Below are 60,948 nucleotides of genomic sequence, written 5' to 3'. Positions count from 1 at the left end.
TCCTCCAACATGCCAGGCTGAGGAATGTAGACTGATAGCTCGGACCAATCAAGTGAACTGGACACAGCAATATAAATACAGGCGGCTCAGCTCCGCTGCCTGCTCAGCGCACACACAGCTCCAGCAGCCTCAGCGCTCTGCACGACCAGCCAGCTACACCTCACCTTGAAAAGTTCTTACCCTTTATTTCTTTCGCCGGAAAATCAGTACACAAAGCCAGTGAGAGCAAGGTGACAGCAGACGAGGCGAGCATGCAGCTGGGAAGAGTTTGTCTGCTCCTCACCCTCCTTATCTATGAACAGCAGCCTGTTTCAGCTGAAGGTAAGAAACTTTAAAATACAACTTATGAACTGATTAAGTTTCTCGGAGTGGTGTTCCTCTGCACTGATTGGCCCTTTAAGGAGATCCGAGATATCGTGGACCGATTGCAAGTAACACTTGGGGAAAAACATTTGGTCATTGCCATTTCATCCTTACATCCGAGATCTGATGTTGCAGTTTTATGAATAATGTTTTCAATGTTTATCAATGCTGCTTTCTCAATCCCTGTCATTCCTTCGGCAAGTTCCCTGTCCTGATGGGATCATATCATTTTCCCTTCGAATCCCGACCGTCAAAACTGATTCAGAAATTCCAGTATTTTCTCTCCTTGGTGGATGTTTGGAATGGCTTTGATCTGGTTGTTGAGGAGGTCATTCTCTTGGGAAGAGGTAGACACAAACACTAGGAGGTTTTCCTAGTGGTTTCCCATTCTGGGTTATCTTTGTTAAGGGTGCTACTGGACTCAGTGACCTTGGGCTAGGTGCGGGGGGGCGGGGGCGGGGGGGGGGGGGGGGGCGCGGTGTCGGTGCCCAAAATGCCTGCATGTTGAGTGAGGACAGGGTTTGACTTTTCTGCATGCTTCTTCCAGAATCAAATAGCCGGGCAGTGCCTGGGACATAAGGGCACACCAGTAACCAGCACTTGGGTGTGGTGGCAGCTTCCGCCAGTGGAATCTGCACTGAGCAGGACTTGGGTCTAAACTAACACATGCTGTGTGCACCTTGTGCTACTCTATCCAGGGCTAGGCTGTCCAGGGGCTGAATGAGAGAAAACAAACAGAACTGGACTGACACCAGACAGTGGCAACACCAAAAAATGGACTTGATTGACTGAGCTATAGCAGCGATGATGTGGAGATGCCGGCGTTGGACTGGGGTGGGCACAATAAGAAATCTCACAACACCAGGTTAATGTCCAACAGGTTTATTTGGAATCACAAGCTTTCGGAGCACTGCTCCTTCTGACTCACCTGATTTATTTGATTCTAAACAAACCTATTGGACTTTAACCTGGTGTTGTGAGACTTCTTATTGATTGAGTGAGGAAGACTAAGGGTAACCATTCGAGTTAATGGATACGCATCATGAGAAACTAAGCATGAATGGTGGAGCCCGTACAATTTGGGATTGTGCAGCTATTGAAATACTTTTTGATGTGTCGTCACTTGCAGGGAAACTGCAGGCAATCTGCGCACAGCAGCTCCCACAAACAGCGACTTCATAATGACCACAGCATCTATTTTAATGGTGTTGATTTAGGGATAAATGTGAGCCATTACAACAGGGAGATCTCCCCTGCTCTACAAATAGTGCAATGGAATCTTTCTGATCCACCTGAGAGGGCAGACAGGGCCTGCACCTCCAACAGTGCAGCACTGTAAAGTAAAGTTTATTTATTAGTCACAAGTAAGGCTTACATTAACACTGCAATGAAGTTACCGTGAAATTCCCCTAGTCGCCAAAGTCCGGCACCTGTTCAGGTCAATGCACCCTAACCAGCATGTCTTTCAGAATATGGGAAGAAACTGGAGCACCTGGAGGAAACGTGGAGAACGTGCAAACTGGGAGTGCCAGCCTGGATTGTGTGCTCAAAGCCTCTGGAGTGGGGCTTGAACCCCACAACCATTTTGATTCCAAAGCAAAAGCCTTGCCCACTGGGCCACAGCTGACATCTAAAGGGAAAGCGGGATGGAAATATTTTGAGGTTCTACTTTCCACTGTGCAGTGCCAGCCTCTGAACATTTTGATGTAGGCTAGCACGGTGGCACAGTGGTTAGCATTGCTGCCTCACAGCGCCAGGGACCCGGGTTTGATTCCCGGCTTTGGTCACTGTCTGCGCGGAGTCTGCACATTCTCCCCATGTCTGCGTGGGTTTCCTCCGGCTGCTCCGGTTTCCTCCCACAGTCTGAAAGACGTGCTGGTTAAGCGCATTAACCCGAACAGGCACCGGAGTGTGGCGACTAGAGGATTTTCACAGTAACTTCATTGCAGTGTCACACTAATAAATAAATTTTTAAACGTTAATTGGTTCAAATTTCCTGAAATAGATGCAGGAAAACAATTCTTGATTCATTAGAGTCCCTCTCCGCCCACTGTGTGTTTCCAGCTTTTCCTGATCCTATTTATTTACTTATTAGTCACAAATAGGCTTACATTAACACTGCAATGAAGTTACTGTGAAAATCCCCTAGTCGCCACATTCCGGCGTCTGTTCGGGTACACTGAGGGAGAATTTAGCATGGCCAATGCACCTAATTAGCAGGTCTTTCAGACTGTGGGAGGAAACCTGAGCATCAGGAGGAAACCCACGCAGACACAGGGAGAATGTTCAGACTTTGCACAGACAATGACCCAAGATGGAAATTGAACCTAGGTCTCTGGCGCTATGAGGCAGCAGTGCTAACCACTATGCCACCGTGCCGCCCAAGTAAAGAACGAACAGCAATTTGCAATTCCACAGCACATCCAGACCCCCTTGAAGGTTTTTTACAGCCAAAGGAAGTAATTTGCAAAGTGCAGTCACTGTTGTAAAGTAGGAAATGCAGCGGCCAACTTGTGCACAGCAAGATCCCACATGAGATAATGACCAGATCATTCAGAATGAATGCAGATTATTAACCATTCGGAGCTCTGTGTATGCTACTGATGTCAAGGATCCCTGAGCATTCAAAAGATTTATGTTCCAGGAGGGTGACTTTGCACAGTAATTCTCAACCCGTTTTGACATCATTTTGAGGTTAATCTTCTCGTGTGACAGCTACAATCTTAAATGGTTCGTGTTTAAAATGGGCAGTCAGTCATATCAATCAAAGAGTGACAACTATTGGTGTTCATTTCAAATTTCAGCTCTGTTTATTTTGACAGAAAGTGTTGTAAAGTCTTAATGTTTACTCACTAATTCACAGCCGACTTAAGTAAAACCCAAAGTAAGAATCTCCAGCATAATCGTACTGCCCGTTCACGCTCCCACTGCAGAGAAATCGGAGAATTTGGCAACTCTGTTCACTGCGGTGGGACAGGAAAATCCAGCTGGAGTGAAGGGTGGTTAGATTCCAGTCCTCCTTTAATTACAACTACTCTTCAAAATGACTTAATTGGCTGAAAAATGCTTTGCGGCATCCTGTGGTTATGATAAATGCTTTATTAATGCAAGTCTTTCTCCTTTTTACCGTGCTTGTGCGTTGAAGCCAGGTCTGTCCTGTGAGGAAAATCGGTTAGGATTATATTCACTGGAGTTTAGAAGAGCGAGAGGGGAAACTTATAAAATTCTAACAGGGTTAGACAGGGCAGATTCAGAAAGAATGCTCCCAATAGTGGGGGGAGGGGGGGGGGGGTGTCCAGAACTAGGGGTCATAGTTTGAGGATAAGGGCTAAACCATTTAGAACTGAGGTGAGGAGAAATTTCTTCACCCAGAGGGTGGTGAATGTGTGGAATTCACTCCCACAGAAAGTAGTTGAGGCCAAAACATTGTGTGATTTCAAGAAGAAATTAGATATCGCTCTTGGGGCTAAAGGGATCAAGGGATATGGGGGGAAGGGGGGATCAGGATATTGATTTTAATGATAAGCCATGATCAAAATAAATGGCAGTGCAGGCTCAAAGGGCCGAATGGCCTATCCCTGCGTCTAGTTTCTATCTGCTCTGAGCATGGTAGGCTTCTGCAGAAAATGCAGATGTATGGGATTGGGGGTGATCTAGGAAATTGGATCAGGAATTGGCTAGCGGATAGGAAACAGAGGGTGGTGGTTGATAGTAAATATTCATCATGGAGTGCGGTTACAAGTGGTGTACCTCAGGGATCTGTTTTGGGGCCACTGCTGTTTGTAATATTTATTAATGATCTGGATGAGGGTATAGTTGGGTGGATTAGCAAATTTGCTGATGACACCAAAGTCGGTGGTGTGGTAGACAGTGAGGAAGGGTGTCGTAGTTTGCAGGAAGACTTAGACAGGTTGCAAAGTTGGGCCGAGAGGTGGCGGATGGAGTTTAATGCGGAGAAGTGTGAGGTAATTCACTTTGGTAGGAATAACAGATGTGTTGAGTATAGGGCTAACGGGAGGACTTTGAATAGTGTGGAGGAGCAGAGGGATCTAGGTGTATGTGTGCATAGATCCCTGAAAGTTGGGAATCAAGTAGATAAGGTTGTTAAGAAGGCATATGGTGTCTTGGCGTTTATTGGTAGGGGGATTGAATTTAGGAGTCGTAGCGTTATGTTGCAACTGTACACAACTCTGGTGCGGCCGCACTTGGAGTACTGTGTGCAGTTCTGGTCCCCACATTACAGGAAGGATGTGGAGGCTTTGGAGAGGGTGCAGAGGAGGTTTACCAGGATGTTGCCTGGTATGGAGGGGAGATCCTATGAGGAGAGGCTGAGGGATTTGGGATTGTTTTCGCTGGAAAGGCGGCGGCTAAGAGGGGATCTTATTGAAACATATAAGATGATTAGAGGTTTAGATAGGGTGGATAGTGATAGCCTTTTTCCTCTGATGGAGAAATCCAGCACGAGGGGGCATGGCTTTAAATTGAGGGGGGGTAGTTATAGAACCGATGTCAGGGGTAGGTTCTTTACCCAGAGGGTGGTGAGGGATTGGAATGCCCTGCCAGCATCAGTAGTAAATGCGCCTAGTTTGGGGGCGTTTAAGAGATCCGTAGATAGGTTCATGGACGAAAAGAAATTGGTTTAGGTTGGAGGGTCACAGTTTTTTTTTTTAACTGGTCGGTGCAACATCGTGGGCCGAAGGGCCTGTTCTGCGCTGTAATGTTCTATGTTCTATGTTCTATGTTCTATGTTTGTACTGGGCACTGGCTGCTGTTTAAAAACAGCTACCGGTCACAGCAAAGCTGGTAGCAAGTGGGCAAAAGATCACGTACAGAGAAGGAATATTCTATAATACAGTGAAGTACGCATGGTGTGACCATGTTATCCCAGTGTATACAGGTTAATCACCCTTGCAGGAGCACAATTCACTCTTAAGTGGCAGGGGTGGGGCACTGTGAGCTTTTCTAAAAATGGTTTTTGTATTTTCATGAAGTTTCTGGGATCCTTGGGAAGTTAAGGTCATTCCTCTGAGGCAGAAGAGAAGACAGACAAGAGATGGCTCACGGCACTGATGAGGGGATGGTGGAAGTTCTGAAAATCCCAGGGTCTGGTTATCTGCTTGGACACATCTTTAGACGGTGAATTGGAATCTTTTACCTCCCCCACCCCCCCCCACTTCAATCACAGAATCATAGAATCTACACTGCAGAAGGAGGCCATTTGGCCCATCGTGTCTGCACCAAAAACAATCCCACCCAGGTCCTATCCCTGCAACCCCACGTATCTACCCTCCTAGTCCCCCTGACACTAAGGGGCAATTTAGCATGGCCAATCAACCTAGCCCGCATATCTTTGGAGTGTGGGAGGAAACCAGAGCACCCGGAGGAAACCCCACGCAGACACGGGGAGAATGTGCAGACTCCACACAGATAGTGACCCAAGCCAGGAATCAAACCCAGGTCCCTGGCACTGTGAGGCAGCAGTGCTAACCACTGTCCTTAGAGATGACAAATCTCCTTTGAAATGCAATCGGAGGAGCAGAGGAATTAAAAAGCTGGGATCAGTAAAAGTGATTGTGATTCTCATACATACTCCAACCAGTTTACCAATAGGGAAGGAAACCTACTGCCCTTATCCAGTAAGATCCTCTAAGTGGCTCCAGTCCAAGGCTCACATGGTTGACTCTTAACTAGCCTCTGGGGGAGGCCTAGCATGCCCCCAGTTTCAAAATATTGCAACAAAGACTTGTAGAGAGAGGTTTCAAGGAAGCCTAACGCCTCTTGTCGGGAAATGGCTGAAGCGTTGCTAGCCAGAGGGCAGAGGCTCAGGGTGATTGAAGAACCAGAGGCAATATGAGGAAAAACCTTGCATAACAATTGAATGACAGAATTGTTACAATGCAGAAGGAGTTCATTCAGCCCATCATTTCTGCACCAGCTCTCCAAATGTGTAATGTCTTAGTGTCGTTTTCCTGTTTTCTCACTGGAATCCTGCATATTCATCCTTTTAAAATAATAATCTAATTCCTGTTTTGAATGTTTCCATTGAACCTGCCTCCATCACGCTCTGAGTTCATTCCAGGCCCTAGCCATTCACAGTACAAAGAATTTTTCTTGCATATCCCTTTGCTTCTTCTGCCAATTACTTTAAATCTGTGCCCTCTTGTCCTTGGTCATTTCACCAGTGGGAAGAGTTTCTCCCTATCTACTCTGCTCAGATCCTTCATAATTTTGGATGCCTCGACCAAATCTCTTCTCTGCCTTCTTTTCACCAAGGAAAACAGTCCAAGCTTCTCCAATATATCTTCATAATTGAAGTTCTTCATTCCAGGAATCATTCTTGTGCATCTTTTCTGCACTCCCTCCAATGCCTTTACATCCTTCCTCAAGCGCAGTGCTCAGAGCTGTACACAAAACTCCAGCTGAGGTCAGAGCAGCCTCTTATACAATTTCAACGTGACCTCCTTGCTCTTGTTCTCCATGCCCCATTAATAAACCTTGGAGACTCTGTTTCATTAACCCTTCTCTTAACCAGTCCTGCCATTTTCAATGGCTTATGCACATATTTGCCGAGCGTCCTCTTTAGTTGTACCCTTTACTTTATATTGTCTCCCCATGTCCTTCTCTCAAATATTTCCGCTTTGAACTTCAATTGCCACCTATCTGCCTATTCCACTGTCCTTTTGAAGTTCTGCAATATCCTCCTCGCAGATCATAATACTTCCCGAGTTTCACATCATTGGAAAATTTAACATTGTGTGCAGTGCACCAAGCTCCAGGTCATTAATATATATCAGGAGGAAGGGTCCCAGCACTGACCCCCGGGAACTCCACTACAAACCAGCCTGAAAACATCCATTAACTACTGCTTTCTGTATCCTATTACTGAGTTAACTTTGTGTCCATGTTGCTACTGTCCCTTTTATTCTGTGAGCTATAACTTTGTTGATGAGTCTGTGTGTGGCATTGTATCAAATGCCTCTTGAAAGTCCATGTACACCACATCAACTGCATTGCCCTCATCAATCCTCCCCGTTACCTCGTCAAAAAGCTCCAGCAAGTTAGTTCAACCAGATTTGCCCTTAAGAAATCCATGTTGGCTTTCCTTAATTAACCCTCAATTGTACATGTGACTATTAATTTTGTCCTGAGTTATTGTTTTTAGGAGTTTTCCCACCACTGAAGTCTAACTGACCAGTCTGCAGTTGCCGGAATAAATGGGTGCTTTTCTGGTTGGCAGATGGTAACTAGTGGCGTGCCGCAGGGATCGGTACTGGGGCCTCAACTATTTACCATTTATATAGATGATCTGGAGGAGGGGACTGAGTGTAGGGTAACAAAGTTTGCGGACAACACAAAGATAAGTGGAAAAGTGAATCGTGTGGAGGGCGTAGAAGGTCTGCAGAGAGATTTGGACAGGCTGACTGAGTGGGCGAGGATCTGGCAGATGGAGTATAACGTTGACAAATGCGAGGTTATTCACTTTGGAAGAAATAATAGCAAATTGGATTATTATCTGAATGGAAAAAAATTTACAACATGCTACTGTGCAAAGGGACTTGGGGGTCCTTGTGCACGAGACGCAAAAACCCAGTCTGCAGGTGCAACAGGTGATCAAGAAGGCAAATGGGATGTTGGCCTATATCGCAAGGGGGATAGAATATAAAAGCAGAGATGTCTTGCTGCATTTGTACAGGGCATTGGTGAGGCCGCAGCTGGAATACTGTGTGCAGTATTGGTCCCCTTATTTGCGGAAGGATATATTGGCCTTGGAGGGAGTGCAGAGAAGGTTCATCAGGTTGATACCAGAGATGAGGGGTGTTGATTATGAGGAGAGACTGAGCAGATTGGGTTTGTACTCATTGGAATTTAGAAGGCTGAGGGGGGATCTTATAGAGACCTATAAGATAATGAAGGGGCTGGATAGGGTAGAGGTGGAAAGATTCTTTCCACTTAGGAAGGAAACTAGAACTAGAGGGCACAGCCTCAAAATAAAGGGGGGTCAGTTTAGAACAGAGTTGAGGAGGAACTTCTTCTCTCAGAGGGTGGTGAATCTCTGGAATTCTCTGCCCACTGAAGTGGTGGAGGCTACCTCGTTGAATATGTTTAAATCACGGATAGATGGATTCCTGATCGGTAAGGGAATTAGGGGTTATAGGGTTCAGGCGGGTAAGTGGAACTGATCCACTTCAGATCAGCCATGATCTTATTGAATGGCGGGGCAGGCTCGAGGGGCTAGATGGCCTACTCCTTCTCCTATTTATTATGTTCTTATGTTCTTATGCCGGGCTTATGGGCAGCATGGTGGCACAGTGGTTAGCACTGCTGCTTCCCAGTGACTTGGGTCACTGTCTGTGTGGAGTCTGCATGTTCTCCCTGTGTCTGGGTGGGTTTCCTCTGGGTGCTCCAGTTTCCTCCCACAGTCTGAAAGACATGCTGATTAGGTGCATTGGTCCGAACAGGCGCCGGAGTGTGGCAACTAGGGGAATTTCACAGTAACTTCATTGCAGTGTTAATGTAAGCCTTACTTGTGACTAAAAAATAAACTTTACTTTATCTTTACACCCTTTTTTGAACAAGTGGGTAATGTGTGTAATTCTCCAGTCCCGTGGCATCACTCCTGAGTCTAAGGAAAACTGCAACATTATGGTCAGTGCCTCCACAATTTTCACTCTCGTGTCCCTTTGTATCCTTGGAAATTGGTTTGGATTTGGAATACACTGGCTGATAAGATGGAGGACACAGATTCATTAATAACCTTCAATGAAGGGAATTGGATAAATATTTAAGAGAAAACCAGATTGCAAGAATATAGGGAAGTGTTACAAATGGATTTGATCTTGTTTTTAAAAGCTGGTACAGATTTGGTGGGCCAAATGGTCTCCCACTGTGCTGTACTATCCTAAGATTCTATGAACTGTGAGCCTTATCAGGGGCTCCCACATCCTGAGAGTTAATTATCAAAAAATGGCTCAATCCACAGATTAATTCTTGAGATGTTCTGGTTATTACAGTGAATTCAAGGTTATTTCTCATGGTAAAAATATCTAATCATCCAATTCAGGTTAGGTAATGCAACAAAATGTCAGCAGATCATCTGAAAAAAATACGGTGGCACAGTGGTTAGCACTGCTGCCTCACAGCGCCAGGGACCTGGGTTTGATTCCCGCCTTGGGTCACTGTCTGTGTGGAGTTTGCACGTTCTCCCCGTGTCTGCGTGGGTTTCCTCCGGGTGCTCTGGTTTCCTCCCACGTTCTGAAAGACGTGCTGTTTAGGTACATTGACCCGAACAGATGCTGGACTATGGCGACTGGGGGAATTTCACAGTAACTTCATTGCAATGTTAATGTAAGCCTTACTTGTGATACTAATAAGTAAACTTTAAATGACATTGATTTAAGAAGAGTGAACGGTGTTCCTGGCAGCCCAGGGCCACTCAACATTCAGTGGCGAGATAGGAAAAACTGGGGTTGTTCTCCTTGGGGCAGAGAAGGCTGAAGGGAGATTTAATAGGGAGTCAAAATCAGAAGGGTCTTAACCAGTGGACACGAGATTTTGAGTGATTGGTAAAAGAAGCAGAGGGAATTTGAAGAGTTTTATTTTTTTATCCAGTGAGTTGTTTTGATTTGGTATGCGCTGCCTGAAAGGGTGATCAAAGCAGATTCAATTGTAACTTTCCAAAAGGAACTGGATAAATATTTGAAGTGGAAATTGAGCAGGGAAAATGGAATTAATTGGAAGACTCTTTCAAAGAGATGACACCCAATGAAACTAAAGACCTCTTTCTGTACTATTAAGATTCCATGGGCGGGATTTTGGGGCCTCGCTCGGCCCGAAAATCCTGCTTGGTCAGTGGACCTTCCCATTGTCCGCCCCTCGCCCACTCCGATTCCCATGGCGGGCGGGCCGGAAGGACTCTGGCATATGATTCTATTCATTCCGACTTGTACCAAAATTATTACCAACTCACTGGCTTTAAATAGTTCCCGTCCCTAAATATGTCTCTTCTCAATTGTTGACTATTTTGTCTTGCAGCTGCACAGTGTCAGTGTGACAACAGGGCTATAAAATTACAGCAGGTACAGCACGGGGTTAGATACAGAGTAAAGCTCCCTCTACACTGTCCCCATCAAACACTCCCAAGACAGGTACAGCACGGGGTTAGATACAGAGTAAAGCTCCCTCTACACTGTCCCCATCAAACACTCCCAGGGCAGGTACAGCACAGGGTTAGATACAGAGTAAAGCTCCCTCTACACTGTCCCCCATCAAACACTCCCAGGACAGGTACAGCACAGGGTTAGATACAGAGTAAAGCTCTCTCTACACTGTCCCCATCAAACATTCCCAGGGCAGGTACAGCACAGGGTTAGATACAGAGTAAAGCTCCCTCTACACTGTCCCCCATCAAACACTCCCAGGGCAGGTACAGCACGGGGTTAGATACAGAGTAAAGCTCCCTCTACACTGTCCCCCATCAAACACTCCCAGGACAGGTACAGCACAGGGTTTGATACAGAGTAAAGCTCCCTCTACACTGTCCCCATCAAACACTCCCAGGGCAGGTACAGCACAGGGTTAGATACAGAGTAAAGCTCCCTCTACACTGTCCCCCATCAAACACTCCCAGGACAGGTACAGCACAGGGTTAGATACAGAGTAAAGCTCCCTCTACACTGTCCCCATCAAACACTCCCAGGGCAGGTACAGCACAGGGTTAGATACAGAGTAAAGCTCCCTCTACACTGTCCCCATCAAACACTCCCAGGGCAGGTACAGCACAGGGTTAGATACAGAGTAAAGCTCCCTCTACACTGTCCCCATCAAACACTCTCAGGACAGGTACAGCACAGGGTTAGATACAGAGTAAAGCTCCCTCTACACTGTCCCCATCAAACACTCCCAGGGCAGGTACAGCACAGGGTTAGATACAGAGTAAAGCTCCCTCTACACTGTCCCCATCAAACACTCCCAGGACAGGTACAGCACAGGGTTAGATACAGAGTAAAGCTCCCTCTACACTGTCCCCATCAAACACTCCCAGGGCAGGTACAGCATGGGGTTAGATACAGAGTAAAGCTCCCTCTACACTGTCCCCATCAAACACTCCCAGGGCAGGTACAGCATGGGGTTAGATACAGAGTAAAGCTCCCTCTACACTGTCCCCCATCAAACACTCCCAGGGCAGGTACAGCATGGGGTTAGATACAGAGTAAAGCTCCCTCTACACTGTCCCCCATCAAACACTCCCAGGACAGGTACAGCACGGGGTTAGATACAGAGTAAAGCTCCCTCTACACTGTCCCCATCAAACACTCCCAGGACAGGTACAGCACGGGGTTAGATACAGAGTAAAGCTCCCTCCACGTTGTTTCTGTGTATGTACAGCCTCGAGAATTTAAAAGATTCTCTTTCATATTTCAGTTGAGTTCAGAGAATATTTTAAGGCCACCAGCTTGGTAAATGTGCAGAGGTCACAAACACCAAACTGCTGCTGACATTACAAACATCTCTTTCGAGTTTGGAGAAGGCAGTTGATTGGAGGATCTGTTGCATCATTGATGTTGTATTTTAATCAGCTCTTTCCATCCACAGTTTCCACAGCTGCTGAAAAGAATGAGTCCGGAATCCAGAAATGGAAACCGGTCCGGAGGAATCGGAAACCAGGTTACAGTGGGACACAGCATCTGAATCCAGGTAAAGGGAACACACAATGAGGCCCCTTCTCACTTTCTCTCACTGGCATCCTGCCTGATTAGCCATGGGACTTCTCACCTGCCAAAACCAATAGGGTTAAATTCCGAGTGTTGGCAGGAGTGGAGTGGGAATTTAACCATTGGCTTCAACTTATCATAAATCGGGCGGCACGGTAGCACAGTGGTTAGCACTGCTGCTTCACAGCTCCAGGGTCCCGGGTTCAATTCCCGACCCGGGTCACTGTCTGTGTGGAGTTTGCACATTCTCCTCGTGTCTGCGTGGGTTTCCTCCGGGTGCTCCGGTTTCCTCCCACAGTCCAAAGATGTGCGGGTTAGGTTGATTGGCCAGGTTAAAAATTGCCCCTTAGAGTCCTGTGATGCGTAGGTTAGAGGGATTAGCAGGTAAAAATATGTGGGGGTAGGGCCTGGGTGGGATTGTGGTCGGTGCAGACTCGATGGGCCGAATGGTCTCCTTCTGCACTGTAGGGTTTCTATGAAATCAAAATACTGCAGGTGCAGGATATCTGAAACTGAAACAGAAACTGCTGGAAAGACTCAGCATCTGGAGAGAGTTAATCTTTCTAGTCCCAGAACTTGTCAGAACTGAGAACTGTCAGAAATGTAATGCAGCTTTTCATCAGGTGAAAGGCAAAGTGGGGAAAAGGACAAAAGAGAAGATTGGTTGGAGGTTGGAGAGATTAATCTTAATATCTTCACAATTAGGACAGGTACAGCACGGGGTTAGATACAGAGTAAAGCTCCCTCTACACTGTCCCCATCAAACACTCCCAGGACAGGTACAGCACAGGGTTAGATTTGGAGTAAAGCTCCCTCTACACTGTCCCCATCAAACACTCCCAGGACAGGTGCAGCACGGGGTTAGATACAGAGTAAAGCTCCCTCTATCTACACTGTCCCCATCAAACACTCCCAGGACAGGTGCAGCACGGGGTTAGATACAGAGTAAAGCTCCCTCTATCTACACTGTCCCCATCAAACACAGTAAGAAGTTTAACAACACCAGGTTAAAGTCCAGTGGGCGGCACGGTAGCACAGTGGTTAGCACTGCTGCTTCACAGCTCCAGGGACCTGGGTTCGATTCCCGGCTTGGGTCACTGTCTGTGTGGAGTTTGCACATTCTCCTCGTGTTTGCTTGGGTTTCCTCCGGGTGCTCCGGTTTCCTCCCACAGTCCCAAAGATGTGCGGGTTAGGTTAATTGGCCATGCTAAATTGCCCCTTAATGTCCCAGGATACGTAGGTTAGAGGGATTAGCGGGTAAATATGTGGGGATATGGGGATAGGGCCTGGGTGGGATTGCGGCCGGTGCAGACTTGATGGGCCGAATGGCCTCTTTCTGCGCTGTAGGGTTTCTATGATTCTATGTTTATTTGGTAGCTAAAGCCACACAAGCTTTCGGAGCTCCAAGCCCCTTCTTCAGAGAGTGTGTGTGTGTGTGTGAGAGAGAGAGAGAGTGTGTGTGAGAGAGAGTGTGGTTGGTGCTCCGAAAGCTTGTGTGGCTTTTGCTACCAAATAAACCTGTTGGACTTTAACCTGGTGTTGTTAAACTTCTTACTGTGTTTACCCCAGTCCAACACTGGCATCTCCACATCATCAAACACTCCCAGGACAGGTACGGCACGTTAGATACAGAGCAAAGCTCCCTCTACACTGTCCCCATCAAACACTCCCAGGACAGGTACAGCACGGGGTTAGATACAGAGTAAAGCTCCCTCTACACTGTCCCCATCAAACACTCCCAGGACAGGTACAGCACGGGGTTAGATACAGAGTAAAGCTCCCTCTACACTGTCCCCATCAAACACTCCCAGGACAGGTACAGAGCAGGTTGAATTTAGTTACATTGTCAGCAATCAGAAGGAAATTCAAAGTGATTTGATGATCTCTCCCCCACCCATTTCCTACCAGAATTGCTCATTTAGTCTTGGAATGTCAGGTGAAGATTGTCTGAGATTCCTCAGATAGTCGAATAGCTGGTCAATAAAAACTTTGTGTTTAATACAAGTCCCCAGCTGGGAGTCTGTGACTTCAGCAGAGCAAGATGTGAGGCAGAAGAAAGAACGGGACACGGAGGTCACTGAGTGAGGAGGCTGCTTGGGAGATCACTGATTCCCTTTGGTGGTTTTACCTTTAAAAGCGAGGGGCACAGAGTGAAAGCTCAATGACCTATTTCTGCTGACGGGTGGACGAACAGCTGGCATTGTGGGAGCTGTCGATCTGTCCCATCCCCCGGTTTGCAGAGCCTGCTGGATTCTGGCTCGCTCAGCGCTCACCATTCAAAGCTTTATATTCCCCGCCTGTCCCAAACCCCTGACTCCCAGCTCACACACTCCACCCAGCCACACTGCCCAATCCGCACCACCCCTGGGAGGGAACAGTTGAACACATTTTTCGAATGTAACTTAGCGAGAAGCACCAAGTGAATCACACCCACCATCACAGAACTTTCACTGGGGGTTCGCCAAGATAAAATCCCGCAGCTGGGAGCAGAGGTCGGATTTTAAATCTACCCCACACCGAGGGTTAATGACAGCAGCTCTTCATCATTCTGCCTCTCACACCTTCTCCAGACACACCTTTCACTTGTCTCATTATCACTCCCTTTTGGATTGACACCATGAACATTAGAGGGAGCTTTACTCTGTATCTAACTCCGTGCTGTATCTGTCCTGGGAGTGTTTGATGGGGACAGTGTAGAGGGAGCTTTACTCTGTATCTAACTCCGTGCTGTATCTGTCCTGGGAGTGTTTGATGGGGACAGTGTAGAGGGAGCTTTACTCTGTATCTAACGCCGTGCTGTACCTGTCCTGGGAGTGTTTGATGGGGGACAGTGTAGAGGGAGCTTTACTCTGTATCTAACCCCGTGCTGTACTTGTCCTGGGAGTGTTTGATGGGGACAGTGTCGAGGGAGCTTTACTCTGTATCTAACCCCGTGCTGTACCTGTCCTGGGAGTGTTTGAAGGGGACAGTGTAGAGGGAGCTTTACTCTGTACCTAACCCCGTGCTGTACCTGTCCTGGGAGTGTTTGATGGGGACAGTGTAGAGGGAGTTTTACTCTGTACCTAACTCTGTGCTGTACCTGTCCTGGGAGTGTTTGAAGAGGACAGTGTAGAGGGAGCTTTACTCTGTACCTAACCCCGTGCTGTACCTGTCCTGGGAGTGTTTGATGGGGACAGTGTAGAGGGAGCTTTACTCTGTATTTAACCCCGTGCTGTACCTGTCCTGGGAGTGTTTGATGGGGACAGTGTAGAGGGAGCTTTACTCTGTACCTAACCCCGTGCTGTACCTGTCCTGGGAGTGTTTGATGGGGACAGTGTAGAGGGAGTTTTACTCTGTACCTAACTCTGTGCTGTACCTGTCCTGGGAGTGTTTGAAGAGGACAGTGTAGAGGGAGCTTTACTCTGTACCTAACCCCGTGCTGTACCTGTCCTGGGAGTGTTTGATGGGGACAGTGTAGAGGGAGCTTTACTCTGTACCTAACCCCGTGCTGTACCTGTCCTGGGAGTGTTTGATGGGGACAGTGTAGAGGCAGCTTTACTCTGTTGAAAAAAAGAAGGGCGGCATAGACAAGTTGGGCCGAAGGGCCTGTTTCCATGCTGTAAACCTCTATGACTCTATGTATCTAACCTGTCCTGCGAGTGTTTTATAAGTTCCTGATTGTGAAGATATTAAGATTGTCTTCAAAAGATGTTCCTAACTTTCATGAAATTAAAATTCACAAAGTATCTTTAAAAAGATCTAAACCACTGTCTAACCTGTTTCCCTTTGAGAAATTTGCCACTAATCTCTGTGTGACTCTTTGCAGTTCCTTCACCTTTAATGCTCTGTCTCCAGCCCCAAATATTGTTGCCACTCTAGGGTCCTTAATTAATTCTCTTTCTGCTTCAAAAACCCCCTCTACACTGAGCTCTCACTCACCTTAGCTTCTTCTCTCCTTGTTCCTGTCCAATATCTGTCCCCTCTCTAGAGGATTCCTTGTGGTGTTTTTTTGTATCTTGCATTGTTTTTTGGAATATATTCACCACTCCAGGCACTGAATGATATTTAAGTTGTAGCAATGTTTTTCTGTAGGCAAATATTGCACACAGCATATCCCACATCTGTTTCTGGGGGCGTTGACTGTGCAAAGGCTTTTAGCCAGAACACTGGAGAAGTCCCGAGTTTTTCAGCCTATAGTGTAATATTCACTTAGGACACCAGAGGGAGCCTTGGTTTAATTTCTCATCCAAAAGACAGCGCCTCCGGCAGTGCAGCATTCCCTCGGTACTGCGCTTGTATTCTTGGCCTAGATTATGCGGCTCGAATCTCTGGAATGGGATGTGAATCCACCAACTTTGGACTCTGTGGCTGGAGTGATAACCACTAAGAGAATCAGATGTACATTCAACACAATTTAGTCAATTGTTTGATGTTGTGTCAGTTGGGGCTCTGTTGGTAAAAGGCACGATGGCACAGTGGTTAGCACTGCTGCCTCAGTGCCAGGGACCCGGGTTCGATTCCCGATTTGGGTCACTGTCTGTGTGGAGTTTGCACGTTCTCCCCGTGTCTGCGTGGGTTTCCTCCAGGTTCTCTGGTTTCCTCCCACAATCTGAAAGACATGTTGGTTAGGTGCATTGGCCGTGCTAAATTCTCTCTCACTGTACCTGAACAGGTGCCGGAGTGTGGCGACTGAGGGATTTTCACAGTAACTTTATTGCAGTGTTAGTATAAACCTATTTGTCACACTAATAAATAAACTTTAAATTTTCCCATCTACATCGGAAAATCTTGTGTTCAGGTCTCACTCCAGAAACACAAGGATAAAAGTCAAGGTGAACACTCCAGTGTAGATCTGAGGGGAGTGCTGCACTGCTGGAGGTGTTGTCTCTTTGATGAGAGGTTAAATTGAGGTCCTAGCTACCCTATCAGGTGGGTGTAAAAGATCCTACAGAACCATTTTGAAGAGGAACAGGGGAGTTCTCTCTGTCCTGGACAACATTTATCCCTCAACCAACATCACATAAACAGGCTGTCTGGTCATTATCACCCTGCTATCTGTGGGAGTTTGCTGTGTGCAAATTGGTTGCCATATTTCCCAGAACAGTGCATACACTACAGAGTAATCCATTGGCTGTAAAGTATTTTGAGACATCTGCTTTTAATGATTGGCATCTTTTATTTTGGCAGAGGTGACAGAATGGACCTCCTGGTTCAACATTGACCACCCTGGTGGGAACGGAGACTTTGAACGGTTGGAAGCCATCCGCTTCTACTACCGGGAGCGGGTGTGCGCACGGCCAACATCCATTGAGGCACGTACGACGGAATGGGTGAAAGCCGACCAAACCGGGGAGGTTGTCCATTACAGTCCAAACAAGGGCTTCTGGTGCATCAACAAGGAACAGCCAGAGGGCACAACTTGCTCCAATTACCACATCCGATTCCAGTGCCCAGTAGGTATGTGGGACCTCTCCTGATCTGGGTGCTCTCACCAACATCCCTTGCTCCTTTCTTTCCCTTCTCTTTATCTGCCGGGCAGCTGACTGTAAATTCCCAGCTCCTTCCTGAGGGGAAATTCTTTTTCTTTCATGATTTGCAAATGCTATGCTGGAACCAGTTGATTGAAAGAAGGATATACTTTGCATAGATGACACTTTGTGCTGGGCAGGGGTTGGGGGGGTGGAGGTGACACTTTCCCGCTATGATGGATGTTGTATTTTGATATATTGGCCTTGGAGGGAGTGCAGAGAAGGTTCACCAGGTTGATACCAGGGATGAGGGGTGTTGATTATGAGGAGAGACTGAGCAGTTTGGGTTTGCACTCGTTGGAATTTAGAAGGCTGAGGGGGGAATCTTATAGAGACCTATAAGATAATGAAGGGGCTGGATAGGGTAGAGGTGGAGAGATTCTTTCCACTTAGAAAGGAAACTAGAACTAGAGGGCACAGCCTCAAAATAAAGGGGGGTCAGTTTAGGACAGAGTTGAGGAGGAACTTCTTCTCTCAGAGGGTGGTGAATCTCTGGAATTCTCTGCCCACTGAAGTGGTGGAGGCTACCTCGTTGAATATGTTTAAATCACGGATAGATGGATTCCTGATCGGTAAGGGAATTAGGGGTTATAGGGAGCAGGCGGGTAAGTGGAACTGATCCACTTCAGATCAGCCATGATCTTATTGAACGGCGGGGCAGGCTCGAGGGGCTAGATGGCCTACTCCTGCTCCTATTTCTTATGTTCTTATGATATATCTCAAAGATGTCACTAGTTTCTATATGTGTAACAGGTTTTACTTACACTGTCCACTTCTACATTCTACCTTCTACTGTCTGTTTATTTTTGAGTCCTAGTCTTACTCAATCAAGTGCAGTGAGCATAGATGGTAAACAGACTCTCGTAATGAAACACAGACATTGAACACTGCAATGGGGATACACGGCTCTGTGTGTGAATATGTGTGCGTTTATCTCGCTATATCTTTGTGAATTCCATTCTCAGTTCAAGCCTATTGGTCAGACTGGTCAGAGTGGAGCTCGTGTTCCATGACCACTTGCGGTGGAGCGGGTATCCAAGCTCGACAACGCACCTGCACAAACAACATGCGCTTCCGCTTTAACATGGTTCCGAGATGCAAGGGGAAGGCCATCGAGCGACGTGGGTGTAGCACCCCTCCCTGCCAGGGTAAGACTCGATGGGCTGAATGGCTTCTTTCTATGCCATAATGACTTAATGGGGCCTTGACCTTTCTTTCAGTGCCTCCTTAAAAATAATCTCTTCAACTAAACATTTGGTCACCGTAGCTCAGTGTCAGATTTTGTTTGATGATTCCCCCTGTGGAATGCCTTGACATATTTTCCTGCATTGAAGATGCTATATGAATGCAAGTTGTTGTTGTTGCTGCTGCCCTATGTTCCCTGATGTCCTCTGTTGCACAGCCTGCTGTTTTAAAATAACTTACCAATTCCGTTTCCACCCCACCTCCCCAACATCTGATTTTTAAGAGGCTCATTGGACAGACTGGGGACCCTGGAGTGAGTGTTCTGTCACGTGTGGGAATGGTCACATTCTGCGTCGCCGGAACTGCATCCGGACCCCAGAAAGGCGAACCTGTGTCGGACGGCCGGTTGAAGTCCAAAAGTGTGTCAGGGCATCTTGTACAGGTAAAGAACTTTCTCAGGATGAGTTACAGAGGGTGGTCTGCCACGATCTGTTCCAGAAGCGACTTTCAATCCTTCCGGATGCCCCCAAAGCATTTTATAGCCAATCCGAAGCACTTTTTGAAGTATAGTCACAGTCATAATGCAGGAAAGACAGCAGCAAATCAGTGCACAGCAAGATCCCACAATTGGCAACGAGATGATGAGCAGATAATTCTGAACAGTGCAGATTATTAATCGCCTGACGCGATCTGTGTGTAATGAGGGATAAATAATCCTCCTGAGAGGTCTTGGAATCATTTGTCTGCACCTCAAAGTAGACAAGGCCTTGGTTTAACATCTAGGGCTCGATTTTACCATTGCATCGCGCCCGTTTTCGGGGGCGAAAACTTGGTAAAATCGGGCGTGAGGCCATTAACGCGATCCGCGCCCACGTCCGCGTAGATGCCCACTTTACCAAGGCCCGAAAATGACCGCGATCCGAATCGCACCCGAAACGGGCATGTATTTAAATTGAATTAATGGGCTGCCCACCCAACTTTACCAGCATTTCCCCCGTTACCATCGCGTTCGCGTGTCCAGATTGGGCGTGAAACAGACATCCTCGGCAAAGGTCTGTTTCGGGCGCTCCAGCTTCTGAAGAGGTAAGTTCAGAGCTTCCAGCGGCTCTCTGACTCAGGTGGTGAGGGAGGCGGGCCAGGTCATTCTCTGGTGGGGGGAATTGGGGGGGAAGGGAGGAGGGAGGCCCGATTATTCTCTGGTTGGGGGGGGGGGGGGGGAGGGAGGACCGATCGTTGTCTAGTGGAGTGGGGGGGGGGGGGGGGCGTGGAGGAAGGAGGGATCATTCTCTGGGGAGAGGCAGGGGGGACCGCTGCCACTCTGCGGGTGATCAGTGGGGGGGAAAGGGGGCAGGGGTTTGCGACCTGTCTGGGTAGCGGGGGTGATTGGGTGGATAAGGGGGGCAGTTATGTTGTGGGGGTGGGGTGATATCTGTGGGGGCCAATGCCCCCGCTTTTTGCTCCCGGGCCACTTTATCCGCTTTCTGCGGCCCGGGAATGATGTGACGGGGGAGTGTTTTTCAATTCTTTTTTCACCACGCATGTGCAGTTCGAAGCTCCGATCAGAGCAGCAGCGTTTCGGGCACGATAAGCCCCGCCCACAGCGTGATTCAGACCCCTAATTTTTTTTTTTCCAGCTGAGTGCGTATGGGGGTGCCTGAGAGCACTTTTCCAAGTCGGATCTGAATTGCGCCCAGATTCAGCACTTAGAATGAAACTGGTAAAATCGTGCCCCTAATTTGAAAGACAGAGCATTCTGACAGTGCAGCACTCCCCCTGCAGTACCCCACCGCAGTACCAGCCTATCGATTTGAACTCTAGACTGGGGGCTTTAACCCACAACACTCTGTCTCGGAGGCAAGCGGGCTACCACCCAATTTTCACTCTGTGTCCTGGAAAGATTCCACTCCTGAACTCAGCCCCTGTCCCCAGGAAACAGAGACCCCACAAAGCCGGGATGTGCCGGCCTCGCCACCACAGGAATTTGGCAACATCTGCAGGAGAAACAGCCTGTTGGTAATTGGGAGAAGCCGGAAACTTCTCGGCAATTGTGAGAATCGAAGGCCGGAGAATTAAAAATGAGTTTTGACCTGAAGATTCCCCGCTGATTTTGGTTTGTTTTGTTGAGTTCTTTGTCACCATCAGTGGTAGAAATTTCTAGAAATATATATAAATATACACCCCCCCCCCCACCCCCACCCCCACCCCCACCCCACCCCTCACCCGTACAGGTTGTTTGGAACTAAAACAAAGGGGGAGGTCGGAAGTCTGTCAGCGCTGTCAGAATTAGATGCATTTCCAACCCCATCACTGTCAGGAATGTACACCATGTTTATTGTGGGGTTGAACTACTCTGCAATTAGAGTCTGCAATCTACTCCTCCGTCTGAGGTGTAATTTAATTTTCAAACAGAAAGCTGGGCACTTTCACACTCCCTGAAGGGGACTAACACCTTCTTATTCAATTTAACAGGCAGCTGTCTCAATTAAAGTGGGAGGATTGTCACACAAATATCTTTTGGCAAACCTCTTGTGTCAGCCGTGGCTTCACTGGTAGCACGCTCTCCCGTCTCTGTGCCAGCGAGGCCGTGAGTTCAAGTCCCACTCCAGTGATTTGAGCTCTATAATCCAGGCTGACCCTCCTAATGCCATTACTGAGGTCTTTCAGATGAAAGGTTATACCCCTCTGCCTCTTGGGGGCGGCACGGTGGCACAGTGGTTAGCACTGCTGCCTTACACAGCCAGGGTCCCAGATTTGATTCCCAGCTAGGGTCACTGTGCAGAGAATGTGCAGAGTTTGCACATTCTCCCCGTGTCTGTGTGGGTTTCCTCTGGGTGCTCCAGTTTCTTCCCACAGTCCAAAGATGTGCAGGTTAGTTAGATTGGCCAGACTAAATTTTCCCCTTAGTGTCAGGGGGACTAGCCAGGATAAGTGCATGGGGCTCTTGGGGATAGAGCCTGGGTGGGATTGTTGTTGGTGCAGACTCGATGGGCCGAATGACCTCCTTCTGCACTGTAGGGTTCTATGATTATATAAAAAAAACCTGATTATTATCTCAAAGTGTGATGTGGAGATGCCGGCGTTGGACTGGGGTAAACACAGTAAGAAGTTTAACACCAGGTTAAAGTCCAACAGGTTTATTTGGTAGCAAACAGAGCATATAAAGATTAGTTGTAAGTATTCGCATTCCAACCATTATTCATGTAAATTGAGTTTGTGTCTTTATATGCTCTGTTTGTGAACAGAATTCTCACTCACCTGAAGAAGGGGCTTGCAGCTCCGAAAGCTTGTGTGGCTTTTGCTACCAAATAAACCTGTTGGACTTTAACCTGGTGTTGTTAAACTTCTTACTGTATTATCTCAAAGAGCAGGGGAGTGTCTAGTGCCCTACTCAATATTAAGCAACATCACAAAAGTACAGGGCAGCACGGTGACATTGTGGTTAGCACTGCTGCCTCACAGCAGGGATCTCAGTTCAATTCCCGGCTTGGGTCACTGTCAGTGTGGAGTTTGCACGCTCTCCCTGTGTCTGCATGGGTTTCCTCCCACAGTCCGGGTTAGGTTGATTGGCCGTGCTAAATTGCCCCTTAGTGTCCTGGGATGTGTAGATTAGAGGGATTAGTGGAACTATGGGAATAGGGCCTGGGTGGGATTGTGGTCGGTGCAGACTCGATGGGCCGAATGGCCTCCTTCTGCACTATAGGGATTCTATGAACTGTTTATCTGGACGATCTCTCATTTCTAGTCGTGGGATCTTGCTGTGCATAAATTGGCTGCCACATTTTCTACGCTTCAAAATGCATTTCCTTGGCAGTGATGCACTTTGAGTCATCCTGAGATTGTGAAAGGCGCTATATAAATGCAAGTTCTTTCTTGATCTCTTTGGTTTAGTTTGGAGAGGTATACATTTTAGGGGCGGGTTTTGTCACAAGTTGGCTGCACAGTTAGCTGCGCAGCTTGTTTACAATGAGTTGCCACCTTTAATCGGGTTGGTTTAACAAAAACATGAAACTCATCTGGCGTAATTAGATGTTATGAATGAGCAAGTATTGGAGTGGATGATAAGCTTTACCTGAGGGCAGAGTAACAATAGATGATGGGGGATGGGGGGGGGTGGTGGAAGGAGATGTGGAGGAATCAGGGCGGGGTAACAATAGATGGGGGTGGTGGGGCAAAGGAAGGAGATGTGTGAGCGCCAGAGTTTGGATGGAAAGAGAGATTGAATTGGAATCTGTGTTTATAATTGTGATGTGGAGATGCCGGCGTTGGACTGGGGTAAACACAGTAAGAAGTTTAACAACACCAGGTTAAAGTCCAACAGGTTTATTTGGTAGCAAAAGCCACACAAGCTTTCGAGGCTCTGAGCCCCTTCTTCAGGTGAGTGGGAATTCTGTTCACAAACAGAACTTATAAGACACAGACTCAATTTACATGAATAATGGTTGGAATGCGAATACTTACAACTAATCCAGTCTTTAAGAAACAAAACAATGGGAGTGGAGAGAGCATCAAGACAGGCTAAAAAGATGTGTATTGTCTCCAGACAAGACAGCCAGTGAAACTCTGCAGGTCCACGCAACTGTGGGAGTTACAAATAGTGTGACATAAATTCTGATTCTAGGATCGCATGATAAAGACTCAGGAGGAAAAAAGCAGAAATATTTATGTGAAATAGTGTGACATAAACCCAATATCCCGGTTGAGGCCGTCCTTGTGTGTGCGGAACCTGGCTATCAGTTTCTGCTCCGCGACTCTGCGCTGTCGTGTGTCGCGAAGGCCGCCTTGGAGAACGCTTACCCGAATATCAGAGGCCGAATGCCCGTGACCGCTGAAGTGCTCCCCAACAGGAAGAGAACAGTCTTGCCTGGTGATTGTCGAGCGGTGTTCATTCATCCGTTGTCGCAGCGTCTGCATAGTTTCCCCAATGTACCATGCCTCGGGACATCCTTTCTTGCAGCGTATCAGGTAGACAACGTTGGCCGAGTTGCAAGAGTATGTACCGTGTACCTGGTGGATGGTGTTCTCACGTGAGATGATGGCATCTGTGTCGATGATCCGGCACGTCTTGCAGAGGTTGCTGTGGCAGGGTTGTGTGGTGTCTTGGTCACTGTTCTCCTGAAGGCTGGGTAGTTTGCTGCGGACAATGGTCTGTTTGAGGTTGTGCGGTTGTTTGAAGGCAAGAAGTGGGGGTGTGGGGATGGCCTTGGCGAGATGTTCGTCTTCATCAATGACATGTTGAAGGCTCCGGAGGAGATGCCGTAGCTTCTCCGCTCCGGGGAAGTACTGGACAACGAAGGGTACTCTGTCCACTGTGTCCCGTGTTTGTCTTCTGAGGAGGTCGGTGCGGTTTTTCGCTGTGGCGCGTTGGAACTGTTGATCAATGAGTCTAGCGCCATATCCTGTTCTTATGAGGGCATCTTTCAGCGTCTGGAGGTGTCTGTTGCGATCCTCCTCATCCTACCCAGCCTTCAGGAGAACAGTGACCAAGACACCACACAACCCTGCCACAGCAACCTCTGCAAGACGTGCCGGATCATCGACACAGATGCCATCATCTCACGTGAGAACACCATCCACCAGGTACACGGTACATACTCTTGCAACTCGGCCAACGTTGTCTACCTGATACGCTGCAAGAAAGGATGTCCCGAGGCATGGTACATTGGGGAAACTATGCAGACGCTGCGACAACGGATGAATGAACACCGCTCGACAATCACCAGGCAAGACTGTTCTCTTCCTGTTGGGGAGCACTTCAGCGGTCACGGGCATTCGGCCTCTGATATTCGGGTAAGCGTTCTCCAAGGCGGCCTTCGCGACACACGACAGCGCAGAGTCGCGGAGCAGAAACTGATAGCCAGGTTCCGCACACACAAGGACGGCCTCAACCGGGATATTGGGTTTATGTCACACTATTTCACATAAATATTTCTGCTTTTTTCCTCCTGAGTCTTTATCATGCGATCCTAGAATCAGAATTTATGTCACACTATTTGTAACTCCCACAGTTGCGTGGACCTGCAGAGTTTCACTGGCTGTCTTGTCTGGAGACAATACACATCTTTTTAGCCTGTCTTGATGCTCTCTCCACTCCCATTGTTTTGTTTCTTAAAGACTGGATTAGTTGTAAGTATTCGCATTCCAACCATTATTCATGTAAATTGAGTCTGTGTCTTATAAGTTCTGTTTGTGAACAGAATTCCCACTCACCTGAAGAAGGGGCTCAGAGCCTCGAAAGCTTGTGTGGCTTTTGCTACCAAATAAACCTGTTGGACTTTAACCTGGTGTTGTTAAACTTCTTACTGTTTATAAGTGTGTGCATCAGGTGGTCCCCTCCTGTTTACTCTATTTGGCACAAGTAAAGTGAGACCTTACTGTCAAAGCGTTTTACAGCATGAAAAGAGGCCCTTCGGCCCATCGTGTCTGGGTCAGCCATCAAGCATTTATCTATTCTAATCCTATTTTCCAGCTCTTGGTCTGTAGCTTGGTGTGTGTGTTTGTATGCGTGCGAATTAGCATGCCCTTACACTCACCAACACAGCACTCTGATGTAAAACCTAGGAAAGACTTGCATTTATTTAAAGCCTCTCAGGTCCACAGGGTATCTCAGAAATTTCCAACCAGTGAAGTACTTTTTGAAGTGTGGTCACTGTTGGGATGAACACTTTTTTTCTGTGTGGATCTGTAGAATCTTAGAAACCCTACAGTACAGAAAGAGGCCTTTCAGCCCATCGAGTCTGCACCAACCACAATCCCACCCATGCCCAACCTCCATATCCCTACATATTTTACCCACTAATCCCTCTAACCTACGCATCTCAGGACACTAAGGGGCAATTTTTAGCATGGCCAATCAACCTAACGCGCACATCTTTGGACTGTGAGAGGAAACCGGAGCACCCGGAGGAAACCCACGCAGACACGAGGAGAAAGTGCAAACTCCACACAGACAGTGACCCAAGTCAGGAATCGAACCCAGGTTCCTGGAGCTGTGAAGCAGCAGTGCAAACACTGTGCTACTGTGCCACCCGACTATACTGTTAACCAGGATCCATTTATTCCTACAAAAAAAATACTCTGCGCATTTGTGCTGGGATCTCTCCACAGTTAATGAATTTTTAATGTCTCTTTCTTAACATGTTACTGGGCTTTACTCAACCCTGATTGTTCTAGAACACGGCACGGTGGCACAGTGGTTAGCACTGCTGCTTCACAGCGCCAGGGACCCGGGTTCAATTCCTGGCTTGGGTCACTGTCTGTGTGGAGTTTGCACATTCTCCCCGTGTCTGGGTGGGTTTCCTCCGGGTGCTCCGGTTTCCTCCCACAACCCAAAGGGTTAGGTGGATTGGCCATGCTAAATTGCCCCTTAGTGTCAGGGGGAACTAGCTAGGGTAAATGCATTGGCTTATGGGGATAGGGCCTGGGTGGGATTGTGGTCAGTGCAGACTCGATGGGCCAAATGGCCTCCTTCTGCACTGTAGGGATTCTCTGATTCTATTTGTGCTGGGCTCTCTCCGCAGTTAATGAATTTTTAATGCCTGTTTCTTAACAATGATTGTTACTGGGCTTTACTCAACCCCGATTGTTCGAGAACACAGTCAGGATTTGTTCCAGAGCAAGGTTGGGATTTTGGGGATGGTGAGGTCAGCAGCGTTAATAAAATACAATGGGAATTTCTTCTTGCAGTTTGCCAGCACACATGTGCAGTGGGTCGTGTGAACGAAGAATGCAACGGTTGCACCTGTGATGGACATGTTTTACTGGGCACAGTCCATTCTGCCAATGGAGTGCCCATAAGCCGCAGTAGGATAGCTATGGAGGATCAGCCGCACATGATATTAACGATGAGCGATGAAAGCGGTACTTTCAAGATTCCCGGTGTCTGTGCCAACAGCAAGACTCGCGTTCTGGTCGAAGGTGCAAAGTTCGCCCCCTCGGTGTTTCGAGCCGTTCAAAACGGCACTGAATCGTCAGTGGTTAAGGCGGTTCTCAAGAGAGCTGGTCAGTAACTATCTCAAAAGCTTCATCTTACACTCGGGCTATCAACCGTTTCAATAACATTACATACATAGAACTTCAAAGGAAAAGGCAAAGCAATGAACCATGAGACACAGCAGCGTTGCATCACTGCACATTCAGCCCCTTGAGACTGCTCCAATATTCATGTCTGATCTGTACCCCACCTGTATTTACCCACCTTTCCTCCACATTCCTTGATGCCCTTATTATCGATCTCAGTTGACACTCAACACCATGAAGATTGCAGCAGCTCCCTGTAGAATCCTGATGATGGATATTTTGTTATGCCGCCCTGTAAAACACTCCATAGAACTTAGCTTTAATTACAGAGGATAGAGAGCGTGTTTTGGAAAAAGAACCAGGAGAGGAAATGAGGCAAATTTGTTTTATATAATGAGTTGTTGTGATTAGGAGTGCGTTCCTGAAAGGGCGGCGGAAGCAGATTCAATAACAATATTCAACACAGAACAAGATAGATACACGAAAAGGAAAATTTTACAGTGCTATTGAGAAAGAGCAGGGCAATTGTTCCATCTACATAGCTCTAAATGCCAGAATAGGCACAATGGACCGAATGGTCTTCTTTATCATTTTATGCATCGGCTTATCACCCACCCCTGCCTCAGCTCAACAGCTGCTGATATACTCATCAATGCCTCTGTGTCCTCAAGATTTGATGTGGAGATGCCGGCGTTGGACTGGGGTAAACGCAGTAAGAGTTTTAACAACACCAGGTTAAAGTCCAACAGGTTTATTTGGTAGAAAATGCCATTAGCTTTTGGTGCGCTGCTCCTTCGTCAGATGGAGTGGAAATGGAGATCCCCCCCCCCCCCCCCCCCGCCCCCCACCAATCTCTGGAATTTCCTCCAGCCTCACAACCCATTAAGGTCTCTGTTCATCTAACTCTGGTTTCTTGAACATCCCCAGTTTGTGATCACTCTGCCATTGGTGGCGTGTCTTTAGCTCCTTGGGCCTTTAACTTCGGAATTCCCTCCCTAAACCTCACTGCCATTCTTTCCTCCTTTTAAGAAGCTTCTTAAAACCCACCCCTCTGACCAACCTTTTGGCTATTTGATCTACTTTCTCCTCAGTCTTATCACTTCTGGGAAATACCTTGGGACTTTTTTATTACTTTAAAAGCTCAATATAAATACAAGTGGTTTTGTTGTTATCCAATGAAAAAGCCTACATTCATACTGAACCTTGATCCCAATACCAAATCTCTGGTGTTCATGTGTCCGATGCATGGGAATCCTCTTTATTGGGCAGTATTTAATGTGTTATGAAAGTCCAAATTAACCTAGATTTGAGAGCGGAGGTTAGGAACTGCAAATCCTGACAGGCCTCGGAGTTTCTGAAACTGCGCAGAGCGCCATCTTCACTTTCTTTGGACCCAGCGTGCTTTGGCCTGAAGAAAAATGTTGAAAGAACTTGGGTCAGGTGATTGGGAGCAGAGCATCATAGGAGGGAATTTTTTTTTATTCATTCATGGGACATGGGCGTTACTGGTTGGCCAGCATTTATTGCCCATCCCTAGTTGCTTGAGGGCAGTTGAGAGTCAACCACATTGCTGTGGCTCTGAAGTCACATGTAGGCCAGAGCAGGTAACAACAGCAGATTTCCTTCCCTAAAGAACATTAGTGAACCAGATGGGTTTTTTTGTCAATCGACAATGGTTTCATGGTCATCAGTAGATTCTTAATTCCAGATATTTTTAATGATTGAATTCAAATTCCACCATCTGCTGTGGTGGGATTCAAACCTGGGTCCCTAGAACATTAGCTGAGTTTCTGGATTAATAGTCTAGCAATAATATCACTAAACCATCATCTCCCAGGCAGGAGAGCGGTAGAGGGAACAGGGAGAGGTTCCAAAGGGAGAGTCCCAGACAGGGTCCAGGGGCAGGGAACGATCCCAGTTCAGTTAAAAAATGGAGGAGCAGAGAACCAGGTTCCATCAGGAAAGGGGCTGCAGGAAGCAGGCTTTTAAGTGAAGAAGGCAACTGAAGTTAGTAATTCTGTGTTGCGGACCAGTGGGGAGAAGTTACCCTTTTGGAGCAGGAATGTTCTGCTTGGTACAACCAAAGAGCTGACCTTGTTCTTGTGAGTTCAAAGAACAGTATAGCACAGGAACAGGCTCTTCGGCCCACCAAGCCTGCGCCAATCACATTGTCCTATCTAGAACAACCTCCTGTATCGCTCTATATCCTGCCTGATCACTATTATTCCGATGAAACTCCTCTCCAAACTCCATGGCCTGGGCCTCAGCTCCTCCTTCTGCAACTGGATCCTGAATTTCCCTAACTCACAGACCACAGTCAGTAAGGACAGGCAACAACACCTCCTCCACGATCATCCTCAACACCGGTGCCCCACAAGGCTGCGTTCTCAGCCCCCTACTATACTCCTTATATATGAGACAGAGTACAGGAATGAGATAGAGAATCTGGTGAACTGATGCGGCAACAATAATCTCTCCCTCAATGTCAACAAAACGAAGGAGATTGTCATTGACTTCAGGAAGCATAGAGGAGAACATGCCCCTGTCTACATCAATGGGGACGAAGTAGAAAAGGTCGAGAGCTTCACATTTTTAGGTGTCCAGATCACCAACAACCTGTCATGGTCCCCCCATGCCGATACCATAGTTAAGAAAGCCCACCAACACCTCTACTTTCACAGAAGATTAAGAAAATTTGGCATGTCAGCTACGATTCTCACCAATCTTTACAGATGCACCATAGAAAGCATTCTTTCTGGTTGTATCACAGCTTGGTATGGCTCCTGCTCTGCCCAAGACCTCAAGAAACTACAAAAGGTTGTGAATGTAGCCCAATCCATCACGCAAACCAGCCTCCCATCCATTGACTCTGTCTACATTTCTTGCTGCCTCGGAAAAGCGGCCAGCATAATTAAGGACCCCACGCACCCCAGACATTCTCTCTTCCACCTTCTTCCGTCAGGAAAAAGATACAGAAGTTTGAGATCACGTACCAACTGACTCAAGAACAGCTTCTTCCCTGCTGCCATCAGACTTTTGAATGGACCTACCTTGCATTAAGTTGATCTTTCTCTACACCCTAGCTATGACTGTAACACTACATTCTGCATTCTCTCGTTTCCTTCTCTATGAATGGTATGCTCTGTCTGTATAGCGTGCAAGAAACAATACTTTTCACTGTATGCTAATACATGTGACAATAATAAATCAAATCAAACCAAAAGGCTTGAATCTCAAACTTTGTCTACTTGAAACAAAAAGGTTATTGGTCGCTAACCAGATCTTAGATTTAATTTGATTTGATTTATTATTGTCACATGTATTGGGATATAGTGAAAAGTATTGTTTCTTGTGCACTATACAGACAAAACATGCTGTTCATTGAGCGCATTGGGGAAAAGGAAAGGAGAGGGTGCAGAAAGTAGTGTCACAGTCATAGGTAGGGTGTGGAGAAAGATCAACTCGATATAAGGTAGGCCTTATCAAAAACTTGGGGCCCTGATCTAGGATCACAGCAGATATAGGTGACTGGGATCTTGCCTGTTGGTTGGAGAGCTGGCGAGAGCCCTGTGTTGCCTCTGGTCAGGAGGTTCACCACCAAGGTGCCAATCGGGCATTAACTGGGCAGTAGAGAGCCTTCCCCAGAATCAAATATCCTGGAGGTGGAAGTCCACCCCCACTTGAGAGTTGCTAGCTAATCAGAGGCCAGCAGCTGATCATTGCTCAGTAGCACCACCTGGTAGATGGTGGCTATCACTGGTATTACGCCCACCCAAAGGGTGACCCAGGTCACAGGTAAGTGATGGAAGAGTGGTGCACGGTGGAGGTCACAGCAGAGAGGGGGTTTGGGGTGTTCAGCAGCAAGGGCAGGAGGGGTAGCTCTGAGGATATAATGGGTATAATTTCTTTGTACCTTTCAAAATTCTGTTCTCACCCACCCTCACCATCTTTCTCTCTCTTCAACAGTAAATCCCTACATAGTGAAGCACCCTGAGACAAAGGTACGGTTTGAAGATCAGCGGCTGTCCTTTTGCTGTAAGGCTACTGGGTTCCCACTGCCGCTGAAATATTTCTGGTAAGGCACATTCTTAAGATTTCTTTTCATTTTTTTGACTGTCTGAAAACTATTTCACTTACTGCAGCTCCAAGGGGCACTTAAAAATGATCAACAAATGCTGACCAAGCCAGTGATTTCCACATCATATATATACATATATGATATACGGTTGCAAGCAATCCGGGAAAACAATCATAGTCATGCTAAATAAAATGATTTTTAAACTTTCTATGAATACCTTTGTTGGCTACCAGATAAGGAAGAAACAAAAACAGAAAATGCTGGAAAATCTCAGCAGGTCTGACAGCATCTGTGGAGAGAGAATAGAGCCAACGTTTCGAGTCTGGATGACCCTTCGTCAGAGCTGAAGACAGCTGGAAATAGGTTAAGATTTATACTGTTGCGGGCAGAGGGGTGGTTTGGAGCTGTGGGGGCTGGATAGAGGGCCAGTGGTAGGTGGAAACAGGAGAGATTGACAAAGATGTCACAGACAAAGGGAAGGTAAATAGCGGTGATCGTGGCCAAGAAGGATGCTAATAGCAACACATTAGAGATCAGAATGTTTGCTGGCCCAGAATTGGTTTCAGATTCCACAGTATTTTGCTTTTATCCAGAGATCAGAATGTGTTAATGGCAGAACAAAGATGAGTAGTGTGAGAAAGTATAACCTGGAACCAGTAACAGATGGCTCTAGTGGGATGGGGAGTCAGTGGTAAGGGATAAAAGATAGAAAGCAAGATTTAAAAGAAGGGAAATGGAAAAATGAATCCATGGAAAACAGTGATGGAAATGGGGTGAAGGTGGAAGAGAGAGTTCACAGTCTGAAGTTGTTGAACTCAATGTTAAGTCCGGAAGGTTGTAAAGTGCGTAATCGGAAGATGAGATGCTGTTCCTCCAGTCTGCGTTGGACTTCATTGGAACATTGGGGCGGCACGGTAGCACAGTGGTTAGCACTGCTGCTTCACAGCTCCAGGGTCCCGGGTTCGATTCCCGGCTCGGGTCACTGTCTGTGTGGAGTTTGCACATTCTCCTCGTGTCTGCATGGGTTTCCTCCGGGTGCTCCGGTTTCCTCCCACAGTCCAAAGATGTGCGGGTTAGGTTGATTGGCCAGCTTAAAAAAAAAAATTGCTCCTTAGAGTCCTGAGATGTGTAGGTTAGAGGGATTAGTGGGTAAATATGTGGGGGTAGGGCCTGGGTGGGATTGTGGTCGGTGCAGACTCGATGGGCCGAATGGCCTACTTCTGCACTGTAGGGTTTCTATGATTTCTATGATTGCAACAAGGCAAGGACAGACATGTGGACATGACAGCAGGGTGGTGTGTTGAAAGGACACGTAACAGGAAGATCTGCGTCCTGTTTGCAAACCGACTGAAGGTTTTTAGATAAGGAAGAATCTCTTTGCTTTTGATTGATTGTTGGAAAAGTGGGGCTCTGCAAAGATGGACGTGTTGAGTGACCAATGGCAGGAGTAAGCGGGGCAGTAAGAGTTCATAAAAGGAAGTGTCCTGGAATATCTCCAGCTGGCGTCAGCAATTAACCCCTCAATCCAATGGGCAGAATTCCCACAGTCTCTTGTCACGATGGTTGGGTCTCTTTTGTCTTGCAGCACAGTGGGCGGGATTTTATGGCCTCTCTCATCCTGAAACTGTAAAATCCTGCCCGAGATCAATGGACCTTTCCATGCTTCACCCATCGCCCACTCCAATTCCGTGGCAGGCAGGGTGGTAAAATTGCAGCCAATGGGTCTGATCATTGTTGGTATTCTAACATTGCCAGATTTTCTTACCTCAATGTCTACCAATGGTCTTTGATTTTTGTGCAGGTATCACAACGGGACACTGTTAGACACAATGAATGAAGAAACTCTCCTGCTAAAGGAGTTGAAGCACTGGCAGGGAGGAGAATACCAATGCAAAGTTACCAATGGCTTTGCTTCCATCAAATCAGTTCCAGCAACACTCACAGTTATAGGTGAGTGATCAAGTGTCTAATCAACTATACATCAAACATTTATTCCAATCACACACAATCTCTCCTGCTACATGCATACACACCATTACACAGTATGGACAGTAATTACGTAACTCCTCTTGCCCCTTTTCTCCTCTTATGAAGGTGTGGACTTCTGCTGGCTCCACACCCATTAACAGCCTTGCAGTTCTTTGTACAAGTGGCCATTTTCCCTGTCCAGCCTTAGCTTGTGTGTGTCATTGGGCCATTTAACTATGGTAGGACATCATCTTGGCCGGGAGGGTGGTGGTATTGGTTGGTTGTTGCACGTGGTATGGGTGTGTGAATCAGTCCATGGGAAGCCCAAAGCAAGCGGAGTATCCAGGAGTTCTGAAGCCAATAAGACCATTCCATTATCATTGTCAGAACTCATTTAAATCTTTGAAGGCAGGTTCTCCACCTAAAGGCAGCGAGAGTGAAGTGAAGACTGGCTGGTGGGTGAGTGGGATAACTGGAAGCTGCCACTGTCAAACTCCCAAGAGATCAGACCCCAGGATAAGGTAAGTGGGGTGTGGGGAAGTGCATTGCCAAACTAGATGCCGGTTGAGGAGGGAGAGGGATAGCTGAGCCCAGGAATTCTGTCCGGGATCCAGTGGTATAACTCCAGCTCTTGCATGACTCCCATGGATTTTCCCCAAGAATAAAGAAATATTGCCTGCTGTATCCATCAGGTTTCTGAGATTCATTCCTGCAGAGAATTTATGTTAAACTTTTATGTGTAACCTGTTTAGATCACATTCGGAGCACCAGGAACAGTTCTGGTCTCCATTTTCCAAACAGGATATTTGAGAAAGTGTGTTTTTTTAAAAAAAAGATTTACAAAAATGATACCAGAACTGAGTGTAAATATCAGAAAAGATTGAACATTCTGGGGTTACTTTCTAAGAGAAGATTGAGTCAGGACATGATAGAGGTCTTTAAGTTATTGAAAGAATTTGATGGGTAGGAGTGAGAAGATGGTTCCACTACTCCCTAATAAATCCAATAGGAAAGATGTGGAGTTGCCAGCGTTGCACTCACCTGATGAAGGAGCGGCACTCTGAAAGCTTGTGCTACCCAAATAAACCTGTTGGACTTTAATCTGGTGTTGTGTCCAATAGGAAAATTCAGGAGAAACTCTTTACTTGGAGTGGTGAGAATATGAAACTTACTACCACAAACAGCAATGGAGACAAATAGCGTGGATTAGTCCCTGAGTTCCTCAGGGTAGTGTCCTAGGCCCAACCCTGTTCATCAATGACCTTCCCTCCATCATAAGGTCAGAAGTGGGGATGTTCGTTGATGATTGCACAATGTTCAGCACCATTCACAACCCTCAAATGATATTCAGATGCAGCAAGGCCTGTATAACATTCAGGCTTGGGCTGATAGGTGGCAAGTAACATTTGTGCCACCAAAGTGCCAGGCAATGACCATCTCCAGCAAGAGAATCTGATCATCTCTCCTTGCCTTCAATGGAATTGTCATGACTGAATCATCCCCTGTCAACATCTATGAGATTATCATTGGCCAGAACTGGGCATTTAAATACAGTGGCTACAAGAGCAGGTCAGAGGTGCAGCTCTGCAGCAACTAACTCACTTGCTGACTCCCCAAAGCCTGTCCACAATCTACAAGGCACAAGTGAGGAGTGTAATGGAATACTCCCCACTTGCCTGGATGGGTGCAGCTCCAACAACACTTGAGAAGCTCAATACCATCCAGAACAAAGCAGTGAGCTTGACTAGCAGCTAATCCAGCACATTAAATGTTCACTCCCTCCCTCCACCACTGATGCATAGTGGCAACTGGATATGCCATATAAAGATGCACTGCAAAAACTCACCAAGTTTCCTTCAACAGCATCTCCCAAACCTACAACCTTTGCCACCTAGGTATCAGCTGCATGGGAGCCCCAACGCCTGAAGATTCCCCTCCAAGCCACATATCATCCTGACTTGGGAATATATCGCCGTTCCTTCACAGTCGCTGGGTCAAAATCCTGGAACTCCATCCCTAACAGATGTACCTACATCACATGGACTGTAGCGGTTCAAGAAGTGCAGACTCGATGGACCAAAGGGCCTCTTCTGCACTGTAGTATACTGGTGAAGGCAGCTAAGCACCACCTTTTCAAGAACGATTAAGGATGGATAATAAATGCTGGTCTAGCCAGCGACCCCCACATCCTATGAAAGAATAAAAACAACTACCAATGAGTTGGGAGGAAACATAATCGCTGGGGTGAACCAGTTGGGAATGAGTGGCTTTTTTCTGTGCTGTACAACTTGATATAACTCCATTTTTGACACCCACCCTCTGTGGAAAACTTTCCCCGCGCATCTTGACTGAACCTTCCCCCCACCCTTACCTTGAACTTGTGCCCCCTTGTAATTGTATTTCTGCCCTGGGAAGAAGCTTCCAACTGTTCACCTTATCGATACCCCTCATATTTTTATAAACTTCTATCAGGTTGCCCCTCAGCCTCTGTCTTTCCGGGGAGAACAATCCCAGTTTATTTAATTGCTCCTCATAGCTAATACACTCCATACCAGGCAACATCCTGGTAAGCCTTTGACATATCTTTGCCCATGAGCCATCATTAAAGACCGCATGAGTGGGCCATGATCTTCAATGTTTAATTAAGCTTCTGTTAGCCCTCGGTGAACAGGAGCCACCGTTTACTTTAAGTTCAATTCATCTAAAAGGCCACTGGGTGGGAACAGTGCAGATCCAGGCCGACAAGTGGACCAGGCTGATTTTAACCTTCACTGTCTGGCTGGAGTGGGTGGGAAAGGAATTAAAATCGATTCCCGCAATGTTGACACTCATGTATTTACCAGCAAGCGTCATTAGATAGCTTTGAGGAACAGAAATCCAGACTGACTAGCCAGGGACCAGTATAGACTGAGGGGAGCGAAGGTCAGGTCTTGCCAGTTTGCGTAGCTTTTGTTCTGCACGGGTGCTGTCTTCGCCCTGCTGTTATTGTAAATAAAATCTTAAGATTGAAGCATCAAATTGGGTAAAGTAATAAGGGGCACTAAACACATTCCTCACACAGCTGACTTCACATTCTATTACTGGAAGGATTTTTCTCCACTGTTCAGACAGCTGCGTGATTAATTTATAAATCACTGCACAGATTAGCTCAGACGCGGTCTTATTACATTAATGTTTTGTTAATGTAACTTCTGAAAAATAACATGTGCCTGGAATTGTGCCCAGGCTCAGTAATTTACAAAACTCAACTCCACTGAGGTGAAGCAGAAAATCCCTGAATGGTACAACACGATGGAGGCCATTCAGCCCATCAAACCCTGTGACCGTTACTCAAACAATAACCTGCATTCATGTAGCACCTTCAGTGTAGTAAAACATCCCAAGGCACCTACCTCATAGGAGCACTGCCGGACATAATTTGGCCTCTGAGTCTAGGAAGCTCAGTCAAAGAAATGAGGGGCGGGATTTTCCAGCTGCGTGCACCCCAAGACCAGAAATCCCCACCCAAACTCGACAGACTTTTAAATGGTCTGCCAAATTTTCTGTCTCGCCTGCTACAATTCCCACGGCGGGCGGGTGGGAAATCTTCAGCCGAGGGTAATAGACGGAGAGATTTGGGGGCAAATTTCAGAGTTTGGGGTAATGGCAGATGAAGGCTCAACCACCAATCATAGAATTATAGAATCCCTACAGTGCAGAAGGAGGCCATTCGGCCCATCGAGTCTGCACCGCCCATAATCCCACCCAGGCCCTATTCCTGTAACCCCACATATTTACCCTGCTAATCCCCTGACACTAAGGGTCAATTTAACATGGCCAATCAACCTAACTCAAACATCATTGGATTGTGAGAGGAAACCGGAGTACCCGGAGGAAACCCACGCAGACACAGGAAGAATGTGCAAACTCCAAACAGAGAGTGATCGGAGGCCGGAATCGAACCCAGGCCCTTGGCGCTGTGAGGTAGCGGTGCTAACCACTGTGCCATCGTGGTACCAGTGATGGAGCAATGAAAGTCAGTGATAGAGTGAGTGCAGAGACTGGTTGTGTGGCTGGAGGAAGTTAGACAGACAATTCATCGACTAAAAAAGAAAGTGTTTAATTCAGACCATTTCAATATTACACTTTTCTTCTCCGCACCTCAGCTGCAGGTCGGGGCTCCTTTTTGCAATTCAGCACCTTCCCAAGTGACTTCTTCACTTAAGAGGCTAAGAAAAGTTGGGATATTGGAGAGATGAGTTTCAATGACAGCTCACCAACCGAACCAACAATTCACTGGCGGCACAGTATAAGCCTCAGGAATTTTCCAACGTTACCCAGACTGAATTTATGAGACCTCGTCCCTTGTTGTGGTTGTACTCAGCCGCTCCCCATTGCTATCCCACTTAAATGAAGGAGAAACGAGACTGGATCATTTCAAACAGGGCCGCCTGTTTCTGGCAGACAGAAGCATTACTGTCCCAGCAGGTGTAATACACTAATGAAGTGGGGAACTCGGAACAGCCTGCCACAATCACCTCCCAGTCTCGGCTGAGGTTTGCTTCCATGTTGGAGCAATTATGATATATTCCAGTGATTTATCGGGAATGCTGTAGCACAGAGAGGTGCATTCCTGGACTTGTGGAACTTGCGCACATGGAATCATTTGCCTCATTGTTTTAACTGTGTTGTGCCAGATGCTCTAGCCGGACTCGGCTTGTCACGTTTATACATTTGAATCTCTCCGCTTCAGCATTTTTCTCTTTCCCAAGTTTCTCCTCTTGGCTCCTGCTGCTGGTATGGCTTTTCCCACCCTCCCTCCTCCCTGCCACTGAAACAAATGAACTGGTTATTATAATGTTGCTGCACGTGGGATCTTACTGTGCACAGCTTGGCTGCCGCATTTCCTACAGTGCAACAGTGACCACACAATGGAAAATAAGAGCAAAGAACAAAGAAAAGTACAGCACAGGAACAGGCCCTTCGGCCCACCAAGCCTGCGCCAATCACCTTGTCCTATCGAGGCCTGTATCTCTCTATTCCCCGTCTGTTCATGTGTCTATCCAGATACGTCTTAAAGGTCGCTAACGTGTCTGCCTCAACCACCTCACTTGGCAGTACATTCCAGGCCCCCACCACCCTCTGTGTAAAAAAAACTTCCCCCGCACATCTCCACTGAACCTTTCCCCCCTTATCTTGAACTTGTGCCTCCTTGTAATTGTCATTTCTGCCCCTGGGAAAAAGCTTCCAACTGTTCACCCGATCTATGCCCCTCATAATTTTATAAACTTCTATCAGGTCGCCCCTCAGCCTTCGTCTTTCCAGGGAGAACAATCCAATTTATTTAATCTCTCATCATAGAAACATCATAGAAACCCTACAGTGCAGAAGGAGGCCATTCGGCCCATCGAGTCTGCACCAACCACAATCCCACCCAGACCCTACCCCCACATATTTACCCACTAATCCCTCTAACCTACGCATCTCAGGACACTAAGGGGCAATTTTTAACCTGGCCAATCAACCTAACCCGCACATCTTTGGACACATCTCCTCATAGCTAATACCGTCCATACCAGGCAACATCCTGGTAAACCTTTTTCTGTACTCCCTCCAAAGCCTCCACGTACTTCTGGCAGTGTGGTGGACAGAATTGGACACAGTATTCCAAATGTGGCCTAACCAATGTTTTATATAACTGTAACATAATTTGCCAACTTTTATACTTGATGCCCCAGCCAATGAAAGCAAGTATGCCATATGCTTTCTTCACTACCATTTCCACCTGTGCTGCCACTTTTAAGGATCTGTGGACCTGTGGTCCCAGATCTCTCTGTGTGTTTATGCTCCTGATGGTTCTGTCATTTATTTTATAGCTCCCACCTGAAATGCATCACCTCACATTCGTCCGGATTAAATTCCACCTGCCATTTCTCCGCCCAATTTTCCAGCCTATCTATAGCCTGCTGTATTCTCTGACAATCTTCATCACTATCCGCAACTCCACCAATCTTAGTATTATCCGCAAACTTGCTAATCAGACCAGCTATGTTTTCTTCCAAGTCCTTTATATATATTACAAACAGTAGAGGTCCCAGCACTGATCCCTGTGGAACACCACTAGTTACAGACTCCATTCACCCTTCCACCATTTACCCTCTGTCTTCTATGGCCAAGCCAGATCTGAATCCACCTAGCTAGTTCACCCCTGATCTCCTGTGGCTTAACCTTTTGCACCAGGCTGCCATGAGGGACCTTGTCAACTGCTTTACGAAAGTCCATGTAGACAACATCCATGGCCCTTCCCTTGTCAATCATCTTTGTCATCTCCTCAAACAACTCAATCAAATTAGTGAGACATGATCTCCCACGTACAAAACCATGCTGTCTGTCACTAATAAAACCATTCAGTTCCAGATATGTATGGATTCTATCCCTAAGAATCTTCTCCAATAATTTCACTATCACTGATGTCAAGCTTACTGGCCTCACGGAGCAGGCTTGAAGGGCTGAATGGCCTCCTCCTGCTCCTATCTTCTATAATTACCTGGGTTATCTTTGCTACCCATCTTAAAAAATGGGACAAGATTGGCCATCCTCCAATCCTTTGGGACCTCACCTGTGGCCAACAAGGAAGCAGATTTCTGTTATAGGCTCAGCAATTTCCTCTCTTGCCTCCCTCAGTAATCTGGGGTAGATGCCATCTGGCCCTGGGGATAATAACTTAATGATCTGTAAAGTGTCCAAGAACATCCTTGCATGGAACCAACTGCACAGAAAGAGATCACTCGGCCCAAACAGTCCATGGTGGTGTATCTTCTCCACTTGAGCCTCCTTCCCTCCTTCGTCATTGATTAATGTAACCTTCTCTCCCATCTGCTGGAAGTGAGTTCCACATTCTCACCACTCTCTGGATAAAGGGTTTCTCCTGAATTCCCCTATAGGATTTATATTGATGGCCCCTAGTTTTTCAGCCCTAAGGTTGTGAGAGGCATTAAGTAAATGCAAGTTTTCCTTTATTTCAGTTGTCTGTTAGAAACAGGGAGCCATTCAGCCCATCGACATATGCCAGATCACATGACGCTAATTGAAAAATAGAAAGGAATGGCCGGGGCAAGTGTTTTCTCCCTCTACCAACGTCACTAAAAGCAATTTTCTTCACTGAACATCTCTTTGTTGCTTGTGGGATGTTGCCGTGTGAAAAATAGCCCTTGTAAGATCAATAAATCCACTTTATATTTAAAAAAAGTCACCCTCTGTGATGCATTTTGAGAGACTTCTGATTCCAAGTGGAAATGCATAAATCATCTCTGCCTAATGTGAATTGTGGCACATTTTCAAATGTAGATGTCCATTAATCCTGACAGTACATCTCAAATTCACCCAAAACGAAATCCATCCCCAATGGTGCCAGCACGAACCACCGTTCTGTCTGTGTGCATGAATACTGACCAGGAAACTAAACCTACAGATTATGAAATCTCTCACCTGTTTATAATTTCTGTCATTTTATTTTCTGTTGTAGCTTCCTAAATCCACATTTAGAGAAGCATCCCTGCAGCACCGCCACAGGCAGGGAAGTGTCATTACAGCATGACATGTTTACATGGATACTATAGGTACAGGAGAAGGCCATTCAGCCCTGTGCCGTCGCTCAGTTAACTCATGACTGATTTGTATCATGACTCCACTTACTCTCCTTGATTCAGTTACCTTTAATACCCTGGCCCAACAAAGTTCTATCACTCTATTCTGCAATTTTAAAATGTCCAAAAACTTGATCAATGAGGTAGGTTTTAAGGAGCATCTTTAAGGATGAGAGAAAGGTGGTAAGAGATTTACAGAGAGAATTCTAGAGTTTAGGGTCGAATAGCTGCTGGAATGAAGGAAATAGGGATATGGAGGAGTGCAGCAGAAAGGTAACCTCTGGAGGAGGTTACAGAGACCAGGACTAAAAATCTCAGAATCAAGGTTTTTGCTGGACTGGTATCCAATATGGCTGACTCAAGTACAGGTGGGTAATGGGTGAAAGAGATTTGGTGTGAATTAAAAAAATGGGACAGCAGAGTTTTGGTTGAGCAAATGTTTACAGAGGGTAGAACGTGCAAGGCTGGTCAGAAAAGCTGTCAAGTCTAGAAGTAAGAAAGACCTGGATGAGGAATTCAGCAGCTCAGACAGGGCTGGGGTCAGGCGATGTTACAGAGATGGAAATGGGCAGTCTTTGTGATGGAATGGACATGTGATCAGAGTGAGATTGGCCGATTTTCCACCCTCAAGGACATTGATGAAGTAGGTGTTTTTTTATAAACAACCTGAAAATTTCATGGCCATATTTTGTTTCCAGATTTATAAAAAAAACTGGACTCAATTCCAAATTGCCATTGTAGGATGTAAACTGGCCTTCAATTGGATGAATAATCCAGCCAATAACATAACAACTGGACTATCGTACCCTGCTCCACACTTCACTTCCTCAATTCATCCTATCTTCTCTATCCAATGTGTTTTCTCCACCTTCCCTCCCTCATCCATCCTCTTTCCTACCACTGTTACCCTTCCATTACCCTTCCCCCCAGATCAGCCATGATCCTATTGACCGCAGAGCAGGCATAAGGGGCTAAATGGCCTACTCCTGCTTATACTCATGAGCATGTTCATATGTATGTACCCTCCTATCCTCCTTGAGCTACAACATTCCTATATCTCTTTCACCTTCATGCTTCCAACATTGCTGACTCTAAGCTAAGTTGTCTGGACAGCTGGTTTGTGATGCAGAGCAATGCCAACAGCATGGGTTCAACTCCTGTACCAGCTGAGATTATTTACGAAGATCCTACCTTCTCAACCTTGCCCCTCATCTGAGGTTAAATCACCACCAGTCAGCTCTCCCCCTCAAAAAGGGGAGAGAAGCCTCTGGAACTATGTTGACTTTATTTACATTACAAGAGTGGCTGCACTTCAAATGAATGTCATTGGCCATAAAGCACTTTGGAATATCTGGTGGTCATGAAAGATCTATATCAATGCAAGTCTTCTTTCTGTTTCTCCCTTCACAGTTACTATCTGACTTGCTGCATTTTTCCAGCATCTTGTATAGATTGACAAGAGAGTCAAAGGTTATGGGGGTTGACTGGAAACTAGACCTGAGGGGTCACAATCAGATCAGGCATGATCTAATCAAATGGTGACGCATACCTAAAGTAAAGTTTATTTATTAGTCACAAGTAAGGCTTACATTAACACTGAAATGAAGTTACTGCGTAACTCCCCTAGTTGCCACACTTGGGCGCCTGTTCAGTCAATGCATCTAACCAGCACGTTTTTCGGATGTAGGAGGAAACCGGAGCACCCGGAGGAAACCCACGCAGACACGGGGAGAACGTGCAAACTCCACACAGACAGTGACACAAGCTGGGAATCGAACCAAGGTCCCTGGCGCTGTGAAGCAGCAGTGCCACCCCTGAGGGCCAAATGGCCTAATCCTGTTCCTCATTCATATGTTCTCTTTTTATTTCTGATTTCCAGCATTTGCAATATTTAACTTTTGGAAAAGTTATAACACTTGGGTGAATAATCACCACAAAATATGTTTTTTAAATAAACGTTGATTCTGGAAGTTGTTCAGCCAGTTTTAGCTGCCTGTTAATGTCCTCTGGCCCATTTGTGCCACAAGTTATGTCTCTGGATTTCAATTTAACATGGAAGAGGTTCAAAGGCAGCTGCAGTCTTTCACATTCATGTTTGCGTAAAATTTCCCTGCAAAACCGCCAGAAGCAAAAAGCCGTAAAAAAGAGAAAAAGCGACTGGTTTCAGGGTGTTGACAGATATACAATTCCTTGCCAAAACAGAACAAAATGTCCTTGTAGCAAAAGCACCTGAAAAGTTAAAGTCCTCAAAAAACTCTGGGCCAGGTGGAGTTGTGAACAGGGACACTGCTGGGTAACTGAGCTGATGTGTACAGGAAAACATTTGAAGCATTCGTTAGCAATCAACACCTGTGGTATTAATGGTGTGCGATGCTCACAATAATTCTTGCACCTTCCAGAAGGGAAAGTGGTGTGAACCATCTAATCTTCTCCAGAGGTTCCTTGATAGAGGAAAGAACACTGCCAACTAATCCTAGTAGGGAAGTCAGGAGAAACTTCTTTACCCACAGAGTGGTGAGAATGACGAACTTGCTACCACAGGGAAGGTTTGAGACAAATAGCACTGATGCAGTTAAAGGAAAGCTAGATAAACACACAAGGGAGAAAAGAATGGCAGGATGTGTCGATAGGATAATAGTCATAGAGTCGTAGAGGTTTACAGCATGGAAACAGGCCCTTCGGCCCAACTTGTCCATGCTGCCCTTTTTTAAAAACCCCTAAGCTAGTCCCAATTGCCCGCATTTGGCCCATATCCCTTTATACCCATCTTACCCATGTAACCGTCTAAATGCTTTTTACAAGACAAAATTGTACCCGCCTCTACTACTACCTCTGGCAACTTGTTTCAGACACTCACCACCCACCCTCTGTGTGACAAAATTGTCCCTCTGGACCCTTTTGTATCTCTCCCCTCTCACCTTAAACCCTATGCCCTCTAGTTTTAGACTCCCCTATCTTTGGGAAAATATATTGACTGGCTAATCTATGCCCCTCATTATTTTATAGACCTCTATAAGATCACCCCTAAGCCTCCTACGCTCCAGAGAAAAAAGTCCCTGTCTATTCAGCCTCTCCTTATAACTCAAGCCATCAGGTCCTGGTAGCATTCTAGTAAATTTTTTCTGCACTCTTCCTAGTTTAATAATATCCTTTCTATAATAGCGTGACCAGAACGGCACACAGTATTCCAAGTGTGGCCTTACCAATGTCTTGTACAACTTCAACAAGACGTCCCAACTCCTGTATTCAATGTTTTGACTAATGAAACCAAGCATGCTGAATGCCTTCTTCACCACTCTATCCACCTGTGACTCCACTTTCAATGAGCTATGAACCTATATCCCTAGATCTCTTTGTTCTGTAACTCTCCCCAACGCCCTACCATTAACTGAGTAAATCCTGTCCTGGTTCGATCTACCAAAATGCATCATCTTGCTTTTATCGAAATTAAACTCCATCTGCCATTCGTCAACCCACTGGCCCAATTGATCAAGATCATAAGGGGTGGGCAAGATGCTCATGTGAGACATACGCATCTGGATGTACATTTTGTAATCCTGTGATCTTCTCTTTCTTGTCTCCCTTTCTTCAGCCAAAGGACAATCAAATTGCAACTCGGAACCACTGAAACATTTGATAAAATTGCCAGAGAACTGTTTTCAGAAGGCGACTAATTCCTTCTACTACAACGTCAGGAAGTGCCCCAACAGTAGGTGTGCCCGGGACCTGAACTTTGACCTCCGTTGCAAGGACAGCACGAGCTACTGCTGTGCAGTGAAGCGGATGAAGGACGTGGAGATTAGGTGTCAGGGCTACACCCTTCCTGTCAAGGTGGTAGCAAGCTGTGGCTGCAAGAAGTGCCTGGAGCCCAAAGTATTAATCAGAGGGAGGGCAGTGGCAGCTGATAATGGGGAGCCGCTTCGATTTGGACAGATCTTTGTTGGCAATGAGAGAGTTGGCCTGACGGGCTATAAGGGAACCTTCACCGTACAGGTCCCTCCGGAAACGGAAAGGCTTGTTGTCCAGTTTATTGACAGGACGAACAAATTTGTGGACACCATCAAAGTCTTTCCTTTTGACCGGAAAAGTGGCGCCGTGTACTTTGAGGTTAAGCTATTGAGGAAATCGAAACCAATAGAGGTTGACTCCACCAAAGGTATCACCATCCCCCTGGGAGAAATGGAAGGCAAAGACACCATTGGGAAGCTAGAAATTGCTCCCAACTCATTCCGCAGAAGCAACGGGGAAAGCTATCGTGGGAAAGTCAAGGCCAGTGTGACCTTTCTGGATCCAAGGAACATCACCCTCGCCACAACTGCATCGAGTGACCTGAACTTTGTGGATGAAGAGGGGGACGTTCTACCACTCAGAACCTATGGCATGTTCTCGGCAGACTTCCGGGAGGAATCATCGAACGAGGCCCTTGAAGCCTCCAGCGTTACAGTATACCTCGACACCGCCAGCGTCAAGATGCCGGAGCATGTCGAGCAAATGCGGTTGTGGTCCTTGAATCCAAACACTGGTTTCTGGGAGGAGGAGAGCCTTTTCCACATCGAGAAGAGAAAGCGCAACAAACGTGAGGAGCGGACATTCTTAATCGGTAACATGGAGATCCGGGAGCGTCGTCTTTTCAACCTGGACGTTCCAGAAGCCAGGCGCTGTTATGTGAAAGTAAGGGCCTACATGAGTGAGAAATTCTTGCCTGGTGAGCAACTGGAGGGAGTTGTGGTGACGCTGATTAACTTGGAACCTTTGCCAGGTTACACGGCCAATCCTCGGGCTTGGGGCCGTTTTGACAGTGTCATAACGGGGCCGAATGGGGCCTGCCTTCCCGCGTTTTGTGATGCTGCTCGGCCGGATGCCTACACGGCCTATGTTACAGCTGCTCTTGGACCTGAGGAGTTGGAAGCTGCTGCCTCAAGCCCTAAAATGAACCCCAACATCATTGGCGTCTCTCAGCCCTTCCTAGGCAAACTTGACTATAGGAGAACAGACCATGAGGATGTCCAGCTGAAGAAAACAGCCTTCAAAATTAATCTCGCAAAGCCCAATGCAAATAACATTGACGAGACCAATGGCCCAATATACGCATACCAGAATATAAGAGACTGTGAGAATGCCCCTGTCTCAGCCAACCACTTCAGATTTTACAAAGTAGAAAAGGACAAATATGAGTACAACGTGGTGCCTTTTGAGGAGAATGATTTGACCAGTTGGACTGGGGACTATCTCTCCTGGTGGCCTAATCCTCAGGAGTTCAGGGCCTGCTACATTAAGGTCAAAGTTCATGGGCCACTGGAGGTCATGGTGAGATCACGCAATAGCGGTAGCACTCACCCAGACACCACAGGCCAGCTGTACGGCATCCGTGATGTGCGCAGTGTGCGAGATATGATCAACCACAACGTTTCAGCTGCTTGCCTCGAGTTCAAATGTGGCGGCATGCTGTTTGACCAAAGCTCTGTTGACCGCACCCTGGTGACTGTGATCCCTCAAGGCAATTGCCGACGAACTGGGATTAATAATCTGCTGCAGGAATACCTGCGCAGACACCCACCCTTGGCCGTCAACAATGACACGGCAGCTTTCAGCATGCTGGCCCCTGTCGATCCCTTGGGCCACAACTACGGAATCTACACCGTCACCGATCAAAATCCCAGACTGGCCAAGGAGATTGCCATAGGCCGCTGCTTCGACGGCACCTCCGACGGCTTTTCCCGAGAAATGAAAGTCAATCTGGGAAACGCTTTGACCTTCAACTGTCAGGAAAAGCTTGTGACCCGCCAGAGCCTCTTTCAGCGGATCCAGAGTTCTCCAGCCGAGACCCTGATGGAGATTGGGGCAGAAATGAGGAGACAGGCACAAATCCGGCCTATGCAATCTCGGATTGTAGCCTACCCCTCAGGTCAAAGGAGTCGTCGGGCCCAGATTGTCAACAGAAACACAAGAAGGAGTGGACTTCCCAGACAGTAGATTGGAATGGACTTTTCTTAATCCTCAGATGATAGATATATTATAAAATCTGTACATAGTGAACTCTACAGTGATATTCTTGTTTACTAAGGCTCACCTGTTTGGTTAACAAGTGAGGAATTCTTCAGCATTGAATACAGTCAATCAAGGCCATATTTAACTCTGTATATTGCACATTCTGTTCGGGCATGTACTGTCCTTTCACCTCTGGGAATTCACCCTCCCAAATGATGGGGAGTCCCTCTTAGTTACAGATGAACACTGGGTAAGGTGGGTGGAGAGTGTCTCAAAGCAGTTTCTAGTGGAGTTGGCCTCGTAGCATGAATCTATCCATAATTTGACTCATGCTGACACCATTGCTCAGGGAATTCAGAAAGATGTTGGGCGTGGGGCATAGGCCTGTGATCGTGATGTGTTGTTTGGGTAGAACCATCATCATCTAAAATACTAATCCAAATGGCGTGGGCATCCATTCTCTTCCAAACATTTCGACCTTAGCCACAATGGATGATCTAATTATTGAAGTTCTGGTGAAGTTGGTCTTTAATATAGTCCAGCTGCTTCTTTCACTGTCGGCCTCTTCCTCTTCTTCCATTAATCCGTCTGGTGATGAATAGATACTCTAACCCTTTGCATGGATAACATGTTCGAAGAACTCCAATCGTCTTCTTTTCATATTGTTTAGTTTAGTTAGGGCATCATGATCAGCACAGGCTTGGAGGGCCGAAGGATCTGTTCCTGTGCTGTACTTTTCTTTGTTCTTTATTGAAGGGTTTGCATGTTCTTCCAGCCTCATTCGGTACTTCTTTGTTAATTATTTCCTCCATCCAGCTTATGATGGAATCCTTCTTAAGCACCACATTTCAAAGCTGTTGCTTTTCTTCATCATTCCCAACGCTCCGAGCATCACATCCTTATTACATCCATATTACTGACCAGGGATAACATTTTAGTACACGGATTCTCCTTTCAAATTTCAAGCTAATGTTTCTTCGGATGTTGCCTAATTTTGTAAGAGCACTTTTGGCTTGTTGAATCCTTTATCAGATTTCAGTCCTGCTTTTGACATGATGTTACTATGTGTTCTAGATAGTTGAATACATTGATGGATTGTAAATTGCTTCCATTTACTGTGATGTTATAGTAGTGATAAAGACAAAGGATGTTCCAGTATGCAACATCATGCTAAATGGAAGCAGGTTGGATAGTGAAGGATCTGGTAGTGTAGTAGTTATTTTATTGGACTAGTAATTCAGACAACAAGAATTCAAAGCTCCCACTAGTTTGAACAGTTGAATTCAGGCTTTTTTTAAACTCTGGAAAGAAGAATCCGACCATCAAGCTGTTAGAATGTTTTAAAGTCTAACCTGTTCACGAATATTCTTTCAGGAAGGAAGCCAGCTGTCTTCATGTGGTCTGTGTCTGTATGTGACTCCAGTCCCACAGCAAAACATGAGTGAACATAGGTGGGAGAGTGGAGAGAAGCAAATACTTTTGGAGAAATGAAGTGGTCTTGCTATACTTTACAAGATGCAATTGTTAAACTGCAGGGTGTTCTGTTTAGGAAATAATTCAATTTAGCTTAACTCCTTTTTATGGGAGCAGAGGGGCTGATATAAAACCAAAGTACAGGACAAGTCCTTTGTGTCGGAAATTCCTTCTTGCTGTTCAGAGGTTGACTACACAGCACAGTTAACCACAGTGTTGGTAACGTAGAGTGAAACTCAGTCAGTGAATTGGGAATATCCTGGGTAATAGCTGCATTGCAAGTAGTCGCTAGCTTTGTTCTTCAAATGAGGAGTAACAGTTGGATTGGAATCTGATGTTAGAGTTATACCATTACTCTTGTGCCGTGGTGGAATGGAAACTGTTTTACAGTGATACAAAACAAACAGTATAACTGCACCCTCGAATATCGAAGTGGGTCTCCTAAAAAAGTTTGAACCTTTGGGGGGTTTTCCTCACTTCATGTCTCGGTCTGTCTGGCTAGACGCATTGATTGAGATTGATTGTTCAATAATTCCATTATCGTCGTATCATTCAACTACCAGGGTGGCAGAAGGTGAACTAGGTGACCCTGTTCAGCAAATCCTCCGTCCCAATCTAACTCCTAACAGTGAAATCCTTGAATTAAAAAGCTAGTATCAGTGGAGTAACCATAAAGGTGTCAGATTGTTATACCATCCCACTTATTCACTAACATCCCTTTAGGGAATGAAGCTTGACATCTTTACCTGTCAGTTTTGCTAACCCTTAATTATTTTCTGTAGTAACCTTGTCAGTTTTGTATCAAATCACATGCAGGTTTTGAGCAGCATCTTGAAGGAGTAGAGAGGCAAAGACATGTAGGGAGGGAATTCCAGAGCTTAAGGCAGCTGAAGTCATGGCCTATATTGGTGGAGGGATGGAAATCAGGATGCACAACAGGCCAGAGTTGAAGTGCAGAGATCTTGGAGGGTTGCAGGGCTGGAGGAAGTTACAGAAGTGGGTAGGGATGACTTGGGCACCTGGGGGTGGGAAATAAACAGAGAGATCACAGTGAGATCCACAGATAGCAGTGTGGGCAGCACGGTGGCACAATGGTTAGAACTGCTGCTTCACAGCGCCAGGGACCTGGGTTCAATTCCTAACTTGGGTCATTGTGCGGAGTTTGCACGTTCTCTCCGTGTCTGTGTGGGTTTCCTCCGGGTGCTCGGGTTTCCGCCCACAGCCGGAAGATGTGCTGGTTAGGTGAATTGGCCGTGCTAAATTCTCCCTCGGTGTACCCGAACAGGTGCCAGAGTGTGGCGACTGGGGGATTTTCACAGTAACTTCATTGCAGTGTAATGTAAGCCTACCTGTGACACTAATAAATAACCCTAAACTTAAAAGTGAATAAAAACTAAACTACAAAATCTCCAAAGAATGCTCAATCATGAAAATGTTAATCTGGTCTAGATTAGCATAGGCTCTTCTGTAAAACAATTCAGCCCGTCCCTTCATTCTTTCCCTCAAATATGCAGAATCTTTCTTTTTAATTTGCAGGCAATAAAATCCAATCTTTCTGCTGTTATTTTCTTGTTTCTCAACATTACATGGCACATTGGTTAGCACTGCTGCCACACTGCGCCAGGGATCTGGGTTCAATTCCAGCCTTGGGTGACTGCCTGTGTGGAGTTTGCACACTCTCCCTGTGTCTGCGCAGGTTTCCTCCCACAGTTCAAAGGTGTGTAGGTTAGGTGGATTGGCTATGCTAAGTTGTCCCCTAGTGTCCAAAGATGTGTAGGTTAGGGGTATTAGCAGGGTGAATGTATGAAGCTAGAGGGATAAAAACCTTGATTGAATGCTCTGTTTGAGAGTCGGTACAGACGCGATGGGCCAAATGGCCTCCTTCTGCACTCTAGGGATTCCATAATTACAACAATGACAAACCTTCAAAGTATCTCACTGGCTATAAAGCACTTTGGGACATCTTGAGATGAAAGAATATGTGCTTATGGAGTGCCTTTTTATGAAAGGCCTTTTATGAAAAGCACTCTATAAGCTCATATTTTTCATCCTCTCCCTGATTAGTTTCAATATCTCTTCCTACTCTCTTGAGCTGTTGGACTTGGCCCTGCCCCTAGGTTTTTCGGTGCAAATATGAATGAAAAAAACCACCCTGCACAGTAAGCCACACGACAACCAGATAATTGCAGCAAGTTGGGCCAACAAAATTGAAAGAGCTTAGGAAAGGAAGCTAATGTTGTATTCCAGGGATGTCTTCGCTGCCAAGAAACAAGTGAAATATTACCTCTGAGGCTAAGATTATCAAATAAAATTTTGACATGGTTTTTGTCCAATTTTCCCAAGGGGTTCTACAATGGAGATTACTATTTTATCATAGTATTTAGTGTTTTCCATTTTACAACAGTAACTACACTCAAGTATTTAATTGGTTGTAAAGCACTTTCGGACATTATAAGACCATAAGACATAGGAGCAGAATTAGTCACTCGGCCCGTTGAGTCTGCTCCGCCATTCAATCATAGCTGATATTTTTCTCATCCCCATTCTCCTGCCTTTTCCCCATGACCCCTGATCCCCTTATTAATCAAGAACCTATCTATCTCTGTCTTAAAGACACTCAATGACCTGGCCTCCACAGCCTTCTGCAGCAAAGAGTTCCACAGATTCACCACTCTCTGGCTGAAGAAATTCTATTTTAATCCTATTTCCCTGCCCAACCCCCACTTTTTATACATTTTTCTGCTTCAAGTGCTTGGGCCATTCTCTTTTTTTAAATGAATCCCTGCCTCCATAACTATTTCACTGTTGCTTCTGAGTCAGATAATCATGAGTTCAAGTCCTGCTCCAGAGCCTTAAGCACAAAATCCAGGCTGAGACTCTAGTGCAGCAGAAGGAGTGCAGCACTGTCACAGACGCCATCATTCAGGTGAGATGTTAATCTGAAGCCTGTCAGACCCTTATGGTGGCTGTAAAAAAAAACAATCTAACAGCACTTATTGAAAAAAAAACAGAGAATTCTCCTGGCCAATGTTTATCCCTCAGCCAACACCTAGAACAAATGGTCATTAGCACATTGCTTTTTTTGTGCAAGTTTGCTGTGCACAAATTGGCTGCCATGTTTCCTACATTACAACAGCGACTACTTCAGAAAAAGTACCTCATTGGCTGTGAAACACTTGGGCACGGTATTAGATTGTGAAATGTCCTGTATGAATGAATTTTCTTTCATTTATTTATGAATGTTGGCTAACAGCAACTGGATTGCCAGAATGGCAAAATTATCATCACTGTATCATCAAGGTCTCCCTATGGTCAGGTCCACGCTGATCCATATTGAGAAGTGTTTCATAGCCTCATTCTACTCCAGCATTTTTCAGACCAGAGATTTACCCGGCCTTAACTTGAAACCAATACTGTGAGAGAATAACTAGATGCCATCAATATAACCAATAAATCAAATAGGGAATTCAAAAGGATACCAAAATTTACCCAAGGAGTGGTAAGAATATTGAACTCAGTATCCCAAGGAGTGGTTGAAGTACTGAAAATGCAAATATTGAGAAGCTAGACAAGCATATGAGGGAGAAGGGAGAGGGATACAATGATAGATTTAGACGACAAAAGATGAGGAGGCTCGAATAAGCATAAACACTGGCATGGGCTAGTTGGGCCAAATAGCCTGTGCCGTAAAGCCTATGAGAGTTGACTGCTTAAGTCTATATTTCAGCATCTTCCAAAGTATTATGTTGATAAATCAACAACCAGCCTCCACATTGGCTACACCTCCAGGACTTGAAATGTTTCAGTATCACAACAGCCTTAATAAACAATTACCAAAGCCAAATTGCACTGGAAGATCTAATTATCCATATGTAGATATAAAGGCCAATTTTAGAGTCAGTTTTGGATCTTCATACTCAAGTTTATCATTGGTGAGAAGCAATTTGAATTTCCTGCAGAAGTTAAACGAACAGTGTGATTGCACCATCCAGAGCTTGTATGGCCATTAACTAAATCCTACTGGCAAAATGAAGGCGTTTTAACAATAGTATTGCATTCATATAGCACATTTAACATAGTACAACATCCTATGGTGCTTTACAGAGAGTTTTCAATCAAAATTTGACTAAACACAAAGCGATATTAGGACTGGTGACTAGAAGCTTGTACAAACAGGCAGGTTTTAAAAACTCTCTGAAAGGTTTAGGGAGGAAATTGCAGGTCTGAGTGAAGGTATAGCCATCAATGGTGGGGCAATGATAATCTGCTTTGTGCAAGAGGCTAGAATTGGAGGAGTGCAGAGAGTTTGGAAGATTGTAGGGTAGGAGGAGGTTTAGAGTTAGGGAGGGCGGGGATCAGTGATCTGTTTGGATTGGATTCAATTAGGTCCTGGCAAGACCTTGCCGCCAGAAGAGGATTCATGTCTCAGAGATGAAGCAATAGTACTGTACCAGAACAAAAAAATACAAACACGATCTGTTGCAACAAAAAAGGAACAAACTGTCCAGATGGAAACACTGTTTATTTCATTTCTTTTGGCAGTCTTTGAGGTAATCCCAATGTGGTTGTCTCATCCAACTGGACTTTAAACTTAAAGCAACGCTTCATTACCTGTAAATAATTGTATAATTTATTTACTGCATGTTTATGTTTGTATCTTTAGTTATTCTTTTGTCATTCTTATGAGAAATGTACTGTCCTGTACATTGTTGTTATATGGAAGTCAGTAATATCATTGATTTGTCCTTACTCCTGTAGAGAACAATTTACAGTTTTGCTTTCTGCTCTCATCCTCATTAACTTATTCAGCCATACACACTCAAACATCTGCACATATTATATCCAACAGCACGCTTGAACACTCGTGCTAATCAAAGTACTGTAGATATTCCAGTAGGATTACTTGGGCGATAAAAGGGGCTGAACCCCCAACTCATCTTTGGAGAACACTAACTCCTTTCCCTTTTAATCCTGACTCCTCTCCCACATAGTCTCCAAGGAACAGTGGTCGGCATGTGTTAGGAGCTGAACTTGAGGAACTTGCGACTCCCTAGTGAGATGCCAGTGGAAAGTGGAGTTGAGGTTGAATATCAGACATGATCGCATTGGATGATTATAGGGGCTGGAAGAGCTATACAGTCTACTCCTGCTCCTATTTCTTATGCTTTTCCAATCGCCATGTTGCCTTTACTTAGACCAGTACCACATATCAGACGTCTAGAGTCTGATAATGGTTGCTGTTTAACAGCACCTTACAGCAGAGAAGATATGTTGTGACTGTGTCGGAAAGAACTATTCGAACAGTCCAAAGATGTGCGGGTTAGGTTGATTGGCCAGGTTAAAAATTGTCCCTGAGATGCGTAGTTAGTGGGATTAGCGGGTAAATATGTGGGGGTAGGGCCTGGGTGGGATTGTGGTCGATGGGCCAAATGGCCTCCTTCTGCACTGTAGGGTTTCTATGATTTCTATGATTAGGCCCAATATCCCTCTGCTCTTTCCCCAGAGCCTTGCAAATGTTTCCTTTGCAAATATTTATCCAATTCCCTTTTGAAAATTACTATTGAATCTGTTTCCCCTGTCCTTTAAGGTAGCGCCTTCCAGATCACAACTCACTGTGTAAAAAGGTTTCTCCTCATCTCCCCTCTGATCTTTTTGCCAATTACCTTAAATTTGTGTTTACCAACCCTCCTGACAGTGGAAACAATTGATCCACATTTACTTTATCAAAACTCCGCTTAATTCTGAACACCTCTATTAAATCTCCCCTCAATCTTCTCTGAATAGAGAACAATCCCAGTTTCTCGAGTCCAGTAACGGAAATTCCTCATTTCTGAAGGTTGTTAATCTCCTATTTGTCCTCTCCAAAATTTAGACCGGCACATTTCAGAACAGTCAACTGTGTGTGTGGGAGGCATTTCTCCCACATCACCATGGTGTTGCTTTGCTGGGGTTGCTTTGTGTTCCACTGTAGTTTACCTGTGACTTGTTTCTGGATGTACCTATCGCTGTTATATTGTGCTGTATTCAGCCAGTTGCTCAATCTCATGGTATTTGCTGAACCACTGTTCACTTTGAAAACTTTTCAATAAAGAGTTGGGGGGAAACCTTACAGCGTCCCATGTGTCTGCCGTGGTTCTTTCAGTGACTGAATGAGAGAGGAGACAAGGTTTCACCTCAATCCCCATGTGTTGAATTAGCTAATCAGTTAGCCTCAGAGCGATAATTAGTCCGCCATATCAGATGTGGCTCAGTCGGTTACACTTACCTGCGATAGAATGTTATATGTTCAAGTTCCACTCTTCAAATTATAGAACAATACAGCACAGAATGGAGCCATTCAAAGAGCAATCCAGTTATTCCCACTCCCAGGTCTTTCCCCATATCCCTGCAAGTATTTCTCCTTCAAATATTTATCCAATTTCCTTTTGAAGGTCATGATTGAATCTATATCCACCAACCTAACAGTGCATTACAAATGCTAACCACTCGCTGTGTAAAAAAGTTTCCATTTATGTCACCTCTGGCTCTTTTGCCAATCAGTTTAAATTGGAGGTACCCTCTGAGATGAGACATTAAATTCAGGTCTCATCTACCGTCTCAGGTAGATGTTGTTGAAAGTGATGTGGGCAATTTCTATCCCTTAACCAATACACAAGAACAGATTAGCTGATCATTATGACATTACTGTTTTAGGAGCATAAGAAATAGGAGCAGGAATAGGCCATTTAGCCCCTTGAGGTTGTTCCACCATTCAATTGGATCATGGGTGAGTCTTGAACACAATCCCTTAACATCATTAATAACTAGAAATCTGTTGATCTCTGTCTTGAACATACTCAGTGACCGAGCCTCCATCGCCCTCTGGGGTAAAGAATTCTAAAGTGTAGAAATTCAGTCCTAAATGGCCTCCTTCTTATTCTGAGATGCTTGCTCCAGCCATGGGAAACATTCCTTGTCTAGATTCTGTGTGCCTCAATGAAGTCACCTCTCATTCCTTTAAGCAAGGCTTGTCCAGCCTTTTCACTGCAGGGGGTGGGGGGGTCGGAGACACATTTTCATTTTTTTCTCACTCATGGGACTGATGAGCAAATTTTGGAAAAATAAAGTTTGGCACAACAATGAACTGAATTTCAAAACAGTTCAGCAAAAAACAATTGAACAAATGTAAAACAATATCATAGCAAAAAAATTGTTGAGTTAAAGAGAAAGCCATAAAAATGACCAGGTTGTTGGAGGTCAGTGTAATGTGGGTGGGAATGTGTGGGTCCATGCGTGTGTAAGTGTTGGTGTATGGGTGGTGAGGGTGAGTGAGAAAACTGAGACCATGTGAGGCAGACTCACACCCAGCCCATCCACTCACTCAGTCACTCACTTCCACACCCACTCACTCAATCACACTCATTCTCATATAACCATTCACTCAGTTCCACATTCACTCGCTCCCACACACCCAGTCGCTCACCCACTCTTTCCCACACAGTCACCGTCTCCTCCCCATCCCACCAAAATTACAAAACTACAACTTCCCCGGGCCCACTGCAACTTGGACCTCCCTGGCCTACCAAGACCTCACCCTCCCCAGCCCTGACGTACAAGTCACTCGGGCTCCAAACCTGTCGCATCTGTTTCCCCATGCTCTAGCCCTGCCAGACCCACTTTCAGACTCCAGTCCCACTGTACCTATTTCCCAGATTACAATCCGGCTGTACCCATTTTAAAAATTATTTATTTGTGTCACAAGTAGGCTTACATTAACACTGTTACTGTGAAAACCTCCTAGTTGCCACACTCCGGCACCTGTTCGGGTACACTGAGGGAGAATTTAGCATGGCCAATGCACCTAACCAGCACGTCTTTCGGACCGTGGGAGGAAACCGGAGCACCCGGAGGAAACCCGTGCAGCCTCCACACAGTGACCCAAGCGCGGAATCGAACCCCGATCCCTGGCGCTGTGAGGCAGCAGTGCTAACCCACTGTACCAACATGCCGCCCTTTCCCAGACTCCAGTGCTGCCATACCCGTTTCCCCAGACTCCACTCCCGTTGTACCCATTATCCGGACTCCAATCTCACCGTACCCATTTCCCAGACTCTGGTCCCATCATACCTCGCTCCATGGGTTCTGGCCCTGACATATCTTTGCTTCACGTCCACCAGCCTTCAGTTCACTATTTACTGCTCGGCACTTTCACTCCCAAATTTGCTGCTGACCTCACCCATAGTCAGCCTATCAGCAGCTCAAGCTGGAGAGAAACAGGCTGTGATTGGAGGGACAGCTCCAAGCTGAACCTTGCATTGAAACTTACCTGGCTGATTGAAATTTTGAAAACCGCCTCTGGGGAGGGGCTGCTTAGAGGGTCTTAAAATAAGCCTATTTTAAACTCGGGAACACAGGTCCAGAGTGCTCAATCTCTCCTCATTGGACAATATTCATTGCACTCTCGCTCTGGCAAATATAATCTTTAGGCAAGGAGACCAAAACTGCACACAATACTTCAGGTGTGGTCTCACCAAGGCCCTATAGAGCTGTAGCAACATTTCTTCAGTCCTGTAGGTTAGACCATTCAGGAATAAGGTCAGGAAGCATTTCTTCAAACAAGGAATAATGGAAATTGACAGCATCTTCCAAACCCACTTCCATCTAGAATGACAAGGGCAGCAGATACATGGGAACACCGCAACCTGCAAGTTCCCCTCCAAGCCACCCACCATCCTGACTTGGAAATATATCACCGTTCCTTCGCAATCGCTGAGTCAAAATCATGGAATTCCCTCCCTAACAGCATTGTGGGTCATCCCACAGAACATGGACTGCAGTGAATCAAGAAGGCAGCTCACCTCAAGGGCAACGAGGAATGGGCAATAAATGCTGGCCAGCCAGCGACGCCCATGTTCCGCAAATGAATAAAAAATAAATTCTCGAAATGCTGTTGATACTGGAGTTCAATTGACAATTTCAAAACTGGGGCATTTGTACCAGAGAGGTTACAGGCTGAATCTAGAAACCTCCGGATATAGACAGCTCAACTGGATGGCTGCCCTGGACGGTGAGGGACTGAGATGTAAAGGGGACATGGTACCATAGTAACAAAAAATAAAATGACTGTGGGCAAGGCCAGAGTGTCCAAGTTTTTAGTGGCCAGAGAACTGCGTACTCTGGCCTTGGTCATCACGCACTGTTTTAATCAGTTTCCCGATTGGTTTTCCCATTTGATGCTGTAAACCTCACAGAATATTATTTCTGAAACTTACCACTGAATCTGCCTCCACCCCCCCCTTCGGGAAGCAAAATTCAGATCACAATAACCCGCTACATTAAAAAATATTTCTCATTTCGCCTCGAGCACTTTTGTCAATTACCGAGCCACTTGTTCACTGCATTAACTTTAATGCATGGGGCAGCACGGTGGTACAGTAGTTAGCACTGCTGCCTCAGCGCCAGGGACCCGGTTCGATTCCCGGTATGGGCCAGTGTCTGTGTGGAGTCTGCACATTCTCCCCATGTCTGCGTGAGTTTCCTCCGGTTTCATAGAATCTCTGCAGTGCAGAAGGAGACCATTCTGCCCATCGGGTCTGCACTGACTACAATCCCACCCAGGCCTTATTCCCATAACCCCACAGATTTCCGCTGCTAATCCTCCTGACACTAGGGTCAATTTAACCTGCACATCTTTGTACTGTGGGAGGAAACCGGACACCCGGAGGAAACCCATGCAGACACGGGGAGAATGTGCAAACTCCACACAGACAATGACCCAAGGCCAGAATTGAACCTGGGTCCCTGGCGCTGTGAGGCAGCAGTGCTAACCACTGTGCTACTATGCCACCCCACAGTCCAAAAGACATACTGGTTAAATGCGTTGGCCATGCTAAATTCTCTCTCAGTGTGACCTGAACAAGTGCCAGCCGGAGTGTGGCGACTAGGGGATTTTCACAGCAACTTCATTGCAGTGTTAATGTAAGCCTACTTGTGATACTAATAAATAAACTTTAAAACTGTTCTGTTGCCACCTCCAGGCTCTCTTCCTTGACTTCCCACCTCCATAAACCAACAGCTCACCCAAATCTCTGCCCAGGTCGCAAGTAACTCGCAAGTGCCACTCACCCATCAGCCCTGCCCTCACTAAGCCACACTGACTCCTCCTCATTCAACATCGCAAATTCAAAATTCTCAAGCCTCGTGTTTAACTTTCATCACAACCTCACCTCAAAGTCTGGAACCTCCTCCTGGCCCTGCCAGCTTAGACCCTCCCCCCGCCCCCCCACACCCTCTCCCTCTGACTGCCTCCTTTCTACCTTCTAGAATCTCATCTCATCCGAAAGACCACACCTCATAGTGCAGCACTGAACTGTCAGCCTGGATTACATGCTCCCCTCTGGAGTAGCTGGAACCTAAAACTTCCTGACTCGAAGGAGAGACAGTGCTGTCCAATGGTCCATTAAGAAACCCAAGCACACATCTTTATCCACCTTTGGTCCAGATCTTATCAACACATTGTTTTACTATCAGTGACGCCCTATACCAGATCCAGGATAGTGTAGTCGGGACACTTTCAGATTAACCAGCACAAGAATGAAGAAATGTGCACAAAACAAATGGATAAAAAAGTTTAAAAGATAATTTAAATCACCTTCCACCCAGAAATGTCTGCAAATGCTCTCTGAATTGGAGGGAATCGACTACCTCTTATTACGGCTGGGAGCCACTCAATTTGTGATGGCTCAATTAAACATTCTTAATGTAGTCAATTTTTATAGGTTTTTTGAGATTGCATATTAATTTATTCACTTTGTTCAAAACACTGGTGGTGACCCCAATCACACAATTAGGCAGCCCCACTTCAGAACAGGGTATTACCCCAGAATCATAAAGTTCCCTTCAAAGTGTGTATTACTACCAATTTATTTGGTTAATATCGTCATTCCTGGGATGTGAGAGTTGCTGGCAAGGTTAGCATTGTTGCCCGTCCCTAATTGCCCTTGATAATAACCAACAATTCCACATAATGGAATTAAAGAGGGTCTCCTCTTACCCTTCTCTTCCAAATAGGAACATGCACAATTGACATAAGCTCATTATACTCTCTCTCCCCTCAATCATTTCCTCCAGCAATCCTGGGATAGAGGGGGACAAGCATGCTGAGTCTTTGATAAAGGGTTCTGATAGAGAAACAGTAAGATTGTTTCTACAGGTAGAGAGATTGCTGGGTGAAGGAAGGCCAAGCTACACTTGTTTGCCTTTAACCATTGGGGAAGTGGAGTTGAACAGCTTACATTGACATAGTGCCTTTAACATAATGAAATGTCCCAAGGTGCTGCACCAAGTATGACACCGGTCCAAAAGGAGAAATTAGGTCAGGTGACCAAAATCTTGGTCAAAGAGGTAGGTTTTAAGAGTCTTAAAGGAGGACACCGAGATTGAGAGGCAAAGAGGTATTGGGAAGGTCTTCTAGACCTTAGGTCTTAAATAATTGAAGGCATGGCCAATGGGCAACACGGTGGCACAGTGGTTAGCACTGCTGCGCCATAGTGCCAGGGACCCGGGTTCGATTCCCGGCTTGGGTCACTGTTTGTGTGAAGTTTACACATTCTCCCCGTGTCTGCATGGGTTTCCTCCGGGTACTCCAGTTTCCTCCCAAAGTCTGAAAGACGTGCTGGTTAGGTGCATTGACCCTAACAGGCGTCGGAGTGTGGCGACTCGGGGAATTTCACAGTAACTTCATTGCAATGTTAATACAAGCCTTACTTGTGACTAATAAGTAAACTTCAACTATAATGGTGGTGAAATCATGATTGAAAATGCACAGGAGACCAGAATTAGAAGGGGGCAGATATCTCGAGGTTGGAGGAGATTACAGAGATAGAGAGAGGCAAGGCTACGGAGGGAATTGAAAACAAGGATGATGTTTCGAAAACCAAAACAATGTTTGAATGGGAGCCAATGTAAGGCAATGGTACAGGGATGATGAGGGAAACATGACTTGCTGAGGTAGTTCAGGGGAAGCAATTTCAGGTGACTACAAGCTTACATGGAGTAGCATGGGGGAGACCAGCCATGAATGTGTTGGAATAGTTGAGTCTACAGGTAACAGACACGGATGGGCAACAGATTGGCTAAGACAAGGGCGATGTCAAGTGATGTTACGGAGTTGGAAATAGGCAGTCTTAGTGATGGCACTAATATCAGCTGATCATCTCAGGATCAAATGTGCCACAGAGGTTGCAAAGTGGCTTAATCTCAGATTCTTGCCAAGGAGAGGGATGGAGTCTGTGTTTAGGGAATGGCTTTGAAGCAGCAGATTAGCTATGTTCGACTCCTGCTCCTATTCTTATGTTCATTTGAGTTGCTTTCTTCCAGGAACTCGATAATCTCCACACACCCCACTCCGCTCCCGCACAGCTCTGGATCACAGAGTTCAAAGGCCCATAGCTGAGGTCAGCTATCTCTGGACAGGCCAGGGAATGGACCTGGAGGTCTTGCTATTAATGTAGCAGTGCAGTTACCCACTGAGTCAGATAGCTATCCCTGAAAATGTCAACCTTTATCACACAAAATCACAATGTTGGTGGTAAATGATGTAGACTACAGGCAGTGAACTGATTATTTCCTTTTATCCTCCCTCCCACCCATCAAAAACACACATTTAATATCAAGCATTTCCAGTACGTGATATATTGTCTTCACAGGAATAAAAATAAGGACAGGTTGTTCTTTTGAAGGGAAGATGCTCGGGAGACTTGTGGTGAGAGAGGTCAGTAACAAGTCGATTCCTCATCTTTGATTCATCAAGGTTAACACAGTTAATGACAAAAGCAGACCTGCTGTCTGGTCCAGAGCATGGAACACTGCATGCCAAAGAACACTGGGCCTTTATTCATCCTTAAATACCTTACCGTCGAAGCAACTAGTTGTAAGCCAATTGGGTAATGGCGTTTTTCAAATTCCACAACTTCAACACAATGGAGAGTGATCTTCGCATTCCACAGGTTTCCAAAAACACGGCTTTGCAAACAATTTGGCTGCAGATTGTGTTT

At 46.0% G+C, this 60,948-nt stretch overlaps 1 protein-coding gene across 1 annotated transcript; it reads left to right on the top strand.

Annotated features, from left to right (window-relative positions):
• The first annotated feature begins 242 nt into the window (after positions 1-242).
• On the top strand, positions 243-55,544 carry cilp2 (cartilage intermediate layer protein 2). Its single transcript, XM_078198552.1, has 9 exons — positions 243-321; positions 11,956-12,057; positions 17,241-17,510; positions 18,547-18,729; positions 19,050-19,208; positions 26,450-26,764; positions 30,749-30,857; positions 32,662-32,810; positions 44,046-55,544. Exons 1-9 carry the CDS (start codon positions 252-254, stop codon positions 46,424-46,426), a joined length of 3,738 nt encoding a protein of 1,245 aa, XP_078054678.1. The 5' UTR covers positions 243-251; the 3' UTR covers positions 46,427-55,544.
• Positions 55,545-60,948: the final 5,404 nt, after the last annotated feature.

Source organism: Mustelus asterias, chromosome 26 (assembly GCF_964213995.1).
Source record: "Mustelus asterias chromosome 26, sMusAst1.hap1.1, whole genome shotgun sequence".
Classification (NCBI taxonomy): Eukaryota; Metazoa; Chordata; class Chondrichthyes; order Carcharhiniformes; family Triakidae; genus Mustelus; species Mustelus asterias.
This window is presented reverse-complemented; position numbering and strand designations above follow the sequence as displayed.

What these genes read in the sequence shown, in the direction of transcription:
- cilp2 (XM_078198552.1), top strand. Translation starts at nt 252, where the DNA reads ATGCAGCTGGGAAGAGTTTGTCTGCTCCTCACCCTCCTTATCTATGAA. An exon ending in TGTCAGGGCATCTTGTACAG is followed by an intron (nt 19,209 to 26,449) that starts GTAAAGAACTTT and finishes TTCTTCTTGCAG; the next exon opens with TTTGCCAGCACACATGTGCA. An exon ending in CTGCCGCTGAAATATTTCTG is followed by an intron (nt 30,858 to 32,661) that starts GTAAGGCACATT and finishes ATTTTTGTGCAG; the next exon opens with GTATCACAACGGGACACTGT.